General features: G+C 38.6%; 3 protein-coding genes across 10 annotated transcripts; 1 reads left to right on the top strand and 2 right to left on the bottom strand.

The window, feature by feature from the left end:
- Positions 1-42,390: 42,390 nt before the first annotated feature.
- LOC121999269 (chaperone protein dnaJ 20, chloroplastic-like) lies at positions 42,391-42,936 on the top strand. The gene has a single exon (XM_042553969.1). The coding sequence runs from the start codon at positions 42,391-42,393 to the stop codon at positions 42,934-42,936; it is 546 nt and encodes a 181-aa protein (XP_042409903.1).
- Positions 42,937-50,777: 7,841 nt separating this feature from the next.
- Positions 50,778-59,357, bottom strand: LOC122001141 (probable ADP-ribosylation factor GTPase-activating protein AGD14). Of its 8 annotated transcripts, none has more exons than XM_042555741.1 (13): positions 59,053-59,357; positions 58,746-58,982; positions 58,555-58,616; positions 57,757-57,844; positions 57,602-57,663; positions 57,431-57,527; positions 56,858-57,298; positions 56,242-56,754; positions 55,975-56,115; positions 52,189-52,266; positions 51,598-51,727; positions 51,458-51,503; positions 50,778-51,384 (listed from the first exon to the last, which is right to left on the bottom strand). In XM_042555741.1, exons 2-13 carry the CDS (start codon positions 58,839-58,841, stop codon positions 51,330-51,332), a joined length of 1,809 nt encoding a protein of 602 aa, XP_042411675.1. In that variant the 5' UTR covers positions 58,842-58,982; positions 59,053-59,357; the 3' UTR covers positions 50,778-51,329. The 8 variants fall into 8 exon arrangements, with proteins under 8 accessions (XP_042411675.1, XP_042411669.1, XP_042411672.1 ...); XM_042555735.1 differs by having other exon boundaries at positions 57,416-57,527; positions 59,048-59,353; XM_042555738.1 differs by having other exon boundaries at positions 57,416-57,527; positions 58,746-58,934; positions 59,048-59,353.
- A 740-nt stretch (positions 59,358-60,097) lies between these two features.
- LOC121999267 lies at positions 60,098-60,889 on the bottom strand. The gene has a single exon (XM_042553968.1). It carries the CDS (start codon positions 60,887-60,889, stop codon positions 60,098-60,100), a length of 792 nt encoding a protein of 263 aa, XP_042409902.1.
- Positions 60,890-72,089: the final 11,200 nt, after the last annotated feature.

Raw genomic sequence — 72,089 nt, 5'->3', positions numbered from 1 at the left:
GCAGAGGGAGATCGCCGGAGCTCTCGGCTTGCTTCATCCGTGAGAGAGGGAACAGAGAAGAAGGGGGATTGGGAAATCGCAGGGAAGAGGGGAAGAGGGGTTCGGGAATAAAAGGATCGGCGTTTGGGGAAGAAAGGAATTTATAAATAAAACAATTCCTCACTTAAATGGGTATCCCAAACAGACTTTATTCGTACCCACCGATCAATCCCCTCAAAACCCTCCGTACGGGCTCCAAAATTTTCCCGAAAAATTTCTAAAAATTCCGGAAAAATTTTATAAGGTTATTTCTCAGTTAACCCTATTTATTTAAATCTTCTGAGATCTCACAGTTATCTCCCCCCGGAGTATGTTGAATCCATCCTAGACTGACTGTCAAAGTTGCGCGGAGGACTCCTCAAGTCGAGCGAGTCGATCCTCGACAGATAGAGAAGTCGAGGGCTGGGTCGAGGTAGAGGGTTGGGTCGAAGTCGGAGGATACCCAAATATCTCCTCAGCCATAAATTCTAGCCACTCCTCTCCCTCGGTCGGAATAGGTGGAAAGTCATCCTTGGCCTCGACTGGTATAGCTGCCTGCGGCCCACCTCTCAAGGCTAGAACCCCCTAAGCAGTGATATCTATATGTACTAGGGCTAGCTGATGCTAACCAAACTCGTCATATGCACTAAGGGAGCTAAACATACCCTAGGTCATATCTACTCCTATGGTCGAAAATATGTATGTCAAGATGTGACAATAGGGCATATGAACCTGACGCCTAGTGATGAGACTGGATGCATGTATGACATTATGAAACATATGTAGTGCAATGTCAATGTCTAGACGTTGACAAAGAGCATACAAAAAGATAGAGTGGGAGGGTCGCATCATTGCAACGTCACAAGATGTGATCGGCAGAATGCATGTGGTCAGGACTCGATATAGGATATAGTCATGGACCCTAAAGGAGAGTGACCTAAAGTCAGTCACTGTAGGTAGTCTCTCCTCCCCCAAAAAATACATATAGATAGTATCTAATGTAATATGGGAGTAGGGCTCACCAAATGACAAATTTCTACTAGGGTAGCACAAAAATGTGCATGCAGATCTCCTAAGTCCTAAACTATCATATAATAAAGTGGAAAAAAAGTGAAAAATCCATTCCACCAACTCTAATGGATTAGGTCAAGTCATCTATCTTTTCTAAGTTATTATAGAACTGAGCACACAAATTGAGATTTATTGCATGACTGCAGTAAAACAATTTATCTAACTGGTAGTACTCAATAATCTATGTGATAGGGGCACAATATTGAGTAAAAAAGGTTCTACTTAATTACCTAGATTTCAGGGTAACATATGTATGTTGTAAGAAAGACAACCTAAGTTGCTCAATAGGAAATCTGGCATCAGTAGATGGAGTATTGCTAGGCCTAGAGGAAACATGTCATCTTTTCCTAATTTTATACAAGTATATAAACATAAATTGACAAGGAAAACACATAAGAACTAAAGATTGACAAGATAAACTAAGTTGAGGTTATACTTAGGAGGCATTTTGAGGTGTTGGGGATGAAAATGTTGAGAAAAATGGCTGAAATAGGGTTGTAATTGAGCCGAGCCAAGCTTGAGCTCATCCCAGCTCGAGCCGAGCTGAGCTCGAGCTCATGCCAGCTCGAGCTCGAGAAAACTACAAAGGCTCGACTTAAGCTTGAGCTCAATAGAGCTTGTGAGTTTGAGCTTGAACTCGAGCTGGAGCACAAGTCGAGCTCAAGTCAAGCTCGAGCCGAGCTCGAGCTTGACTTGGAAAAATAAATTAAAACCCTATTCAAGTGGAGAGTTGAACCATAGACCTCAAATACACTAAATGACAAACTCTGGTCACAAACTCTTCCTTAACTTATTCTTTATTTTAAAAGTAATAATAATTTTAATTATTAAAATATTAAATTAACCTGGTTTGACAAGGCTCGATGAGCCCTCGAGTTAGTATTAAATGAGCTCGAGCTCGACTCGAATGTTAAACGAGATGGATCGAGCTCGAGTTGAGCTTTGACCGAGTCGCTCGCAAGTAGCTCAGCTCATTTGCAACCCTAGGCTAGAAGGTGCCTAGTCGCATCCGAGATCACGAACAGAAGGTGTTCTATTCACTGGAAAAATACTGCTTGAAGGCAGAGGCCTTCAAGCTTAATGGAAGGCGCCTTCCATAGGTTATAGAGGGCACCTTCGCGCGGCTGAAGGCGCCATCCACCGCTTAGGCGGGATTTTTCCCACCTCTCCAGAGGGCGCCTTCGATGGTGTCGGAGGCGCCTTCGGGAGGCGCCCTTTTTTTATTTTAAATTTTAAGTTTAACTTTTAATTTTTAATTTTAAGTTTAATTTTAGTTTTAATTTTGATTTTAATTTGAGTTAAATTTTTAAATTTAATTTTTTATTTTAAGTTTTAAGTTTAATGTTTAATTTTAAATTTTAAATTTTAAGTTTAATTTTAATTTTTAATTTTAAGTTGAATTAAATTTTAATTTTTAATTTTAATTTTTAATTTTTTTAATTAAAATTTTAAATTTTAAGTTGAGTTAAATTTTAAATTTAATTTTTAAAATTTTAAGTTTTAAGTTTAATGTTTAATTTTAAATTTTAAATTTTATTTTTATTTTTATTTTTATTTTTATTTTTATTTTTATTTTTATTTTTATTTTTATTTTTAATTTTAATTTTAATTTTTAAATTTTAATTTTTTAATTTAAAATTTAAATTTTAAGTTGAGTTAAATTTTAAATTTAATTTTTTAATTTTAAGTTTAATGTTTAATTTTAAGTTTTAAGTTTAATGTTTAATTTTAAATTAAATTTTAAATTTCTTAGTTATCTCATCTAATCTACGTTTTCAATTAGGGAATCCTATAATTTTGTGAGATGAGTTAAATTTAATTTCAAGATTTGGTTTAACTTTGTGTTAGATTCAGGTTTAGCTTTAGGTTCAACAAACAGACATTCTTTGGATAAACTTCTGGGATATGGTGAGTCACCTGGACATCATTAGAGTAATCATGCCATCGAGATTTTCCAAATAGTCCTATCCACTGAACTTAGTACAAAACCTTGGTCTAATTAGTTAGGATCCGTAAGGGGTAGCTTCAGTTAGGTTCACTAAGTCAAATGCACCAGGTCGAAGTCATATCTTCGTAGACATGCATAGACAGAGTTTCCCTAACCTACTATCATCCAAAACTTCATGAGTACTTTTGTCAAGTTAAACTATTGTCCCTATTTTAGCTAGTCCTAATTACCCTGCCGGGTAAGTTATTATTTTGGATGTACCAACTAATTTGGAGCCTCCCCCTAAATTATTAAGTTTGATTTTCAAGTTTTGGATTCGTGTCGATTACTTTTGTAATTATAGTGGACTTGATGGTAATTAAATTTGTTTGATTTTATTTTGTTTTTAATGTTAGAATTTAGTTTTACAGATTTATTTTATTTGAATTTAATATTTTAGTTGGATTTGATTTTATGTAGTGGATCACATTTTTAGGTATATAATATTGGTTGATTCCTATTTGTGTGGTTAGACATGCTTTTGGAACCCAAGTTTTAGTTTGGGTCTTATTTTGTTTAACTAATGATATAAAGGATTTGTTGGTTGAGCTAGACTTGTGTCCAAGTCCGAACTTGTTGTACACAACTCTTTGTGACCCAAATATCATGTCGAGATACTTGGATCTTATTGTGAAATTTTATAGTAATTCTTTTAGTTCAATTATTTCTTTTTTCAATCTAAGGATATCCTCCTCAAGTTTTGCAACTTGAGTTGGAATTTCAGCTTGAATTGGTTTAGTTGTTGAACTTGATTTTAGTTGTTCATTAAGTTTGTTATTTTCTTCTGTTAGTTCATTTATGCAATTTTTAGAGTTAGTTAATTTCTTATTTAAACATGTAATAATTTTGAAAAATCTTTTGCTTAAATAAAAATATACCTCATCGAAAACGAGTACAGACTCGTGGCTTGATTCAGGTTCAGACCCATCTTCCGATTCGTTCTCCGATTCTATTTCGTAAGCCATCAGCGTGAGGTAGTTGGAGTGCTTTGGTTCTCCGTCATCTGATTCATCTCTGGATGATTCGTCCCACGTTGCTTTGAGGGCCTTCTTTTTCTTCAAATTCGGATAGTCGGTCTTGTAGTGCCCCTTCTTGTTGCATCTGAAGCAGGTCATATTCTTGCTGTTGGAATTTGAGGAGGAGTTGATCTTTTGCAGGTCTGTTTTACTAAAATTCTTCATTCTCCAGGTGAACATCTTTCTTAGCAGGTTCACCAGATATTCTTCATCTTCTGAGTCTAGGTCAGACTCAACTTCTGATTCTGGTTTGTTCTTATGTTTAACTTCTTTTGAGGGTCCTGCAAGAAGAGGAACACCTTTCTTGACCTGCTTTGAGTTACTCTGTTCATGGAGTTCAAGTTCACAAAATAATTCATCTAGTTTTAATTTAGATAGATTCTTCGAAATTTTATAGGCATCTATGATGGATGCCTACAGTGCATGTCAAGGAAACGCGTTTAGGGCATACCTTATCAGGTTGCAATTTTCCATCTAGTAGCTGATGGTGTAAAGTCCGTTGAGGATGCCTTTTATCCTCGATTGTAGTTGACTCCCAGATTCTTCTTCCTGCATTTTTATGTTAAATAATTTATTTAAATAAAGATCCCTTTTTGTTACCTTCGCATTGTTGGCTCCCTCGTTCAATTAGATAAGTTTATCCCACAGTTTCTTCGCATTTTTGTGTGGGCCTACGTGGTACAGTTCTTCCTTCGTTTGCCTGCACTGGAGTGTGTTAAGAACCTTGAAGTTGATCTAAGTCTTTTTCTTCATTTTTGGATTCTAATGTTCCAGGTCCATTGGAATTCCGGCGTTGTCGATGAGAGCTTTGTAGCCTCTGATGATGTTGAACCACTGGTCGAAGTCGATCTTCAGGTATACCTCCATCCGCTTCTTCCAGTACGGGAAGTCATCACCGTTGAATATGGGAGGACGAACGGTGTTGTACCCTTCAAGTTGTGTCATTTGAGTGCTGAAAAGATAAATTCAAGAAGGTACCAAGATTTGGTCTTGGGTTAGTAGAGTTTAAGATATAAATATAAAAAAAATTAAGAGATGTTGCACCAATCTCAAATTAAAATCAAATGAAAATAATTATCTGAATAGGTAAAGTTTTACCAATTTAAATAGAATACAAAAAATAAAGAAATCTAAAATCAATTCCCCCGGCTTGATTGGTGGTTGCACCAATTCAGAGCAAAACCTGCTCTGATACCACTTGTTGGATCGATCTCACGTGAGAGGGGGTGAATCACGTTGTTTTCAAAAAAATTTCTTTTCGGTTTTAAAAACAGAGTAGAGTACGCAGCAGAAAAATGAAAAGTCAACACCAGAAAACATAAGTGGTTTATTTGGTTCGGAGTCTTTGGCGACTCCTACTCCAAGACCCAAGTCCTGTGGACCTATCGATGGATAATTCACTAAAGACCTCTTTTGGTACCCCCGGAAGAGGGAATCGAATACAGAGAATAATTCAAATAAGTGTAACAGGCTACACTTTCTGTTTGTAAAATGTAAGTACAACAGTAAAGTTTGTTACCGACACCTAGAATTTAAATGTGGAAGTGTTCATGTGTCGATGTCGGTCTACCGACCGTGATTGGAAGTCCTCAGAATAATCATCGATGTCGGTAGCAGAGTCGTAGCAGAAGCTTGGAGCAGTCAGAAGCTTAAATGAACGCACAGTAGCTCGTATATTAGTTGTGTTCCAATGCCTTCTCGAGACAGACATATAAAAGGCATGGAAGGCACCTCCATTAAGGCAAATTTGATCCCGAATAGCTCGGCACTTATCCACAACTTCAGCCAAAATTTATCCTGCGGAAGGCACCTTCCATAGCCATGGAAGGCGCCTTCTATGAACAGTACAAAGGCGCCTTCACTGCTTGAAGGTGCCTTCGGACACTGTTCATCCGAAGTTAACTTTTCTCCTTTTGTTATGTAAAACAACGTTAATCCAAATAACCTGCAAAACAAGTATTAGGATAAATAATAATTTAATAATAAAGAATAGTAATTAGTTCCTGTCCTCCCAAGATCAGGAACTAGTCAAGGTTTAAGCTTAGGGATCACAAATGGACCTAAACTGGACCAACGCCTACTGTCCCTTCAACCGGGACGCGTCCTCACTTGGTCACTCTCCTCCAGTGATTTACCTTAACTTACCAGTTTGCCAGACATCCGGTCAGCCCGTCGACCTGTCTGGACTTCATGCCAGCTATTTAGTCGACCCGTTGATCTAGCTGGACTTCCTGCCAGATATTCGGTCAGCCTGTCAACCTATCTGGTCTTCGTATCAGCTATCCGGTCGGCCCATCAACTTAGTTGAATTTCTTGACAGATATCCGATTAGCCCATTGACCTATCTGAACTTCGTATCAGCTATTCGGTTGGTCCGTCGACTTAGCTGAATTTCTTGCCAGATATTCAGTTAGCTCATCGACCTATCTGGACTTCGTGCCAGCTATCCGATCGGCCCATTGACTTACCTGGGTTTCCTGCCAGATATCTGGTCGGCCCGTCGACCTATCTGGACTTCGTACTACACACTTAATTATGTGGTTAGATCACAACATAACCTAACTTAACTTACTTATTGTTCATCAAAACCTAAGTTAGACCGTTAGTACAAACCGCACCAACAAATCACACCTAGCCCAAGTAATACATTCTCATCCTGTGGATTCAAATTACTCATATATGTGTCCAAGAGTATAATATTCTTAACATGTGATGCTTTGGCCAAAGACTTTGAGTAACAATCCTGACAAATGGTCATGGGGTATACATCTTCCCATAAAGAATAGTGAATCCTCTATGGGTTATCCAAATACTTTCGGACACTTTGACTTATATCTAATCACCATGGGGGCACATCTCCAAGGAGATGCTTTCTTAGGATATCAAAGTATAAGTGTCCATGATCAAGTTGTCTTGAATACCTCAAGTCGAAAGAAACTTGTAATTGAGCTACAGTAAGAGGTTCATTGGCATATCTACAAATGTAGAGAATCATAAGAAATCTTACAACAGGTCACTCCAATGAATTACTTACCATAACTAGCATCCATATTTAACTCTCAATATTCCAATGTTTTCAGACAATGAGGAATAGCTACTTGTTTAGACCAAGGAGTATAACTCATGCTAGTCTGAAAAAATCAATGATGTTTGAATATATTAATTTGTTAGCTAGGGAAGATTTCAATAGATTCATAGTTATACATATAGCGATGAATACTAGTTATGATCTAATCACAAGTCCTTTCATACTATGAATTATATTGCGGACATTTAGTAAATAAGTTTAAGATCTAATAATATACATTAAATATGCATATTCAACTAGTAAATCTTTATTTATCTAATAAATAATATAATCATAAGACGATTGCATTAGGACATCTCTCAGATATAACATACTCTCACTTGGCATTATGTCAATTGCCATGGTATCCAATATCGTAGGCCTTGACATTACTCTCAAACTTGATTTATGGTAGAGCCTTTATCAAAGGATCTGCTATGTTCCTTAGGTGAAAATTTTCTCGAGTTGTATTTCATTTCTACTGATGATTTCTTTGATCAGATGATATCAACGAAGTACATGTCTGGATCGTTGGTAAGACCTTGGTTCCTTACCTTGTGCGATGGCTCTAATGTTGTTGCAGTAAACTGACAATGTTTCAATAATGGTCAGAACCACTCCGAGTTCAGAGATGAATTTCTTGATCTAAACCACTTTCTTTATTGCTTCAAAAGTCGCAATGTATTCCACCTCGATGGTAGAATCCACAACAATATCTTGTTTGAAACTTTATTGTGCCTCCATTCAATGTGAATATATATCTAGACTAAGACTTAGAGTCATCTTTGTCTGTCTAGAAGCTAGTATCAGTATATCCGCATATAACCATATCACCTTCTCCATATACCAAGAACACATTTTTAGTTCTTAAGGATTGCCTTGACAATCCTTCAATGATCCATGTCTGGATTAGATTAGTATTTGCCTATGACACTTAGAGCGTACAATATATTAGGTCTCATATATAACATAGTATACATGATAGATCCTATTACTGACACATAGGGCACCTCATTCATGTAAATCCTCTCATTTTAAGTCCATGGACACATAGACTTTGAAAGGTGAATCCCATGTCTCATGGGTATAAAACCTTTCTTGGATTCTGACAATCTAAGCCGCTTTAGCACTCGGTCTATATATGTAGACTGTAAAAGACTAAGCAGCCATTTTGATCTAACTCTATAGATCTTAATCCCGAGGATATAAGTTGTTGCTCCAATGTATTTCATGGAGAACGTTTTACACAACTAAACTTTAACTAACTGTTGAACTGGTACATCGTTTCCTATAAGCAATATGTCATTGGCATATAACACTAGGAATATGATTACACTCCCACTAACCTTCTTGTATAGATAAGGTTCGTTAGGATTTTATGAGAAATCAAAATCTTTGATTACTTTATTAAAATGGATATTCCAACTCTTGGATGCTTGCTTCAGTTCATAAATAGACCGTTGAAGCTTGCATATTTTATTTCCTTCAATAGATGTGAAACCCTCGGGTTATATCATATACACGTCCTCAAGTAGGTTTCCATTAAGAAAAGTTGTTTTCACATCTATCTACCTTATCTCATAATCATAATGAGATTATATATCCAAGAGAATCCGAGTGGATTTAAGCATAGCCACTGATGAGAACGTTTCATCATAGTCAACACCTTACTTTTGATAATAGCCTTTCGCAACTAATCTCGCTTTGCAGGTAATTACATTACCATCCATGTCAATTTTCTTCTTGAAAATTCACTTATACTCAATAGGCATGATGCCTTGAGGTGGGTCTACCAAGTTCCAAACTTTATTTTCATATATGGAATTCATTTTCGACTCATGGCTATAAGTCACTTGTCCCTTTCTAAAATTTTCAGAAATTATTCATAATCAGTAGGTTTCTCATCCTTAATGAGTAACACGTCATTTTATTCACTTATCATAGATCCATATCTCATAGGAATATTGTGTGTCCTACCTAATCAACAAAGAGGTAATGTCTCAGTAAGTTTATTCGATGACTCATCATTATGAATAATCGATTATAGTTCTTGACTAGGCATCTCTTCTGTGTCTATTGGAGTCTCTTGAACTTCTTCAAGTTCAACTTCATTCCCATTACTTTCCTAAAAGAAGAAACTCTTTCTCTAGGAATACAACATGCCTTGAAACAAATATCTTTTGTTCCAAGGAATGATAGAATTGGTAACCCCTAATTTTCTTAGGGTATCCAATAAACAAACACTTATTAAACTTAGCATCCAGCTTGTCTGATACAGTCCTCTTCACATAAGCAAGACAACACCATATCTTTAAATAAAATAGGTGAGGTTTCTTACTAGTCTATTTCTCGAATGGAGTACTAGAGATTGTCTTGGTCGGAACTTTGTCTAGCAAGTAAACAGCTATCTCAAGTGCATAACCCCAAAAGATTTTGGGAAGACTTGTATGATGCATTATTGACCTAAGCATGTCTAAGAAGGTTTGGTTTTACCTTTTAGATACACCATTGTATTGTGGATAAGGCGGAGTCTATTGAGACAATATGTCATTGTCTCTCAGATAATTTTAAAACTCTTGACTTAAGTATTCATCACCTCAATCAAATCAAAGTATTTTAATACTTTTATCAAGTTATTTCTTTACTTCATTTCAAAATTCTTTAAATTTTTCAAAAGCTTCAAACTTATATCTTAATAAATATATATACCCAAATCATGAGGGATCATAGATAAAGGTAATGTAGTTATAACCTCCTAATGCTCGAGTTCACATCAGTCCATATACATCAGTATGTATAAGGCCAAACAACTCTCTCACTGGTTCACTTTTTCAAGAAAAAGAAACTTAATCATCTTGCCTTTTAAGCATGAGACACATATATCAAATGAATCTAATTCAAATAATTCTAAAATTCCACACTTGTGTAATTTGGACATGCGTCTCTTACTTATCTGGCCAAGGCGACAATGCCATGAGTAGGAGATTAACTGATCATCTTTTTTAGCACGCTTGTTGCTCATTTCGATATTGAGTATGTCACCAAATATATCTAATGCATAGATCCCATTGCATAATGTTCTAATTCCATGAAGAACGTCATTCAAAGTTATGTAACAATAATTGTTACTAAATATCAAATGGAAACCCTTTCTATTTAAACAAAAAATAGAAACAATGTTCTTTATTAATGCATAAACGAAATAAAAATTATCCAGTTCTAAGACAAGTCCACTAGAAAGTTTTAACAAATATGTTTCGATGGCCACAACTAAAACCTTTGCTTTATTGTCAACTCATAAATTTGATTCTCCCATGACAAGTCTTCTGTTATTCCTTAGCCCTCGTATGTCATTACATATATGTGAACTACACCTAGTATCCAATACCCAAGTGTTAGAGAAAAACATATAATAATCAATAATGAAGATACCTGAAGAGGATAGGGAATCAGATTTCTTCTTCTTCACAGACTCAATATAAATCTTGCAGTTTCTTCACCAGTGTCTCATCTTGCCACATAGTGGTAAGGGCCTTTTGGAGTCGATTCTTCTTTCTTAGCCTTTTTCTTCCCTTTAGCTTCACAGTCTTGAGCATGTTGATCATTTCAAGAATGGCAAATTCAAGATTGTTTATCCGATAGTTCATCACAAACTATGGACAACTAAACTATGTAGAATTAAGCCAATACATAATTCGTGATCCATCGCAAAATTAAGTGATCTCAATCACTCAATCTAGCTATTCATCTTTAGTACAAATTACACCATATATGAACTTATAGGATTGATGATACGTGAGAGGGAGTGAATCACGTGATTTTAAAAAATTATCTTTTTTAAATTTCAAAAACAAGTGAGTTTGCAGCAAAAATGTAACTAAGTGTAAAAAAGGAAGCAAGACAAAAAAGGAAATCAAGTACTAACACAAGTTCATTTTACTTAGTTCGGAGCTTTCGATGATTCCTACTTCAAGGCCTACACTTATTGAGTGTTTTCATTAGGTAATCACTATAAGCTCGAAACAATTACACAAGTTTAAATACAATGTAGGAAATTAAAGCATACCAACAACAAAAAGAAGTAGGAGCTTGTTGGTTGTCGGAGTAGCCTTTCAATGTTATAGGAGTCTTCTCGGAGTAGCGTGCAAGTACAAAAGTCAAAGCGAATAATGTACTGAAGCTTCTAATTGAAGTCCTTTTTATAGGCCTTTTCCAAGCGCTCGAACCACCCTTGGACGCCTCCATCGAGGCCTATCCGATCCTGGGACTTCACTGACTTATCCATATCTGGGCGCCTAGACCCGATCCGAGCACCTAGACCACTGACGTATCCGCACCTCATCGAAGCTCTATCTCTGAAACTTTATCCATCTCTGGGTGCTTGGACTGGTCAAGGCACTTGGACCCTGACATGTGATGTCTTATCATAGTCTGCCACCTCAGCTTAGCTAGTCATCTGTTCGCCCCTTTCCGGGTGCATGGACCAACTCTAACACCCGAACCTCCAGGCGCCCAGACCTCTGGGTGCCTAGATTATGTTCGGGCGCCTAGAGCCCTTTTTCAGTCATCTGATTTCTTGCATCACAAGGTTAGTACAACCAAGTATAACCTTCAAAATAAAGTTAGCAAAATATAAAATAAAATGATTATTAATTAGATCTTGTCATACCACGACCAAGATCTAGTCATGGTCTCAACTTAGATTTTCAAAATAGATTTAAGCTAAACTAGTGCCTATAGTTTCACTAGGATTTATTTTCACTAGATCACTCTCCTCCAGTGGCTTACCTCACTTACTAGTTGCGGTCACTTGACTTTCCTCTTGATCCACCAGGTCTTCCTGCCAGAATTACACATTCGGACTTCAACCAATAGTCTAGAATCAAACATCCCGACTGGACTTCAACCAACTATCTAGTCCTTACTGACCCAGCTAGACTTCCTGCCAGAATCGAGCATCTAAACTTCAGCCTAGTGTCAGGTCCTCTAGACCTGTCAACTCCTGCACACTTAGTAAAATGGCTAGACAAACATAACATCTAACTTTAATCCATTTATCATTTATCAAAACCTGAGTTTAACTATTGGTGCTAACTATACCAAAAGAACCCTCCTACATGTTTGAGAAAAAGAGAAGCTTGGAGACTTTGAACCTTTCAGATTTAGCCTACTTATCAAAAAGCTCATGAAAATAAGAGATATATAAGCATTCATATACTCATGTTACTTTTGTAGCTCAGGAGTCATCGAGGCTAGCATGATGCAACTAACAAGCTCAGAATCAGTCGTTTGCTTCTGATATGCCAACAATTGCTCTGTAGTTACATCATCTCCTAGACTTGTGGGCAAAGACTCATCAAGGACATATGCAAAATTTTCAACCTTGAGAACAATTCTTAGGTTTCTAAGCTAGTCCAAGAAGTTTGGCCCAATTAGTTTGTTCAAGACTAAAATTGAATGTAAATTCAAAGACGTCATTATCAAATTATTAACCTAGAAATACAAAATCAAAAAAAATATGAGAGAGATGATTTTTACAATATAAATAATTTACATATATGTAATCCCGCTTATTTATCGAATTCAAGAGTCCTTACTTTGAATTCAGGAGATTATAGATTTTTCTCCAAGTGGGTTGCTATCCACCATAAATAAGAACAACCTTGGAGTGACCCCAATAAGTCATTCTTAGCTATGATGGTAGGTATCACTATACTGATTATGTATCACTTATACATAACTATCACATTATATATCAACTAATGATATTCGCATAAACATTGGATTACTAACTCATTAATAAGTATACATCATATGTATATCACCTAACTTCACCTTTATCCACATTAGCCTTAGAGTAAGTCCAACAAGCTAATGCTTTAAGTTAAAACTGACCCATTAATTGTGAGATTGTATCTCAATGATTTGAACATATCTAATTTCAGGTCGAGCTTAGAGTCAATTCAACAACTCAAATAAGAAATTAGACTCTGGTTCTCATCATATTAACAGAATGTATAGACTTTAATTTTTTGACATAAGAGATTTAGGTCTCATCGTCATCATATAAATGTACTATTTACATGATATCACATGCATGACATAAGTAATGACATGATATATCGCACATATGACATAAATAATAACATGGCACATCGCACCCATGACATAATTTTTAATATAAGAAATACAACTACATGCATACAATATGACATGAACATGACATTAACAATGTAATAGTTGTCATAATTTTATTTTAGAAATAAAATATATATTAAGAATCTGATTTTAATAAATCAATATTTCTTTAATTAAATTAGGAAGAAAATTTCAAAATTTAATTATATATTTTATCTAGGAAATATTTCTTAATCAAGAATATCTAATTAATTAGGAAATAATTTTCTATTTTTAAATCTCCTAACTAATTATGAAATATATAATTAGAAGTTTTTTAATTAATTCAGAATCTTTCTAATTTGAAATTTTCTAAAATTATTTTAGAAACTTTCCAAAATTAGAATTTCCTAACTAATTAGGAAACTTTCCAAAAAATGATTTTTTAAAATAAATTTAAAATATTTCCAAATTGAAATTTCCTAAATTATTACATAATATTCCCAATTTTATTTCCCTAAATTATTTAATAAACTTTCCAAAATTTAAATTTCTTAACAAATTACAAAACTTTCCAAAAATAGAATTTCTTAATAAAATAAGAAAATTTTCAAAATTAATTATATGACTAATTATGAATCATAAAATAATTTTATGATTATATCGAACTATGATGAGGCTCTAATGCCACTGTTGAGGAGTTCAAGGCAGGTACATGCTAAAATATGTTTCGTAGACATGCACAGCGGAAGACAAAAATAGTATAATAATTCTAAATTATTACAACATACATACAAGGATACATCTATGGTAGACATGATCTCATAATAAAATTTTACAAAAATAAATTTACTCTATGTATACCTAACATATTACGTGAAGAGGAAATTGATGTGCGTAGATTGTATACACTTGTTTAGCATGTGTTGACGCACATTCACATATTTTGCGCATGCTTTATCTATACATTTTCATACTTCCAGCTTTGCTTTTAGCATATTTACTCTTTTTGTTCGGAGATATGCTTTTGTGCATTTTCTGTACGCAGGAGTCGTATTTGGAGAAGAATTTATGATCGAGGCTAAATTTGCAAGTTAACAAAAGGAGGAAGACATCGTCTTGGAGGGCCACACGACCATGTTTGGGAGAGTGACCTAGGCCGTGTGGTGATGCTCACCCATGCAGCATTGGCACAGTAGGGCAATGTCCAGCCCATGTGGTGATGATCACCCGGTTAGTTGTTGCAGAAAAGGAGAGGGGCATGGTCATGTGTGTATCACACGATTGTGCCAATTTGCAAGCCTTCCAGAGCCAAAGCAGTTCATGGTCGTGTCCCAGACACGGTCGTGCAAGACTTCCAGAAGCTAAACAAGGCCTAGTCGTATCCCAGACACGGTCGTGCATGAGTTTCAAAACCGGAGGCAGCACAGGCTGTGTAGATCTACACGGCCGTGTAAGGAGGGCAGTGGCAGAGCATGTCACGGTCGTGTGCATTACACGGCCGTGTGAGAGGGGCATTGAAGAGAATAGCCTAGGCCGTGTCTCACACATGGCCGGGTCTCGGGGTCATGTGACGCCTAAAAACTCTACTTTATATAAGGGTTTCTTCCACCATTTGAAGGGGAATTCTCCCTTTTGGGAGAGGACAAGATTTAGGTAATTCCTCACTTTCTTGGAAGTATTTTCCGATGATCTAAGGGTAGATCTTCAACGAATCGACTCCGAGGACGAGGATTGGATCCGAAGACTGTTCTTCATCGTAGATAAGCTTTTCTTCCCTTTCTCTTCTTAGATTTTGGGGATCAAGATGTTTGTAATCTTCTTGTCTTTGGGTTTCTTTTCTTGTTCTATGGTTAGATCTCTTTGTTCTAGGATGGAGGGAGTATTTGTAATGTGATTTGATGTAAACTCTTGTGGATTTGCCAATTTCCTTTTTCTATGATGCTGTCTTGTTTTGTATCTATTTGATCTTGTGTGGATTGTTGTGATTGGACTTAATTACCATACTTGATTAAATGTTTGAGTGTCTTGTGGATCTTGTAGAGGTAATTCCTCATTCGATTATCTGAGGGACGTACATGACAAACAAGCCCGTGTAAGGACGATTGAGGGATAAACTTGAAGGGGAAATAAGGTCATTCAAGGGGATAGGATAGATTGTATGCATTAATCTTTTATATCTTGATATGGTTGAAAAGTAATGAATTTCTATGTTGATTATCCGAGGGACACACGTGACAAGCATGCCCGTGTAAGGACATCATAGGAATCATTCCTAATTGATCACATTGGATATAGATTTTGGTCCTAGGTTAGTTGTCTATTGCAAGAGAGAATCGACAATCTCCTACAAATGAAGGATAATTGAGGAATAAGACTTGGTAGATCATTTACATTGAATAATATTACAAAGAAACCAAAACTCCTAGAACATCCTTTTATCATAGCCCTTATTCCTGTTTTTATGTTTTACTTTTCATAGTTGCAGTTAGTTTTACAAATCAATTGATTAGTTGTTTAGCTAATTCGTGTAGAGACATCTTTAGTGGTTATAACCAGCCCCTGTGGATATGATATCTTTTTTTATTACTGACGACGTATCTGTACACTTGAAGTCTCGCCTCCATTCGTATCTGTTAGCTAGAGCCCTAGAGCCAATCATTAGATGATTGTATTTTGGACTTATTGTATCATATTCTATATAAATAAAGGCATTTGGATTTTGGTTATTATACTTACTTGTATTTGTGCCAAATAAACTAAGTATAATAATGTCCTTGAGTAGATGGTTCTCACCTATATCAATCAGTTAGTTGAACCGATAGTGAGATGATATAGGGAACACTACTCTTAATCATTCCTAGTCGAGTATTAACATTCAGGGACAATGTTAATGCAATAAGACTAGCATGTAGGTCAACTCGATGACTTGATCTCACAAGTCATGGATATAGAGATATCAAGTTGACACATGGGTATACATTAGAGAATGTATACTGAATGACCCGCCATGAGAAAGTATCATGGATCGTTATATGAGTGTCATATACTTTCTCATGTGGCTATTAGTATGACTACTAGTCCTTAGACCTGAAGTCACCATAGATCCCTACATAAGGAGTTATGTACTTTAGTTTCGTCAAACGTCACCCGTAACTGGGTGGACTATAAAGGCGATTACTGGGTATGTAACAAATTATGCAGAGGGATGTGAGTAATGTAGATGGGATCTATCCCTCCTATATGACGGGAGTGACATCGGTATTCTTGATAGAGTGAGACCACGAAGTGCATGGTCATGCCCAAATGAGTCAATATAGGATATTGAGCTCATTTGATTTAGTGTGTCTACTTGGAGTTCAAGATTTAGATTGATTAGAGGATGACACGGTCTATGCCTCATATTGATCAATCTAGATGTCTAGGATAGAAGGACACTTGTCATATATTGTGAGGAGTCACAATTAGTAGTCACAAGATGATGTTGGATCTCGACATTCTTGTAACTTGGGTAGTAATGATGTGTTGCTAGATACCGCTCATTACTTATGCTCCTAAATGGGTTTAGGGCATTGCCAACGTTACAAGAACCTATAGGGTCACACACTTAGGACAATTAGATGGAGATTAGGTTCATATGATGAACCAAGAGGACTTGATTCATTTGATGGATCCAATTGGATTAAGAGTAATCCAAATTGGGCTAATTGAGTTAGACTCAAGTTGATTCATGTATACAATGAGTCTAATTTAGATTATGACTCATTAGATCAATTTAATTTAATGAATTAGATTCATTATATTAAGTTGGCTTGAATCAAATGGTTAGATTAGATCAACCATGGAAGAGATTTGGTCAAGTTTGACTTGATTTGAGAGGAAGATGAAAAGTCAAGTTAGACTTGACTTTATGCCACCTCATTGGTGAGTTGGCATTGAAGTGGACCAATGATGTTACTCCACATCATCATGAATGCCACCTCATGGAAGTTACAAAGCCATTTTCTTAATAACTTCACATTAATTGCATTTAATGGGGGGTTACACTATGGGAAGTGGCCGGCCACTTTTGGTTTTGAATGGGAATTCAATTTTTCATTCATGTGTGCATTTTCTTCCTTCTTCCTCTTGGAGCTCTCTTCCTCTCCTTCTCCTCCTCATCTTGGCCGAACCACAAATAGGTGCTAGCACACCTCTTTGTGTGTTTTTCTCCACCTACGTGTTCGTGTGGATACTTCTAGAGGGGTATCTATCTTGATACTCTCGAGATCCGGCGTTTTGGACGAGCGGGATACGCGAAAGGCACGCTTCGAAGGTATAATTCTTCTTCATGTAGATCTAGGAGTAGATCTAAGTTGTAAACTTGTACTCGTATCGTTTTTGAAAAGTTTTCTTCGCACGAGATCCGTTGGCTAGGGTGATTCGGGGTTTCCGCGACACGAAAAAGTGATTTTCGCGGCCCGAAAAACCCAACAGTATCCACACTAAGAACTCCTCAAGATGACTTCCGAAGTTACAAGTTTCATCTCCACAAAATGTACTAGCCTTGCGTGCGAAGATGAACCAATCTGAGAGAGGGATCTTGGCTTGATTCATGTCTAGTAGCTGAAGCAATCCAACGAGATGAATGACAGCAACAACCACTGCTATTCACAGGGTTTCCTCGTTGTTGTCGGAGAACAACTACCATTAAGGGGTTCTGGAGGTTGACACATGACCCCTAGTGGAAGGGTAGTCGACGATAAGCCCTTGCAGTGATAGCCATGGTGGTTTGCAGGATAGCAACTCCTTACTGCTATCCTCTCACGTCAAGGAAGGTGTCCACAGCCGGAGCACTTGTGCTCTAGTGTCCTTCTGGTCAATATAGACTACTAGTCGGGGGGTTGTAGCCGGTGCAGCGATTTGGGTGGCAACGACGGCAACGAGAAGAGAGAGGAGGAGAGAAGGGTTTTAATTAAAACCTAACAATTAGGTTTTTGATAAAAAAAAAGTTCTATTTTCTCTTTAATCTACATCAATATATAGATCTCTTAACGGGTTCAATTAGCGAATCTAAACTTGTTACCACTAACCCAAAGTCCAAACCAATAACCTTAAGTTTGGTTCAAGACCAAACTAAGTTGGTTCAAAAACTAAACCTCTTTTAATTAAAATCAAACAAATTTGGTTTATAATTAAACCAAAGAGGGTTCAACTTGTCTTCAAAAGATGTGACTCATCTGCACTTTCATTTTGAAAAAATATCTTCCATATTTTTCCTTCATCTAGTACCATCAAAATTAATCTCTCGATCTAAGAATCCAATTTCTCAAACTCATTTTAAGTTCTTTGGATAAACTCATAATGCAAGTGACTGAATAAGTTCCCAGTTATGTTAGTCATCCATAACAACTATTAATTATAGATCGATTATTAGTGACACCTAGTGGTACATCATGACCCCCAATTGATCAAAAAATCAACGGTTGATCCAAGAACTTCTTCTAAAACCTTTCAGCAGCTACGGTGAGTTATGCATCATTCCTTTCACTCATTTTATACCTATTTAGTTCATGACATAGTCTATGTGTCTGTCCCTACTAAGCTGAGTACGTCACATCTAGCCCAAGTAATACTTTCTTATCCTACGGATTTAAATTACTCATACATGTGTCTAAGAGTATAATACTCTTAACATGTGGTATTTTGGCCAAAGACTGTGAGTAACAATCCTAACAAGTGATTATAGGGTATACGTCTCCTCGTAAGGAGTGGTGAATCTTTTGTGGATTATTCAAATACTTTTGGGCACTTTGACTTATACCCAATCATCCTAGGGCCACACTTCTAAAGATATACTTGCTTAGGATGTCAAATTATAAATCTCAATGACCAAGGTGACTTTAATATCTCAAGTCAAAAAAAACTTGTACTTGAGCTGCAGTTATACCTTCAATAACATATATGTTGGATTAGCATGGGTCGGCAAGAGGGGGTGAATTGCCTACAAAATAGAATTGACTCCTTCTGATACTTTGGACTCGATTAGTAGCATAATTAAAATAACAATAATAAAACTAAACTAAACAACTTAAAATAAATTAAGAGGCTAGAGTTTTACTTGGTTACAACCTAGGTGGTTGTTAATTCAAGACAGTGAAAAGCACTAAAAGATCTCCTTCATTGCAGACGGAGAAGCCTTTTACAATCGTTGAAAAGCTTAAAGAAATGCTAGGAAAGTGTTACAAGAGTTGTAGTTTAAGTAATTGATTATTTCCTACCTCCAGGGATCTTTTTATATCCCCTAGAAAACTCTATCCGAGGCTGGAATGTGCCTCCAAGATGGTCCAAGGTGCCTTCCATGAGATAAGTTTTATCACTGGAAGGCACCTTCTATATGCTGAAAAGGCACCTTCGCACTGTTCATCAAAGGCGCCTTCCAAACCTTTGAAGGCACCTTCGACATTGTTCATCCGAGAATGGTTAACTTCACTTGTTAATTATTTTTCACTCTGCTTGCTTGGGTGATGCTCCGACCGTCCGGAATTGAGCTCACCTGAATCCAATTCTGGCCTTCTTCTCGAGCAGCCTTCCTTCCCAGTTTCTCATTCCTCAGATCGCCGCACACGTCTTTCTCATCAAGCTAGTGTACTCTTCTATAGCACCTCATCCTTCGGATATACTGAGCCCGTCGACTCCCTTCCTGTGCCATTGATAACCATGATTTTGGTTATATTATCTTGATTCATAATGTAAGTTTTTAATGATTTTCTCATAGATTGAACTCATATCTACATCACATTTTTTATCTTGGACTTAATTACAAATTAGTTTATTTTCATGGTATTTGATGATAATATTTGATTATTATTTTGTAGGTATCAAAAGAGTCATGGACCCGATCAGATCAGACCATACTTGGGTTCCAATCTAGGGAGAAACGAGACGATCAAGCTCCAGAACAATTGTAGTCGTTCATTCAAGATTGGAGCAGATCTATTCCATTCATTGAAGATCCGGCTCATCCAACCTAATGAGGGTAGATCTGGACCATAGATGAAGATCAGTACCTTTGGATCAAATTTTAGGCGATCTTCCACCGTTGATTGAGCTCCGAAGCATCCCAGCCGTCCGATCAGATTTGAGAAAATTTTAAATAGCGAGAAGCTGCAGTGTGTTTGTCAAGCTCGGTTTCTCCTCGCGACATCGCCACTGTGCTTCATCTTCTGGCCGACGCTCCCATTCCACTTCCAAATCTGAAAACCTAATTTCTTCATCGACGGCAAGCTTTGAACCGACCGGCATCCAGCAAGCAAGAAGCGAGGCGCGAATTGAGGGCATTCCCCGTTCGTGGTTCTGATTCCAGCGATTCCATCCGAGCCAAGGTTTGAGGGTGTTCCCCGATCTGATTTTGCCATCATCCAACGGAGGTGCCAGAGGGCGTTCCCCAGCAATTCCACTTCTATTCCATCTCCGATTTCCCCTTGTGATTCCTTATTCAAACGATTCTATAGATTTCCTCTATTCTTTGATTATTGGTAAGCTCAGGTTGTTGAGGGCTAGATGGGTGTTCCTTGAAAGATGTGAACATCACCTGAATGAGTTGGAATTCAAATCTTCATTGCCGATTGTTAACGGGCGTTCCCAAATTCAGTCTCTGCTTCGTGATAGAGAGGAAGGATTGTGGATTCGGGTTTGGATTGTAGAATATTTTATTTTATTTTCTTTTGATCTGTCTTTGAATCTGCTCAGATCTTATGATCTGATTCTTACCTTGCAATTCGTTTTGATTCATAGCTTGCTATTTGATTTCTTTTGAATTTCTGCAATTCCAACCATGTTCGGCTACTAATTTAGTATTGCAATCTATTTCCTATTTTGAATTCCTTATTTCAATTTTTACCAGCTAGTGATTAGTTTAAATTCTTGAATGTGTGATGAAACTCTTGCTTTAGATATCAGATCTTAATGACAGTGATTGAATTTGAATGTTGAATGAATCACTTACCCTTATCGTTGTTTACCTCTGTTAACATTCTTGAATGAAGCTGTGAATTGAAGTTGTGATAGTTGATTAATTCGCTTCAATGGTGCAAGTTTGAGATATGAATGAATTCTTTGATTTATGAGTAAGATTTGGAGTTGAATGTTATTTCGGTTCATGCAAGATTTAGTTTAATTTCAAGCTTTGAATGTTAAACTTTCATTTTAGTTATTGTATTTGAAGTTGCTGTGGTCGAAGAATGAAGCTATATTAATTGACTCATTTGACTCAAGGATGCATTAGAATCCGAATTGAATTGTTGTAAGCTTGATGATATGCAAGAGAATAATGTTTATATGAGAGAACCTTCCTTCGATTCTATTCTTGATGTTATTAGATGAATTTACCTTGTAATGTGAGTCAAATGGAAGTGCTTAATAGAATTTGTTGATGTAAAGAATTGATTGGAACCAATTCCAGAATTTATACACACTCACTAGTTATCCTTAGAAAAATACGACTTGGGGGATTTGTTGCTACAACACTTGTCTTTATTTTAGTTGAGTTCCTAATATTAATTAATTTGATGTGTCACGTGACATGCAAAATGGCTAACACTAGTCATCCTTCTCGATAGTTACGTCTTCCACTCGACTTCTTGTGTTACTAAGTTTTTGTATAATTAGACACAAGGACCAAATACACATAGGACTTAACTGAATTTGGTTGACCACATCAAAACTACCCTAGGTACTTACAATCTCCCCCTTTTAATGTGCATCAACTTAAGTTCAAGTTAGGGCTAAAAATGCAATAACAAAACTAAAGTAAATAAAACATTTCAATTCTATGAATTAACCAAGTTTGCAAAAAATAATCCTAACTCTCTCTTAACTTGTTTCTATTTCTCCCTGTTTGATCATATCAAAAAATAGAAAAAATACAATAAACAATTAAAGAAATTTAAGAAAAAATCTAGGGATACATTATAAACTTTACTGGCATGCTAATATTTTTATAAATAATTTTCAAAAATATTTTATCTTTACTAATTAATCTTTATTTTTGGTAAAAATAAATTTAAAAATTACTTTTTAGTTTCAAAAAATCTTGAAAATTTTTATTGATTTTAAACAGAATAAGATAGATTAGTACAAAAATTTTTACAGAGAGATATTATGTAATTTAAGAGAAATAATTTATTTCAATAAAATAACTATTTTTCTATAAGAAATCTTTTAAACAATATTTTTTCTACTCTAAAAATTCTGATAATTTTCTCGAATGTGGAAAAATAAAAGTTTTCACATCTCTATTTTCATAAAATTTTTAATATTAAAAATTTCCTTTTTGCAAAATAAATTGTAATAATTCAGATAATATAAAAAAATGAAGTTTTTTTGTCAAGATAAAGAATATCATATTTTATCATAGAAAAATAAATGTTTCAAAAATAAGTCAGAAAATTATTGTTAATTTTTAAAATATCATTTTTGTTAATAAATTCATAAAAAATAAATTATCGATCAAAAAAATTCAAAAATATTCTATTTATAGATTAAATCATCAAATAGCATAAAAAAATTCCAACTTACAATACGAATAGTAGGCATTTAAATCATTTGTATAAACACTATGGAAGATTAAATATATTAAAATTTAAAGCAGGTATAAGATTAATTTTAAATTATATTAAGCATGATTTGGAAATTTAATATAAATTATTTCCTACTAGATTAATCAAAAAATTTTGTGGAACATAATTTTTAGAGATTTTCCTAATCTATCATTGGTGATTTCTTATGTATCAATTGATTCTATCATAATTTCTAAATATTGATTTTTGAAAATGGTTTGAGCATGCATGGTCATTTTTCAATTTTTCTATTTACACTTTTAATTTTTCATTTTCTATTTTAAAATTATCAAACATATCTAAGGGGCATGATTTTTCTGAATTTAATTTTAACCTAGCATTGTCTTTACTATTTGTACTATATTCTTAAATAACAATTTGATAAATTTAAAAGATTGCTTGGGAGATAGTGCACGTACCTCACTTACCTCGTGTTCTGATGCTCCCCTTTCATCGTAGCTTTCTTCTGAGGATCCTCCCCCTTCATCGATGCTCATCTCTGAGCTACTTTAATCTTCTCCAAGCTACTTTCATCTTCTCCTTGGTGGTCCGTCAATAGGGCTAGTGCGACGTATTCTTCAATTTTAGACTCCGATGATGTCTCGTCCCATGTTGCTTTTAAGTTTTTATGCCTTGATCTGGTTGGCTCTTTCTTCTTCTCCTTCATCTTTAGCTAGCTTTGGGCAATCATCCTTGATGTGTCTTTCTTCATTATAGTTATAGCATCGAACCTTCCTTTTGCTCCAAAAGTACTTTTTCGTTTGCAACTTAAATTTATTAGATTAATAAACTTATTAAATTTTCTTACCAATAATGTCACTTCATCTTCATCGATGGATGTTTCAGAGTCTTGATCATTTGTTCTTGCTTTCAGGGCAATATTTTGACTGGGCTCCTTATTCAATTTTGTACATCTAGATTCGTGGTTCTAAAGTAGAAAATAAACTCTCTAAAGTACTTACCTCTAGATTTTTTGAAATATAATAAGAGTATATTATAGACGTCCAATCTTATGTCCTAGGGAAAACATTTAAGGTATACCTTAATGAATCTCGACTTGTTACCTGTTCTCTGAGATTCGTAAGTACGGTTATTAATTCCTTCAGCTTGGCGTGCAGTTGTGCTACTAACTCTCCTTTCATCCGGAGGTTGGTCAGTTGGTTCTGGAGTATATCCCATTTTGTGAGCTTAGCTTCGGGCGTACCTTCGTGTAGCTCTAGGAACTTCTCCCAAAGTTTCTTTGCTAATTTGTAGGCGTCGATTCTGTTGACTTCATGCAGAGGTAACATACTTAGCAGATGGAATTCAGCTCGTCCATTTGCTACAAAGTCTACTGGCTCCTTCTTGATCCATTGGTACTCCTCTTTTTCACTTCCTTATGGGTCCTTGAGAGCTATAAAATCATATTTAATTATTAAAAACAATTCAAAGTCTGTTTTAAAGAATACCTCCATGTGTTTCTTCCATATTACGAATTATCCCTCGAACTTCGGCAAGTAGATGCTTGGTCTGTCCATCCTCTCGGTGCTTCAGTTAGTGGTTAGTCCTTATGAGGCGTTCTGGCTCTGGCACCACTTGTTGGATCAGCGTGGGCTGGCAAGATGAGAGTGAATTACCTACAAAATAAAATTAACCCCTTCTCATACTTTGGACTCGATTAGTAGCACAATTAAAATATCAATAATAAAATTGAACTAAATAACTTAAAAGAAATTAAGAGGCTAGAGTTTTACTTGGTTACAACCTAGATGGTTGTTAATCCAAGGCAGTGAAAAGCACTAAAAAATCTCCTTTGTTGTAGGTGGAGAAACCTCTTACAATCGTTGAAAAGCTCAAAGAAATACTAGAAAAGTGTTACAAGAGTTGTAGTTCAAGTTATTGATTATTTTCTAACTCCAAGGGTCTTTTTATAGCCCCTATAAAACTCTATCCGAGGCTGAAAGGTGCCTCTAAGATGGTCCAAGGTGCCTTCAATGAGATAAGTTTTATTCGTCAAAGATAAAACTTTATCTCCACTAACAATCACTGGAAGGCGCCTTCTATGGGCTAGAAGGTGTTAGGACCTTTGTGTATGCTAGAGGGGGTGAATAGCGTCTCATCCAAATCGATCGCTTCTTATAATGTTAGTGCACAACAAAAATACAAAAATAAATCTAACAAATAGAATGCTAAACCTAGAGGTAATAACCAAGACAATCAAACCTCTAACACGTTTATGTAACGTGGTTCGGAGATCACTTACTCCTACTCTACAGCTGTCCGTAAGGTGGACGATCCCGATCCATCGGTGGATGACTCCCCGAAAAATCTCCGACTAGCTCAAGCTCCTTGTCGATGGAGAAACCTCGCCACAAACACTTGAATACAAGCACACCGATCACACGAGGGCTTGAGAGACTCTAATAGGCTTTTAACCAAGTCTATTTTGTCAACCTTAACCAAGCTTCCAATGCTTGTTTATATAGGCCACGAGTTGGAAAACCCCGTATACCAACCGACTGCCAAAATCATCAGTCGACTGCCCTCTGTGGAGATTCGACCGTTACAACCTAACAGCTCGATACCAATCGACGGATACTTCCATCAATCGACTGCTCCACACTAACTGAACGAACAGAAGCATTCTGTTCGCTCCCAGTCGACTGCCCGGTCGACCGTACCAGTCGACTAATGAAAATATTAGTCGACTGTTATAGTAAATGCTACAGTACTGTTGCAATAGTGCTACAGTAAACCCCTAATCCTAGGATTTAATCCCTGAGTACATTCACTCAACACTCGTCCTCGCCCGACCAACCTAGACCTAGCCTTCTAGCCTCCTCCATCAGCCTTGTATCTCTCGGATGTCTCTCCATCCTTCATGTCTTGCTTTCTGGAGCTTCCATTGGCCCTGCCATTGTTGTCAGGTCTTCCTTTGCCAAGAGGTCGTGCCTCCGAAACTTCATCCATTGTCAAGTTACACTTTAACTTACATTGCCAAGACTACATGCTTGGACTTACATCGCCAAGACTCATCCTTGGACTTTCCTCCTTTGCCAAGATCACCCTTGGGCTTTCCTTGTTGTACTTATATCCTACACACTCACAATACATATCAAATACAATAATAAACCTTGCTCTAACCTTCCGAAATTGAGCTCACCTGAACCCAGCTCCGACCTTTTTCTCGAGTAGCCTTCCTTCCTAGCTTCTCATCCCTCAAACCACCGTGCACGTCCTTCTCGTCCATCGGTGTACTCTTCTATAGCAGATCTTCCTTCGAATGCACTAAGCCCACCATTCCCGTGTCATCCTTCTCACTAGCTACGTCTTCCGCTCGACTTCTTGTGTTCCTAAGTTCTTGCACACTTAGACACAAGGATCAAATACACAAAGGACCTAACTAAACTTGGTTGACCACATCAAAACTACTTGAGATACATACAATATCCACATATGTAGAGAACCATATGAAGTCTTACAGCAGGTCACTTTAATAAACTAGTTACTATAACTATCATCCATATTTAGCTCTCGACATCTGAATATCTTCAGCTAGTGAGGAACATCTGCTTGGTTAGACCAAGAAGTATAACACATACTAGTATTAAAGAATCAATGATGTTTGAATACATTAATTCATTAACTAGAGAAATTTTTAATACATTGATAATTATACATGTAGAGATGTCCACTAGTTGTGATCTAATCACAAATCCTCTCATGTTATTAATTGCATTGTGGACATTCAGTAAATGAGTTTAAGATCCAATCACATACATTAAATATGCACACTCAAATAATAAATTTTTATTTATTCAATAAATAGTGCAACCATAAGGCGATTTCCTTAGGATATCTCTCAAATATAATATAAGAGGGCTACTGAATTTTAGAGTGCTTAAAATATTGAGATTATGAATCTGTTAAGACATTGAAACCATCAAATGTTGAGCCGTTAACGAGTGGGGTTAAGAGGGCTATTGAGCTTTTAAATTTGTCAAAATACTGAGTTACCTTGGAGCTAGGAATTCCATTCCCATTATAAGGTTATTGCATAAGAAAAGATAGTAAAAAAGTATGATTTTACTAGACAAATGTGAATATTTTCAAGAATGAATTACAAAAAAAGATAAAACATAGAATAATGATACTCAGAATTAGACCTGATAAGGCCTTATATGTGTGGCATGCCAAGGTCTCTTGAGTTGTTTTCCTTGGAGGTCGTCGTAATCGAATTGGTGAATGACTCGATAGGGTCCATCTCAACGTGGCTCCAGCTTGCTGACGTCTCTCCTAGGTTTCATTTTCTTCTAGACAAAGTCTATGACTTGGAATGAATGAGAGATGACACATTTATTATAGGCTTGGATCATGCATTACCGGTAGGCTTTAAGTCGTATCTCTGCTTTCTCTTGGGTTTCTATCACAAAGTCTATCTCGAGAAGTTGCTTATTGAGTTTTCCTTGACATCTCCATATGTGCTGATCTAGGTTGATTCAAGGTCGATCTCAATTGGGATCACTACTTCTCCATCATAGGCTAAGTGAAAAGGAGGCATCCCAGAGATATCGCATGGGGTTGTCTGATAAGCCCAAAGAATAATGGGAAGTTCCTCCACCCAGGTACCTTTGACATGGTCAAGCTTGGTCTTCAATCCTCGAATTAGTTATTGATTGACAACTTTCGTTTGACTGTTGATTTGAGGATAATAGACTAAGGTAAAGGCCTGTTGAATGCTAAAATCCTAGCACCATCCTTTGAGTTTGTGGTCTTGAAATTGTCGGTCGTTATCTGATATTAGTTTATGAGGGATGCTGAATCAGCATACTATATTTTGCCATATAAATTTGAGGATGACTTTCTCCATGATCTGAGCTAAGGGCTCAGATTCCACCCATTTTAAGAAATAGTCTACCACAACCAAGAGAAACTTCTTTTAGTGGGGCCCCATCAAAAAGGGATTCATGATGTTTATTCCCCACTAGTCGAAAGAGCATAATACTGTGGATCTCTTCAGTAACTCGGTGGGACGATGAGGCAAAGGTTGGTGCTTCTGGCAATTGAGGCAGGTGCCCACTAGTTGAGTCGTGTCGGCTTACAGAATAGGTCAAAAGTAACTAGCCAAGAGGACCTTTCATGCTAAAGTCTGACATCCAATGTAATTTCCACAATAACCTTGATGGATTTCTTTCATGACATAGTCGGCATTGCTGGGGCTTAGACACTAGATGGGGAGACAAGAAAATCCATGCTTGTATAAGACATCTTCTACGAAGGTAAAATGCATAGACTACCTCTTAAGGATCCAAGCCTTCTCCATGTTACAAGTTATCGGATAAAGTACCGTGTCTCAAGAAAAAAATGAAGGGGGGGTTCTCCAGTCAGCTTGATCACTTGAGGTACATGATCAATGTGAGTGACCAGCTAGTCATTGGCAATGGGCTCTTCTAGCTCCCAAGTTGCCAAGGTACTGGCCATTTTGGCCAACTTGTCTGCCTTTTGCTTCTCTATTTGGGGCACATACTGTATAATGACCTCTTGAAAGTTGGTTTCATTTTTTAAAGACCTTAGTGTAATGCTGAAATCAATCATCATGAATCTCAAAAGTGCCCTCGAGATGCTGAGCTTCTAGCTGAGTCTGAGTGGATAATAACTCGGCCAGCTCCCATGTATTTGGAGGCCTGGAGACCGATAAGTAGAACTCCATACTCAACCTTATTATTTGAGGCTTGGAAGTGGAGCTTTATAAAAAGTATCTCTATGAGGTGAGCACAGTAAGACCCCCACTCCACTTCCTTTCTTGGCGGTCAATTCGTCAACAAAGATCTTTCAGGTCTCTTGCACTTTTGAGCAGGACATCTCAGTTAGGAAGTTTTCTAAGGCTTAAGCCTTAGTAGTCGTCATTGGCTAATACCAGACATCATTTTTGCCAAGCTCGATGGTCCACTAGATCAGGGACCCAGAAGCCTTTGGATTAGTCAACACCCGATCCAAGGTGCTATTGGTGAGCACCGTGATAAGATGTGAGAGAAAATAAGGACAAAGCCAGAGGGTTGTCAACACTAACACCATAGCTAGTTTTTCCAGTGTTTTAGAAAATGACTTGAGAAATAGATGGGTTGTTGAATATTACCCTCTTACCGCACTAAGACTAACCCGAAAGCTCCTTCAAGAACCAATAAATATAGCTAGAGAGATTCTTACTCCACAGGTTTGGAAAAAATGGGTAGGTTCATTAAATACACTTTGAGATCAGTGAAAACTTGCTCACACTTATCATCCCATGAGAATTGGATTGCCTTGCGTAATACTTTGAAGAAGGGAAGGCTTTTTGCGGCTGATTGGGAAATGAACCAAGGTAGTGCGGTGATTCACCGACCAACCTCTGAACTTCCTTAGTATTTCTCTGGGAATTCATGTTCTTCAAAGCTCTAACTATCTCGAGATTGGCCTCGATCCCTTGCTCAGTGACAACACAGCCGAGTAACAAGCATTTGCTTGGATTTAGCTTGAGGTCGTATTTTCGTAAGGTGTTGCATGTCTCCTCAATGTCGGCAATTAAGTTCTCAGCTTGAGTTGACTTGATTAATATGTCATCCGTGTATACTTCCACATTGTGATCGATTTGGTGCTTGAAGACACAATCTATAAATTGTTGTTAGGTAGCTCCTACATTCTTTAGTCTAAAAGACATAACTGTAAAATAGAAAGTCCCATCAGAGATGTCGAAACTAACCTTTTCTTAGCCCTCTATGGCTAAAGGGATCTGGTGGTATTCCTAATAGGCAACCAACATGCAGTTGAGTTCATAGCCTGACGCCGAGTCGACGACCAGTTGATCGATCCTGCGAAGCGGTAGCAATCTTTGGGACAAACTTTATTTAGGTCTTAGAAATCGATGCAGACACACCATTTGTCTCATGGATTAGGTACCAAAACCACATTTACCAACTAATATGGACCTGGACCTCTTGGATATGTCTTGCCTCCAAAAGCTTGGTAACATCTTCTCGAATCACTTTGTCTTACTCAGGTGCAAAATGTCATTTCTTTTGGAGAACAGGTCAAGATTCTTGAAGGATGTGGAGATGATGCTCCACCACAGTGGGTGTATGCCTATACTGTTGGATCGAGACTGCGCTAGAAGGGGGGGGGGGGTGAATAGCTCTCGCGGCTTTCACTTTTTCGGAATCGTAAAACCGTTCGAGTAAATGCAGTGGAAATAAAAATAATCACACAAAGAGGCAAACTATTTACTTCGTTCGGAGCCTAGATCGACTCCTACTCGAAGGCCCGTGATCCTTGATCGCTTTCGGTGGGCAACAACTATAAGCACGATAATTTTACAATTATAGGAATTTACAACTCATAAACTTTATACCGACAACTAAAGATGGAGAAGCGTAGTTCCAGGTCGTTGGTGTCGTGTAACAGTACTTCTGGGTCGTCAGGTTCGCAGCACGTAGCAAAAGATTATTCGGAAACTTGATATCGAGAGCTGCTGGTCGAGACCTCTTATAAAGGATGTTCAAGGCGCCTTCTACTGTTTACCAAGGCGCCTTGAATCAGCCGAGTCAGCCGCGGAGATAAGGGGCGAACTGGTCGAACCTTATCACAGATTCAAGGCGCCTTCCACTGTTCACCAGGGCGCCTTCATCTGTTCAAGGTGCCTTCCACTGTTCGTCAAGGCGCCTTGAACAGCTTCTCGCAGCCAGCTCCAGCCTTGCACCCGAGGCGCCTCCAAGCTCCATGAAGGCGCCTCGGACACTGTTCATCCGAGGCTTTAGGTTGCTCCTTTGCATCTGCAAGATACGTTAGTCCCAAACACTACCCTGCAACACAAAGTTAGCACATAACACAATAAATATGATAAATGAAGTATAGACAGTCTCAAGACTATCCGAGTCTGACTTCGGGTTTCCGACCGGAAACCCTAGGTCGACCCGACACCTACTGTTCCCTCTACGGGGAACGCGTCCTCACCTACTCCACTCAGGAGATTTACTTGTTGTCAGTCGATCCTCCAGATCGACTGGACTTTTGCTCAGTACTCGACGCTTCCGGACTTTCTGCTGGATATCCGCTTCCCGGCCAGTCCAGTCTTTCACCTGGTTCGCGACACCAGGACTTTCCACCTAGGGTTACCACCCCCTAGGACTTTTGCCTGAAGTCATCGACCTACCAAGACTTTCCGCATAGGGTTACCACCCCCTATGACCTAGGGTTACCACCCCCTAGGGTTTTTCCCTTTGCCTAACCGCAGCTAGGACTTTTCTCCACCTAGGGTTACCACCCCCTAGGGTTTTCACCTGCCTAACCGCAGTTAGGACTTTCCTGAAACACTCATTCAACATGTTAGATAACAGAGAATCTTAACTTTGAATCCCTTTGTCATTATCAAAACTTAGATTCGATCGTCGGATGCTTCCTGCACCAACATATACTTCATGGGGAGACCAGGTGAAGACATCATTGTTTCAGATGAGACAAGCGATCAATCTTTCTTTAAGTTTAGGAATCAAATCAACTACTATCTACGTGACCTGGTTGGGTTGGCCTGGTACAATCTGAGCTTCCTCTTTTCCATGCATCGATTGAGGAACGGATGTTTCCTATAAGGAGCAAACCCCTTGTCTTTGAGTCTTCCATGCCTTCTTGCAGTTTCTCTCCTCATAATAGTCGTATTTGTCAGTAATCCTTTTGGTGCTAACTATTACAACATCTTGGCTCAGAGTTTCTACAGACAGTGCTAATTTATTTTAACTGAATGCCATGGATGGTCAAGCTACGAGTTAATGAACGTGTTGATGCTTGCTTTCTCCGGAGATCATCGATGATCGAAATGAAAGAATCTAAAATGCACTTCAAAAGAGAATTAGACTGGCGCTAAGAAGTCCTAACAGGCCACTCCGATGCTCAAGTTAGGATTTGCTTGAGATGATATGTGAGAGGAAGTAGATGGAGAAGAAGGAGAGTACCTGGTTGAGGGTTTAAAATTGGGGATCCCTTTCCATTACCTTCGTGAGTGTTTATATAACTGTTAGGAGAATATTTCCATTTCAACTATTGCAGAATGTGCTCCTCTATCTTTCTCGTATGAACCAGCAAAGAAGATGATATCTGACAATCATTAGTTACCTTGTCATTCACTAAGCACCACGTGTTTGGAGGGAAGTATATAGGAGACCAGATCTAATAATCTTATAATCACCTCTCCATTTATTCAGTGACACATGTGATTCTCAATGATGGAACAGTTGCATGACCTCCTTACCCACATGCTACTCTCATACCTTTGATATATAAACCACATAGAGTGTGAACTTGATCTGAGAATGATGGAATGAGGAATTGAAGTTAGTGTTGAGTGACCTTGAGAGTAGATGAGGTTAGCAACTAAGGTCGAGCCATAAGCGATGTCGGTGACTGAGGTTGAGCCAGGTCGGTTCTGTCGAGATTTGAGACTAAGCCGGAGTGGATGTTGACAATTGAGGCTGAGACACAGGGGATACCTAAATCTAATGCTGAACCAGAGTGGATGTTGGGCTCGAGATCAAATCGGAGTCAGTCGCAGAGACTGAGATGGAAATGGAGTCGAAGTCAATCTTGAGACTGAGATGGAGTTGGAGTCGGTGTCAATCGCTGAGACTGAGATGAAGACAAAGTCTAAGTCAGTCTTGAAACTGAATTGGAGATGGAGTTACTGTCAGTCGTTGAGACAGAGATGGAGTCGAAATCGGAGTCAATTGCTAAAACCAAGCCCGGAGGTGAGTTGGGAGCTTAGAATTGCATTTAATCAATCTTGAATCTATGGGATAAGCTTATTGATCTTGTTTAGTCAAACTTGAGTCTTATCTTAGCGTAGTTCCATTCCCTTTGGGTCATGATTGAACCCTCTTAATTTTGACTAATACATCAGCATGACTTTTGACCATATAGGGCACATAAGGACTACATAAAACTGCTGCATCAATATACAAAGTAGCTCAAGAATAGAATAGTGTCGAATTAATATCATATTCTTGCCTATTCTAAAAAAAATATTATAAAATATATTAGTATAAATAAAATGATTTAATATAATATTTACAATGCTTTAAATTTTTTTATTTCGCATTAGCTATCTAGTTTATACAAACTAATTTTGGGAGTAATCAGTACGGTCTTACGAAAATTTTCCAATAGGCGGCTAACAATGTTTTAATTAGAGTAACAGGTTCGCCTTGGAAGGGCTGCTCCACACTCTCTAATAAGGGTGTAATCGAACCGAGTCGAATTGAACGATAAGAGACTCAAGCTCGAGCATAATTTATTTTACCTAAGTTTGAGCTCAGCTCGAGTTCGATTCGAGTTTTAATTCTTAAGTTCGAGTTCTACTCGTAATGAAATTAAATATTTCACGAGCAGCTCAAGCTCGGCTCAAAAATGGCATGACTCATTTAAAAATTAAACGAGCTTAGTTCAAAAATAACTCATTTAAAAGTTAAATTTTCGAAATCAGCTCATTAATATAAATATATATAAAGTATAGTAATGAACATGTTCATGAAAGGTGGAGGCCAAGTGTATATATATCGAAAAAAAATTATTATTACTATTTATTGTAAAAAAAATTAAAAAAAATTACTATTAAATTTATTACACGTTTTTTTTTATAAATTTGTTTTTTATTGAGTCCACTCCTTCCATACTCTGAGTCCATCTCATCTCCTTTAGGAGTCAATCCTTGTTAATAAAGGAAGCATTATTATGGTTCAAAGGTGAAATTATCATTTAATGGCCTTATATCTTTTTAAAGGAATAAATTATCGGGCCATTTGGATAAAAGAATCATTCTATTACAATGTAATAAAAAGATATTACATTCATCCTAAACATCTCTTATATAATCCGTCTTCAAATTATATGAAAAAATAAATGATAAAATCCATTGATAATCAACTGTCGGTAATAAATAAAGAAATCATTCCAGAAGCTTACACGATGTGCCATATTTTATTGTCTTTATCTAATTTTTCTTTCTTGTTTTTTTAAAAAAAATAATAAAATAGAGGTTGTAGATGAAAAGAAAGAAAGTCATAAGAAAATCCAAATTTAAGTCACGATCACACTACTCTTCCTTCTTCCTCCTCCTCTTGATTAAATCTCTATAAATCTATATTGAGAAATGCCCTTTTTTGTGTGTAATGAAATGATAACAATCTAAATAAACCACAAAGTAATTAACAAATTGTTCTGATGTAACTAGAGAGGCCCCTTATAACCCATAGATATAATTCATTGAAAAAAAAATAGTTAGATTTGCCTTTTGTACACTTCTATTAAACTTTTTAAATAAAAAACGAACAAGCAAAAGATGAACAGATTGTTTACAAGAGCGTCATTGTTAACATTTCTATTAGCACTTCTAGGTGATACTTAATTATTGTAATCTAATTAACTTAACAGAGACATAAAACTTGGGAAGAAAATAATGATTTATTTGCATATTCCATTCTCTAATGGATTTTATATTTATGGAACTTCGCATTGGACTCGGGTTGACTCGACCACCAATTCAAGACTCGAAATAGACACAGTTGGCTAATAAATTTGATACAATATAATATTATATATCCTATATTCATTTATGATTCTAAAGTTTTTCATAAATTTTGTCTGGATCACCGGGCACCAACTGACAATAGTAGCCCACCATATTAACCTACAATTAAATAATCATCACATTAATTGGATTCTATGAATCTAGTGACATAGAGTTTTTTTAAAAAAAGAAAAATTATTTATTTATAATTTAATTAAAATTATAGTATAATTTAATCTCCTATTCTCACCCATACCCATGTGCAACTTCTAATACAGACAAGTCAAACGAATACTTGCCCCACACAATAGACAGATGGTCATTGTCAATTTGTTGCCCTCCATTCATATAATAGTCATTGTTTAATGATAAATTTATTCCTGATTTATGTCTCTATAAATAAAAATCGATCACGTGAGACGTCCGAATTCAACATATATATTACCTTTTGCCTCCAAGTAGACTCGACCCCGGGTCGAGTTTGGCCCAGACTCGATTCGGACCCATAACTAGATTAACAGGCTGATTACCTATTGACTCGGTTAGCCGGGTCACACCGAAACCGGCCCGGCAAGTTACCGGGCCGGTTCTAGTTCTTTTGGTGCAAAATCGGTGAGTCATCGGTTAATCGTCGGTTCAACCATTTTATTTTTTTTTTAACGGCTTGAACCGTCGATTAACCGACGGTTCCTAGTCGTTGGGGGAGGGTGAGAGGGTTTTTAGGTATTTTTTCAACGGTTATGATCATTTGACCATTTTTTTATCAATGATTATAATTTAGTGTTTGTTACTATCAAAACTCTATAAATAGAAAGCTCATTTCATCATTTTCACACACATCTTCTCTACTCTTAATCTCAATTTCGTATTCTCTACACGCTTTTGTTTCCAATTTTCAATTACAATGGAAGAAGGTCACGGATGTGCATCATCTCGAGCTCGAAAGGGAAAGGAAATAATGAATTCGCGGGAGGAGGACCTCAGCATTCAATCCACCGATGATGAGATCGAGCATATTCCGAATCCGACACCCGAAACACAAGGAAGTACCAATGCAATTACTTCTAAGGTTCGGGAACTTCCTCCTCTAATGTCTTCTATTTTCACTAAATATTTTAAGAAGGTTACTCTTCCGTCGGGAGAAATGCGTGCAAAATGTAAGCACTGCAATGCTTCCTACAAATTCTAAGCTGACGGTGGCTATGGGTCGTTGAAATGACATATAGAAACAAAGCACCCAACGGAATATGGACTCGACTGTTCGCAAACACAATTATCAAGATTTTCTTCAACTAGCGGTAGTGCCGATTCTGATTTTTTTTATATTCAGATAATAAATTAAGATAATCATTAGCTAAATTTGTTTCCGTAGAACATCTTTCTTTTAGTTTTAGATCTAAATGCATATTTGAAGATTTTTGTAAAGAATCTCTTAATCCATGTGCTAAATGTGTTCCTAGAATTACACTTACTCATACAATTAAAATATTAGTAAAACAAGAAAAAAAATAATTTAATTGATGAATTTAGTAAATTAGATAATAAAGTTTCTTTATGTTCCGATATTTGGAGTGATCATTGGCAAACACATTCGTATATGGGTATGACTTGCCATTGAATCGATAACTCTTGTAACCTCCAAAAAAGATTGTTAGCTTATAGAGTTTTTGATGAATCACATAATGCTCATAACATCGCACAATTATTATATTTAATTTTATAAAAATATGACTTAACTCATAAAATATTTTCAATATCATTAGATAATGCTAGTTCTAATACCGCTTGTATAGATGATCTAAAATTTGTTTGCCAACCTATTATTGACGGGTTTTTTTTTCATATTCGTTGTGTATGACATGTTTTAAATTTATGAAGTCAAGATGGATAAAAATTTTAAAAAGTTGTATTAAACCAATTAGAATTACAATTTCTTATTTATAGTCTCATCCATCTAAAATGAAATAATGAGGTAGGTTTTGTAAAACTAATAGAATGAAGCATAAAAAATTTTCACGTGATGTACCAACACGTTGGAATTCAACATACCAATTATTACAAGATTCATTTGAATATAAAGAATTATTATGTTCATTTTTTGCTCAAAATACTAATACTAATATACATTTATTTTCACAATAATGGAATATTTGTAGTAGTATTTGTGAAATTTTAAAAGTATTTAATGATGCAACCGAACAACTTTCCGGTGTTTATTATCCCACTACTCAATTAGTTTTAGAAAATTTCACTAGTATAGTATTAGTTTTAAATGAACATATTAATAATGAATCTATATCTCCTTGCATCTTAGTTGTGAAAACTAAATGGTAAAAATATTTTTATTTTATTCCTAAAATTTATTTAATTGAGTTTGCTTTAGATCCTAGATTTAAATTAGAAGTTTTATAAGAAATGTTAACTTTATATTATGACGCTTTAATTCAATTAAAGATTCTTCTTCTTCTGATCCAGTTAATATTATATATAATGTTAGAATTTATTTATATGATATTTATAATCGATATTATGTAAAATATGGAACAAAAATTAATATTTCTGAAATACAATAAACTACTAATAGTAATTTAAAACTTACAAAGCACAATTTTTATTAAAAGAACGGACAAAACGTCCACGAGAATCCTCAAGTTCCACACGGGAACTTGAGAATTATTTTACGACTTCTTTTAATTTTAATGAAGCAGATAGCAAAAATGTTGATATCTTAAAGTGGTGGTCACAGAAGGCTCAAAGCTTTCCCGTCCTCTCCGTGATCGCCAAAAAAATTTTAGCTTGTCCAATGTCAACTGTTGCTGTAGAGCAGACGTTCGGTGTCGGTGGCAACATATTAGATGAACGATGATCAACTTTGTCTCCCGACTCATTGGAAGCCCATGTTAGGGTTGAAATGTGCTAGAGGGGGGTGAATAGCTCGTCGCGCTTGTTGATGTGCTTCTTCGATGATGCGCAGCGGAAAAAACAACAAGAAACACACTCACAACGCTAACACTAAGGATTTACTTGATATTCACCTCAAGAAGAGGTGACTAATCCAAGGATCCACACACGAAATGCTCTCCACTAATAAAAACACTCCTTCTCGATCACAGTTAGAGGTGGAGAAGCCTCATACAAACTCACACAACAAAATACAACACACGCAAGAAGAAAAATATAAGAATACAAATGAAAACCCTTTCTTCTTGCTTGCTTATTGCCTGTTGCTTGTTGTTGCCTCTTGAACCTTGGAAGTGCACCAGCACTTGTCCCCAAGAGCCTTCAAGAACCGACAGTGAAAGTGTGGAGAAGCTCGCTGAGATCTCACACAAGTCGCTGTGCTCATCGGAGAGGAAGACCTGTGGAGGAAAACGCTTGCCGACGGCTATAACCTGCGCAACGGTCGGATCCCAATCAATTAAATGACTCTCAATTGATTGGGGAGGCTTTGAATCGATTGGCTAATCGATTCAGAGTGCCTCTATGCTCTCTGGAAATAACCTGAATCGATCGCTCGATCGATTCAGCTTATGTGCGTGATTTCCAATTCCCCAATCGATCGGCCGATCGATTGGAGGTGCCCAATCGATCGGCTAATTGATTGGGAACGCTTCTGTGCTCGCGATATAAGCTCTCAATCAATCGACCGATCGATTAGACCACTGCTTGTCGTAGCACAACCCCAATCGATCAGTTGATCGATTGGTCTCCCTTTAACTTGCTTAAACCAAGTTTAGGGTCCCCAATTTTAATATCTAGTCAATCGTGACCTGTTGGAACATCATACCTAGCATCCGATCAACCTTGACCTGCTAGGACTCCTTCACCAAGTGTCCGGTCAATCCCTTTGACCCACTTGGAATTTTCTCCTTGTGTCAAGTGTCTAGTCAATCCCTTGACCTACTTGGACTTACCGTCTCGTGTCAAGTGTCCGATCATCCATGACCCACTTAGACTTCAACCAGATGTCCGGTCATCCTTGACCCATCTGGATTTCCTAGTGTCAAGTATCTGGTCAACCCTTTGACCTACTTGGACTTTCCAACACCAGGTGTCCGGTCAACCTTGACCCACCTGGATTTCCACATGCCTGGCTTCACTCACCAGGTCTTTCCATCTGCCTAGCTTCACTCACTAAGACTTCTCATCTGCCTGACTTCACTCACGAGGACTTTCACCTGGCTTCACTCACCAGGATTTTCCCATTGCCCGGCTTCACTCACCGATACTTTCCATCTGCCTGGCTTCACTCACCAGGACTTTCACCTAGCTTCACTCACTAGGATTTTCCAACTGCCTAGCTTCACTCACTAGGTCTTTCACCTGGCTTCACTCACCAGGATTTCCAACTGCCTAACCTCCAATTAGGATTTTCTCAGTCAAGTATTCAGTCAACCCTTTGACCTACTTGACTCTTCTTCACATCAATCTGGCCAAACCCTGACCAGAGGGGAATTGCACCAGTAATCTTCCCAATCAGATGATTGAACATGTAATCACCACATATTGTCAAACATCGAAATTCAAACATCTAGACTCAGGCATGAGCCAACTCAAGCCTAGTCAATCTTGACCCAGGGGATATTGCACCAACAGCCCAAGCATTACTGGACGATTGGACCAGAGCGAAGAAAAGAATCCAAGGAATGCAACTTTAATTTCAGATGACGAAGTCGAAGATTTTGATACTGAAGGAACAAATCGATATGAACGGGAAATGGAAGTGAGTGTGACAATGTAAAATAATAAAAATGTAAAAGAACTACGTGGGCTTTGATTCCCTAAGGGGATATGTAGGCAATTTAAATAAGTGCAAGCTCTTTCTTCCAATAAATTTTATTTTTTATTTTTTATTTTTTAGTTTTTTTAACATAATAATCTTGAACCGTGGCGAACCGTAGCGAACTGTGAACCGAACCATGAACCGGCAGTTCCGAACCGTGAACCGACGGTTCCGAACCGTGAACCATAATCATCTTGGGTGGTTAAGATTAAGGGTCGACCTGCTTGGAACCGTCGAACCGTTAATTCCGAATCGTAGTCAGGTCTACCCCAAGTCTAAGAAATACTTAATGTTCACCTCGCTTTCAATATGAATCTATCTACTTGAATCATTTGACCATTTTCTATCATTCTATAAAAGCAATGCTATATTCTTAACTATAATGGTTTGTGTGGACGATAAATGGAGAGATGAAAGATGTTTTGCACAATATTTTCTTTAAACTCCTTTCAACTATACGGAAATAATGGCGTCTATATATATATAAAAGGAGAACATAATTTTCCTCTTCTATTGATCATTTCTATCCATAGTAATTAACTTATCCATCATCATGGATAACACCTCAAGAACTTCTTCACGATATCATTCTTTTTTAAACGTTCTCCTTAGGATTAATGAAGGTAGAGTTCATCTTATGGCAAGAGAATCAAACTAACTCATTTATCGTCTAAATATAATTAAGGATGAAGGGTTGGTTTAGAGTAAAAAAAATGAAAGCTCTATAGCCACAATCCAAAACAATTTAAAAATGATTTGGATCTAAAATTAATACAATTTTCTCTTTAGATCTAGAAGCAAGGAATCCTTCTTGATACCTTACCGGTATGACGTGGCCATCATACCTCCTCTATTCTTTAGTTGTTTTTTCAAAAAAAAAATAATAAATCATTTAGTATAGGAATTGATAGTCTTCTTCTAGATATATAATTGCAAGCAAGGTGTATGGCCATTAGTCTCCTCTTCCTCTCCATCACTCATCTATAAAAATTATAAAGAATGATGAAAATTCTTCAATTTCTTTCTTGAAAAATAATTCTGATTGAAAAAAAAAAATTGATGTTCCTCAATAAAATATATTAAGAAGGCACTTTGTTTCTATGATTATAATACTTTGGAAGGATAAGGGTAAAGAGAATAACTAGAACGTATATTATTGTTTTAGATAATCTTTAAGAGAAAGTCTCTTGAATTTAACCCATTCACGACTGAATCAAATAACTAGTTATATCTAATTGCTGGTACAAATATGAATAGTTTGTTATTCATTTTATTTCTCATCAAATGACGTTAGTTTAAAAGTAAACTAATTACCAAAAACTCATTCAATTAGGATCGAGAGATTAGTAAACGAAAAGCAAAGAAGAGGACAAAGACATTTAATTCCTCTTATTCAGGAAGCTAAAATATGAGGATATTGTTTATCCATCTCTATTCCCTTTGATCAATTCAGATAAGTTTTTACAAAGAATAAAGCGTCAGCATCTCGTAAAGTAAAACCTATAATTACTTCATGTCCATCATATTCTTATCCACCGAAGCTGAATTGTCATATTTAATTTGAAATGGACAACTATTTCTTTCCACTTGATAAACTGTATAAATCCGTAGCTATCTCCACATAAAATCATGAATTGAAGTTCTCCTGTTTGACATGATCAACAATTAATTTTAGATCAAATGATATGTATCTGAAGATATTCTTATCTTCTTCTGACATCAGCTTTTAGGGTGAGTGGCTGCTCAGTTGCTATCCATGTCTATTTTATTTTATTTTTAATCTTGGTAATCTTCAACGAAGGCATCATTGCTCAAAAACCTTGAATAGCTCTTGCAACCCTTCATGAGCTCAAGGGACCTCAAATCTAATTAAGTGAAGAAGACGAGTTCAATCAAGGAAAAAAATATTAATCTTCTTGTAAACTGTTTGCTTCTTCTTCATTTTTCTAATGTTCTTGTCTTCGCTAAGCATCCATGTTCTTTCTAATGTTATGACTCGTTAATCAAAGCTTTAAGATATAGAAAACGACTCCAAAAGTCAACGTTGTTTGTTCATGAACAAATAAAGATAGATCTGAATAGTTTGAAATAGTAAATCCAACTGGATAATTACAACACATCGACAGTAGTGATGAGCTGGAAGTAGGTATATGTTCAATGCGTGAAGAGCAATCAGCAGATCAGCTTCCGTTCCGTGATATTTGGAGATATAATATATTTATTGTCCAACATTAATTATAAATAAGAGGAGACGGCGCGTTGGACAGATGGCGCGGCTGTTGATCGGAAAAAGACTCTGACTGGCCAAGTTGATATACGCTGGAAGTTACGCTCAAGAGAAGTGAAGAAATGAGTCTATAGATCTGACCGGCTGTAGGGACGGATGAACATATTATGTCCGGCCGGCTATGAGCCTAATCGAGCTTGTTCTAGGAGATCTGACTAGGAAAAGTGGTTCGTTTAGCCGAGTGTACTATGTCTTTGACCATCACATCATCTTGACTTGAATTATCACATGACTTTAACTTCAACCCTAACTTCAGGACCTTAACTTATTTATCGCATCATATATAATATCTGTTAATTATAGTGTTTTAAAATCGATGAATGATTAGTAGTTCTACTAGCAATAAGAGATGAATTCGCCACCGCCATGGCCCTTAGAATCGTCTTTCACTATCGGTATGGAAAAATAACTCACAGAACTTCTTCCGGCGCTAACATGTAAAAAGTGATTGAAAAAACTAACAGGGCATTTGGTATTCGACTGAAATCGATCCAAATCTATTAATAGTTATAGTAAAAAGTAAAATTCTTCGCTCCAGTATCTATCAAAAGGTAAATTGAAAACGAACCCTTGCCCTGTTAACAGTGATCCAACTGCAGCTAAGGCAATAATATTAATTGATGGTTCTAGAAGCTGTGGAAATGGGTGGCTTGATGTGGCCAGTGTTCCTTTTTTTTGTTTATTTTCTTCTTCGAATTTTTATCTTTTTTTAATAAAATGTCCACTTTGAAGTCACCATCAGAGTCCGTGAGCCGCCTCGGTTGGCTTACCGCAAGGAAACTCGATGAAGTCTATAAAAAGGAGGGAGGTTCTTCCAAGCGATTCACTCCAATCTGGTCAGCTCGATCGTTTCCTTGCCAAGCAGCGAACAAATCGATCATGTTTTCGATCGCTTCTCCCGCCTCTCCCGCCGCCGCGGTCGCCACTCCCAGAACCCCTCGGTACAGGCGCAGCGTCTCCGCCTCCGCAGCCATGGTCAGCGCTCCGGTGCAGACCGCCAACATGTACGATCTGCTCTCCGTGTCCCACACCGCGGGGACCGACGAGATACGGAGCGCCTACCGGCGGCTGGCCCTGCTCTGGCACCCGGACGCGTGCCGCTCCGCGGGGGAGGAGCGCCGCTACGCGGAGCGCTTCATGGAGGCGCGCGAGGCCTACGAGGTGCTCTCCGACCCCGTCCGCCGCCGCAACTACGACCTCTCCCTCTCCGGGGACCGCTGGGCCGCCGCCGTCGGCGCCGCCCCGGCCTTCCGCGAGGGCCGCGCTCGCAGGCAGGATGCTGGAGTCACTGCGTTCGGGAACTGGGACCTGCAGCTCGACGGGCTCCGGAGGAGGTCCGCCGTGGCGGAGACCGGCGAGGAGGAGACCTGGGGCAGCCGCTTGCGCCGCGCCCGCGCCGCCCGCAACGCCGAGCAGTTCGTTTGATGGTTGGATTTTGGGATAAATTGGACGGCTGCGATCGTCCAAGTGGTTTGAATCATATCGTGTTTTGTAAAATGAACGATCAAGATCTACGCACCGGCAACTGTAGTAAACCAAGTGATTGTAGATATCAATGAATAAATATTTCAGCTCTTTCTTATATAAAAAAGGAATTTTTTTTCTTGGCAAATTTAAAATTTTAAAAATTAACAAAAAAAAGAGACAATAATAGTTTATTTTGTTAATCAACCTGTCTGAGATCAATACATTCATCTTTGCTGTGTTTCTTTTATCCTATTATGAAAATAACACTGTAATTATATTTTTGGATTAAAAGGTCTGAATAAAAGAAGAAGAAAAACATTTAATTTCTCTTATTTAAGATTTATTTCACCGTCTCTATTCCATTCGATTTTATTTTAGATTGTGTATCCTGATTTATATTTATGATTGAGTTTTCATTCTAATTTGTTTTAGTTTTTTTACCTTTTCTTCTTCCTCCCTCAACCTCAAGATAAAGTAGACTTGAGATAATTTTCTAAATAATAATAAAAAAGGGGCAATGATGATCAGATGGTTAGATAGAAATTATAATTTTGTTTTTTAAGAACTAAATTGTGTTTTCACTCAAGTTAAATTTGAAAAACTTTTGATATTTCTATCAAAGTGTGAGACTCAAACACGATTATAAAGACTTACATTAGAAGCTAACTAAACGTGTCAAGTATCTATTATATGAGATTATAAAGATGACTAAGGCAGCTAATTAGAACCCTAAAAATTGATTAAGAATAAAACCATAAGTAAAAAACTGATCTGTTTTGTTTTCTTCAAGAGAAGAAACGTGCTTCACTAAGTCTTCAAGCTCTACCAGCCAATGGCCTTACTAGTCATTAAATAAGACAAGTCCAATCTTTGACTAAGATTCAATATAAAAAATAATTTCTTTTACGTGAATGTTTATGCAATTCTTGTTTAAACATAAAGATAGTCATTAAACACAACACAAGTTAGTCCAAACCTTCGAGTAAGATTCATTCATATTTTTTTACATATATAATTCTTGATTGAGTATAAAGAAAGAAGCAATTGAAATGGTTAACTGAACCTGCGCAGGTTGCAACTGGCTTTGCAGTATTAGACAATAGAAACTAAACCAATTTTAACTAAAAATTTTACATAGATTTATATATAATTCTTGATTAAACATAATAGAAAGAAGATGGAAAAGGTTAGTTGAACTTGAGCAGGCAGGTGCATAGAGCCAATTATTCATGTAAAAAAATTACTATCTGTTCAGTTCATGTCACAGTAGAGCAGGAAAATTAGGCACAGCTTTAATCCTTGTTAGTGGGGCTTTAAATCCCAAAAAACACACTTATAACTTTTAGTCGCTGATGAAAGTCGCTGATGAAAGGGTTATGACATAGTCGCTGATGAATAATAAGTAGACACTAATAAATATACCTGATTTTCACTATAGGAAAAGCGATCAATTGTTTCGGGAGTGGTAAGTTCTTCAAAAATAGGACAAACTTTCTCCCAAGCATTAGCAAAGGAACCTCCTAGCAATATGAGGAGGACGGGAATGGCAGAAGAACCCGCAGAGAAAGAGGAAGTAGGAATAGAAAGAGGAACAAAAACTAAATAAGAAGAGGGTGAGGAAGGTAAGAATCCAAATTCTGGAATAGATAATGAAAAGGTGAAAGAAACATCACCAGGGGCACTGGTGCTGGAAGAAGGTGAGGCAGGGAAGGTGAGAGAAGGATAGAGCTCAGCCAAAGTAGGTTCGTCAGAAGGAAGGTCGGCAGGAACAAAACCTTCTGAGACAAGTTCATCGGCGGGAAGGATAAGTCTCCTTTTGGGAGGAGGAGCCCTAGTGAGTTTGCGCCCAGGGCGTTTACCAGGAGCAACTTCGGCTATCGATTTACCGGAGCTCACAGGAGATGTAAGCTCGATAACAAGAAGGGGAGTAGTTGACGAAGGAGCAGCCGCCATCGGTGAAGAGGGAGCTGGCAAGGGGATAACAGGAATTTCGCAGAAGGACCCTCAAGAGCCTCCGGAACCACTTGAGAGCTAGATGCCTCAACCAGAGGAATCGGATCTTCAACCGAAGGTGGCAAAGCAATGGCAGCAAGAAGCTCTTGTACCTTCGCACGAATGACGTCCTCTTCCAAACGCAGTTCTTCATCGATTAAAGCAGAATAAAAATTCTCCACTACATAAAAAGAAAAAATGTTTTAGTTAGTTAAAATCAACAAGAAGAAAGCAGGATTTTACTTAAAGAGCCTTGTATAGTAGGCTTGACGGGGCTTAGACCAAATAAGTATAGAAGATCGACTCTCAGCCACTTAGGGATAGAAAGCCGACGACATAACAATTTTTCACTATAAATAGGAAAAGAAGGATGAAGATGAAACTCCCTGACGTCGGGCAAGGGAGGTAAAGAGGATCTCCAGCCATGAGACCAAGGAATGGGTCCTGGAAACTTTATAAAGAAGAAACGAGATTTCCAAACTTTAAGAGACGATGGCATATCCTCAAAAAGGACCATCTTAGTTCAGGATTGGAACAAGAAAACACTAGGCTCCGAACACTTTGGGTAAGAAAACATGAAAAAGTTTTGGGGAGTAGAAGGGATATCTAACAGACGAAATAGCATGTAGGCACCACACAGATAACGAAAGGCGTTAGGAGAAAATTGTTGTAAAGGAATATCAAAATACTGGCTCACTTCAATTAGGAAAGGAGGAATGAGAAACCTTAAACCTCCTATCAATTGATCCTTGAAAAATGTCACGCAATTAGCGGGGGGACGATGAGGATGATCATCTGGTTTCGGGATTAAGATGCTATATTCCCTGGGAATTTCATATTGACGGCGGATGGCGAGTCTAGCATTTTTATCAAAGGAAGAAGACATTTGGACATACCAAGGAGCAATCATTTCCTCAGCCATAGACAGAAGTAAAGACTAGAGGAACATCAAGTTACTTACTGGAAGGAAGAAAGGAGATCGCCGGAAAGCAGTGAGCGCGAGGTTTGATCAAAGACTGTAGCGAGAAAAGAACGTTAAGGCAAGAAAGAAAGGGACAGAATTGATAAGAAGACGAAAAGTTTAGGGTTTGGAGAATACATTCGTTAGATCAAAATACTTTTTTCTCAATAGACGTTGAGGATTATAGAAAAAGGGCAAATGCCCATATGACGCAGCAAAGAGAGAGAATGTGTGTCACATAATCATAAAGGAGTATTTATGTTGGATGCGACAAATCGAATCATGTTGGGGTTGGTAACACCTTATTATACGCCTCCAACATTCTCTTACCATTGAAAAGCCAATTACGAGCAAGGAAATTCTGAAGAGAAGACGTAATTTACTAGGTGTAATAAAGGAAGAGGGATTGAGTTTGACGAAATCTAGGTCAAGGACAAAAAATAATGAAAGTTATTTAGGCATAAAACATAGTCCAAATTGATGTTAGTTTAAAACATAAACTAGCATCGAGCAAAGTAATTTTACTTATTGGTTGGTATAACTTTAGCTACAGTAGATAAGTATAACGTTAGCCATAAGAGGTAAGTATAACATCGGTCCAGATAACCTCGACTATGATAAACAAGAGAATACTTGTTGAAATGACAATGTTTATGATATACAAGTGGATATTGGGCAAAACATCACGTCTATTATTATGAATTAGAAGGATTCAATAAAGTTACCCGATTCAACACAAAAGATTGTTTGAATTTACATTTAGAATCTGATCAAACATTACATTTTCCCCCTCAAAACATTAAACCTCGAAAAGTCAATAAAAGTTACAAACATAGGCTCTCGAGATGCTTAGAAAATTTCAGTCCCATCGGAGTCAAACTTGCCATGGAGCAGAAGTGAAAATATTTTACCAAGCACGAAGGAAGCTTGCTCGGGCGACAGAAGTGGCAATATTTTACCCAGGACAAAGAAAACTATGAAGCAAGGTGGTCTCAAGGGCAAGGGGAAGGGGACAGATCTATTCAGGCTATGGTGCAAAGCTGACTGAAAGAGCCTCTCCCCTGTTCGAGCCCTAGAGCTCTGCTACCAGAGCAACCAATCCTAGCTCGAGGGTAACATGGGCTACGCATTTGTAGCGACATCCCTGGGCTATTGAGTATGTCCTCCGTAAGTAAGGAGGATTCCTCTGAAGCTCGTTGAGTTTCTAGAGCAGTTGCGCCTTCGGTTGGAGATTCTAAATCTCGAGAAACGTCGTTTTTTAGGATGGTTTCTCGAACCATGGAGTTAGCTAAATAAAAAACTTGAATAAACTCATGTATAGATCTCGCCTTGTCCAACAAGAGTCGCCCCCAAAGAGGGGGATCTAAGGCCATACTCTTAGCAGGAAAAGTTGGCGAGGAGGGAAAAGAACTGAGATAGGTGATGAACGAAGAAAGGGTGGTAGCCCTATTTAAAGGATCGTAGGAATCAATGTACTAAGGTTCACGGGATCACTGTACTCAGATTCACAAGATAGTTGTACAAAAAATTTGTAAGGTCACTTCAGTACCCGTGGCAGAGTCACGGGTAAAGAAAAAACAAAATCAGACCTGTGTCTAGTCAGTCGGTTACACCTCCTTCGACTAAACTTGAAGGGAAAGCTAGTGATATGGGTTAGGTTTCATGGATCCCCGGTGAGGAAGGGAAAGGAGATAGCCGAGTTGAGAAGATAGATCAATATCGGCCGGGATATACCTCAAAGGAGGTAGGCCAATATCGATCAGGATATACCTCTGGAGAGGAAGGTCAATATCGGTCGGGATATACCTCAAATGGGGTAGGCCAAATATCGAGCGGGATATACCTCCAGGGAGGCAGGCCAATATCGAGCGGGATATACCTCCAGGGAGGCAGGCCAATATTGAGCGAGATATACCTCCAAAGAGGCAAGCCAATATCGGCCGGTACATATCTCCAAGGAGGTAGGCCAATATCGGTCGGGATATACCTCCAGGGAGGCAAGCCAATATCGAGTGGGATATACCTCTAAGGAGGCAGGCCAATATCGGCCGGTACATACCTCCAAGGAGGTAGGCCAATACCGGCCGGGATATACCTCCAGGGAGGTAAGCCAATATCGAGCGGGGTATACCTCCAGGGAGGTAGACCAATATCAATCAAGACATACCTCCAAGGAGATAGTTCAATATCGGCCGGTATATACCTCCAGGAAGGCAGACTCATATCGATCAAGATATACCTCCAAGGAGGTAGGCTAATATCGGCCTGGATATACCTCCAAGGAGGAAGACTAATATCGGCTGGGATATACCTCGAGGGAGACAGGTCAATATCGAGCGAGACATACCTTCAGGGAGGAAGGCCAATATCGGCCGAGATACACTTCCCAGTGAGTAGGGCAATATCGACCGAGACATACCTTGAAAGAGGTAGACCAATCTAGGCTGAATAATACCTTGAAAAAATATACCAATATTGATCAAGATTACATACTTGATGAAATATAGCCCAGTGCTAGCCGGGATAATAAACCTAGAGGGGCACGGACAGGTATTACCCGAGGAGCCTCGTGAGAGGTAATAATAATTGGCCAAACCTAGTTTAAGTTCAGCTTCGACCGATGCAAGGAACAATGTTATATCAAGCTATCTATGATATAGCAAAAGCAAAAACAAGAGAGGCAAGTAGGAACGATAGATACACTTTAAAATAACTTATGAAACAAAACAGAAGTAAATAAAGTAGGTTAACGAAGATATTTACAGTATGTGATTGTATAACATGTTTTACATATTTGGCGGGAAATGTGTTTTTAGACCTTTCTGCAGGTACTAGACGACAAAGAAGGTATATCTGGGGTACAAAAAAAATTCCTTAAAAGTCATTTACCACAAGTACGCAGCTTATGTCATCCCATAACAAAGTTTAATAAACCGGGGTCCACTTCATGACTACGGAGGTTATATGAAGTGGTATAAAAAGGGGAATCTTCTCCGTTGGTAAGGTAAGTTCACATCACTGCTCACATTCATAACTCTAGTTTTCAACTACTGTTCATCTTCTTCTTCCTTCTTCCACATCAAGAGAGATCACTGACTTGAGCGTCGGAGGGTCTAGCCAGGGATTCTCACGCCGGTCTTATGTCACTGACGATAGTGTTGGTTGGTATCTTGTGCGCAGGAAACCTTGGAAGCTTTGGATCTCAGTTTTCTTCAGTTAGATCTCTCTCTCTCGTCATTGGATCTTCACACAGGGAGGGCATCCGGTGACTCTATTCTCCCCGATCCGCTTTGGGTTTCTCGGATCGGTATTCTATAAGTATTCTTCTTTACCAGCAGTAGATTTTTTCTTCCAGCTCTCCGTTTTATCAAATTTCTCAGACAAGATCAATATTTATGATTGTGTTTTCATTCTAATTTGTTTTTTTTTTTTACCCTTTCTTCTTCCTCCCTCAACCTCAAGACAAAGTAGACTTGAGATAATTTTCTAAATAATAATAAAAAGGGGCAATGAGGATCAGATGGTTAGATAGCAATTATAATTTTGTTTTTTAAGAACTAAATTGTGTTTTTACTCAAGTTAAATTTGAAAACTGTTGATATTTCTATCAAAGTGTGAGACTCAAACACGATTATAAAGACTTACATTAGAAGCTAACTAAACGCGTCAAGCATCTATTATACGAGATTATAAAGATGACTAAGGCAGCTAAGACGATGAGAAGAAGACAACTAGAACTCTAAAAATTGATTAAGAATAGAACCATAAGTAAAAAACTGATCTGTTTTGTTTTCTTCAAGAGAAGAAACGTGCTCCACTAAGTCTTCAAGCTCTACCAGCCAATGGCCTTCTTAGTCATTAAATAAGACAAGTCCAATCTTTGACTAAGATTCAATATAAAAAAAATAATTTCTTTTACGTGAATTGTTATGCAATTCTTGTTTAAGCATAAAGACAGTCATTAAACACAAGTTAGTCCAAACTTTCGAGTAAGATTCATTCATATTTTTTTACATATATAATTCTTGATTGAGCATAAAGAAAGAAGCAATTGAAATGGTTAACTGAACCTGCGCAGGTTGCAACTGGCTTTGCAGTCTATTGAACAATAGAAACTAATCCAATTTTAACTAAAAATTTTACATAGATTTATATATAATTCTTGATTAAACATAATATAAAGAAGATGGAAAAGGCTAGTTGAACTTGAGCAGGCAGGTGCATAGAGCCAATTATTCATGTAAAAAAATTATTATCTGTTCAGTTCATGTCACAGTAGAGCAGGAAAATTAGGCACAGCTTTAATCCTTGTTAGTGGGGCTTTAAATCCCAAAAAACACACTTATCACTTTCAATCATGGAGTCAAGAAGATAAAGAAGAAAAATGAATAAAACTGATAAATAACATAACGTAAAAGAAGTCGACGAGATCTAATAATTGAGATATTGCAACTAGTGCTGCAGGAGCCTTTTATTATCCATGATGATCGCACCATGATCATGCGCTCCTAATGCTCACAATCATGTCAAAAACTAGTGATGGTGTGAAAACCCAAATTTACCGGCAAAATGATACAAAAGGTAATCAACTCACAAAGAAAGGGACTCCATATTAAAGACAATTATTGCAACTTATTTTCCAACCTTGATTTGGCTTGACTTTGTACAAATTTCCACCACAATTGGTTGCAGCTTTCCTAATCAACCCCTTTTGATTCGCCAATAGAGATCTCTGTGCACTAGCCGCCTAAAAACTGGGACATCGACTCATCACTTGAAAAGTTTGACAAGTTAAGCATACAACGATTGACTGAGACAGAAATTTGAAAGCAATGAGAACCAATAATTAAACAATGGCAACTAACTGACATAATAACAATCCCAGAAGCTATTGTGTTTCAGACCTGGGTATTACAATTCTTCCCTACAAGAATTCAATACAGGAAAACCAAACAGCAAGGTTAATGTTACATCATGATGATTAAGATGTTGTCTTCTGGAACACAAATTTTGACTAAACTACTAGATGCCTCTAGGAAAAGCTCTCAGATTAGAAGTCTTCGGGCAAGAAGATAGCTCAGCATGCAACTGCTTTCTGGTACAAGTACAACCCAATCTCAAATCAACTGTGAAAATTTTCATGTGTCGAGCAGGCAGTGCTTTCAGAACCACTTCCACTTGATAAATCTTGTAACCAACGATCAAACATATGAGATAGACCTCGATGAGTTAATCATATGACCTTCAGATTTGATTTTATGGCACGAGGTTTGAATAGAAAAAGGCATCAACATAGGTGCTCCTTTCTGTGTGCCGGATACCACAATGATGTATAAACAACATTGAATATCAGGATGAGTCAAGGTAACCTTCTTAAGTAAAGAGATTCCCTCTAAACTTAAGCAAAAGGGTTTCCCCCAATTGACGCCAAAGAGCCTTGTGAAGTTATCTCCCTGGTAAGACCAACAAGACTGAGTTACTTTTGAAAAGCACAAGAGCAGACTAAAGGGATTCACAAAACCATACCGCAACTGAGAGCTTGGCATTTCCCCTCCATTATATTTAAGACTTCCTGAAGAGGAGTAGGCAGTTTTAATAGTGAGGCATAGAATCGGCAGTTTTAATACTGAGGCATAGAATCATTAATCATTTCACTGAAAGCCTACCTTGAGGTATAGGTGGTACATATGGAGCATCTGGATTCTGGGGAAACCATGTTTGAGGGAATCCACCAAGTAAATCTGTATGCAACAGTGAATTCGGCAAAGTATTTTGCAATTGGCTCATGTCCAGAAACTGCAAAGAATGGCAAGGGTTAAATAATAGGCCTCATTCATAATCAAAACTGAGATTTCCAATATAGATGATTGAAGCTTATTATAAGCATGTCCATTCTAATGAACCAGTTACTAACCATTCAAATGACAAAGCTGCAACAGTTAGTCAAATCCACATGGTTTGAACTATATTGAATAAAGAAACAACTTCCAACTTGGAAGACATACTAGCTCAACAACAAAATCGAGTAATAACAGAATGTGAATTGAAAACCAAGTCCTCACAAATTGAACCAACAGTAAGCTGCCAACCAAACCATCTAGAACTTTTTCCTTAAGCATCTGTACTCAAAATCCGCCCCCATGCTTCCTTCACTTATTTAAAATTTTAATTTAGTCATGGTATGATAACAACTTGAGATTATAAAAAAAGACATGCTCTGAACAAAAACATTTTACATCATTTTTATGATCACTGACCTTATTATTCACATCAAACTCTGAATCAAATGGAAGATCAAATGGATTTGTAGATTTTCTTTCTTGAATAACTCCTCCCTGTAATCATATTGACAATTTTGTTGAGCAAAGACAGTTTTTTTTTTTTTTGCCTACGTATAAACCACTAAGTAACAAGCAACCATCAGCAATATTAGTAATTGCAAATGTCAATTTTTAGTTATTTAAATACTAAACAAAGATAAGCAACACATATAACACAAAGATACCAAAATATAATAATGCATGTTAACCAACCAACACAATTTCTCTAGACGAAAATTTACACTTTGAACTATCAACAATAGAATGTGTTTATTGCTAGATTATTTAACTAAAACTAGTTTAATCAAATCATATTAACTTGGATATGGCTTGGAATTCGACATACTAGGAAGTGATTTATCCTAAATAATCTTAATGTAGCCATAAGCAGATGTGATGCAGTCACTTATTGCATAGGCATGTGGTTTAATCTTCCAAGAAAAGCTGTATATTCCCAATATGCATTAATCTTCTAAGATAGATGTATATTCCCAATATGTTTCCAGTTTGTATTTATTTCCACCTTGCCACTATACATAAATACTGCTTGCAGATATTATGATGATTCCATCACCTTGGTAATGACATGGTAACGAATAGAATATTTGCCTACTGCAATTCTACTAAATCTTTGTTGATAGAGAAGGTAAGAGTGTTAGGAGCAAATTCAGAATAAATAAAATAGAGAAAAATTTGGAATTATATGACCTTCAAATGCAGAAAAGAAAATAATATGGGATCTATCCATCCTTTTATTGTTTTGGATAGTCAATGATCTATATCTTTTATACATTTTAGAGCGGAAAATAACCAAGTTAATAGAGAACAAAGACAGTGAATCGAACCAAAAAGGTGAGTGTTCCAGGCAGTCTGACCCATTGCAAGCACAAGTTGAAACAATCATCAATGGGAATGGGCTGCACGGTTATATTGACCAATTCACACCAATCAAACTTTTAGAATTGTACAAGCTCGCCCTTTTTAATCATTTGATCTTGGGAATCTATTTGTTTATGCTGATTGAAGGTGCTCCATCAAACCCCACCTAATACTATTAAGCCTATAAAAAACATGTAATGGAAAGCACACAAAATTGGCGGACAATCAATCAAATTTTGAGCTTTAGCCTCAATGATATCCATAAGCAAGTTGTGGGTCATCAATCCTCCAACAAGATGGTGCTCTGGAGCTTTGAACACTTAGTGAGATAGTGGTTTACTTTATATTGATTTATACGTCTTCTTCTCAAGATAATTAAAACCACAGGTGACTGATTTATTGATGTATTGTTCCAGAAGCTTTAATTGTTATTTTAATGGTGATGTGCATAAGTCTTAAATTTCATTATTTTTGTTTTGAGCTGCTTAAGTATCAGAGGTCTATATCATGTTGAATTTTTTTAATCTTAATTATAGAATAAGTTCAAATGTAGTTTAGTACATCCAGATTTTTTTTTTTACCTAGGACCTCATAATACTACATATTTCTAAATATTTCATATTTTTCCATTATTTAGCGAATAGTAGTTGCAGGTATTTTTCTGCACACAATCTAATCTTTTTTCCGTCCATTTCTTAGTTCCATTTCAAAAATTTCAGCAGATTAAAACTGTCAGAAAATCTATAAAAAGGTGACTATGACATAGTGAACAAAAGTCCATCACACTGGTTTTTATTTGTACAACATATTATTCTTTGCTTCCTACTTGTCCTTTCCTGTATTGAATTTCATCTGGCTATTTCACTTGAACTGGCCTTGATCTAATGAAGCTGACTAGGCCACAAGACACATTGTATAAGCAAATAAATAGATCAAGAAACTAGAAAGATACAAACGAGAGTTCAACTAAGCAGAGTTAGGGTGCCTTAATTGCCTTTAGACAATTCAACCACCCATCAGGAAAAAAAATAGTGGATGGGCATTGTGCATTCCCATGGCTAAACTTCATATTCACCTACATATGCCTCTACAAGACTCAATTTTGAGAATTTTACACAAGGTCCTATGCCTATGGGACCGCATATCACCCATAAGTACACACAACTAGGAATACTCATAGATTCCATTGGTCTTGTAAGTTGTCACACACACTAGGAGTATAAACCCAAAGTTAGGAATGTGCATAAGTATGAGAATGTGTCTGAAAATGTTAATTGAGTAGCTGTGCACAACTATTGTCCTTGATACCAGTATCCCACTACATGAACAAGATAAACATTAGGTACTATGACCTTGTAGGACAAGTAAATTACCATTGCCAGGCTCGATAAGAAGTGGTAGATTTTTACCTGACTCTGAACATTACAGTGGTCAGGCATATGATGCAGGTATGCTTCAGAGACAAATCCATTAAATCCTTGGAAGAATGCATTCTATCCTCACTGACTCATTGGGCAGTTGATTACTCTTAGATAGGGTGGTCAAAAATAAACCTGACCCGAGTCAACCCGAAAAAAATCAAGTTCGGATTGGGAGTTTTTGGATTCGGGTTGGGAATTTTCGGATTCGGGTTGGGGGTTTTGGGGTTGGTTTAGTTTTGGGTCAAGTTGGCGTTAACCCAGGTTGACCCATAGTTGACCTAAATGTAGGATTTAGCGGTTTTTTGGGGAGTTTAAATCAAATTTTATTTTAAAAATTAAGATGTTTTATGTACATAAATAACATAATGTAGTATAACAATGATAAAATATTAAGATAAAAGTGAAAAATTATAGGGAAATAACACACAAAAAAAATCAGGTTGGAGTTGGGTGAGTTATTCGGGTTGGGATTTTTTTTGGCTATAACCGATCTTCAACATGATCCGAACTCACCCAACCCACCAGAATTTACACCCCTACTCTTAGATAAGGTTCACAGACTATCCACAGCCACAGGTACATGAGCATATTTAATAATAAGGTCATGAGACTAATGCTTACGAGAATCCTCTTATTTGAGTAAGTTGAGTTATTCTTGTTATATTCTTTTTACACCTCTCAACCCTCAATCTTTTACTTGTCCAAGTTACTAATTGTTATGATTAGGATATTCATGATATGTATAATGAGATTAAATGTATTTTTGCCTAGAGCAATCAATCATATAAATCTTCCTAGATAATAGATAGGTTGAGACTTGAGAGTGCACAATAAGAAGAGCAATGAGATAGCCACTTAGAAAACCAAAGGAGCTGATAGTTATGTTGAGGCTTTTCTATCCTTTCACTGGGGTCACTAATGGACTTGTCTCAAACAACAAACCAAAAAATGAGTTTAGGGGAGATCCAGCCTATGTTAAGCAATGAATAAAGCAACAAGTCAAAATGATACTTATGAATGATCTTTAAAAGAAGTATAGCATGTTTTTTGAGTGAGAAATCCTCTGTCTACCAATGATCCATTGATTGTTTCTCAATGCTTTAGTTGCTTGTTTTAACAATGATGTTTATCACATTTATTAAGTTTCACAGTTCTTGAATTATTTGGATCTACAATGTTCACTTATTTGAAATTCTAGTCCGCATTAATGTTGAGTACTTCCAATTCAAATCTTAGAGCAGATTTGGATTTTCTCCTCTCTTGAACTATTTATACAACTAAATCAATTGTGCACTACGATCAACAGATTCATGTGATCCCTTGCTAACTCATCTCAACAAATTCCTTCATATGTTCATAAGAAACCCCTAACATACAATTCTGATGAACATAAGCTTGCAAGCAACATTACAACAAAAAGTACCTCTTGATCTTTTAAATTGGTATATAAAACCTCAGATGCAATTAGATCATGTGCCAAAACTTGTGCTTCACTAGTTTGTGAAATATTCTGAAAAGATGTTGGTTGAAAACCTCCTTCGGAAAGACCAAAAGCATCCCAAGTCTGAAAAAAATAAGAGAACAGATATAACTGAGCGTCATAGGTGAATTATTTCATGTATAATCAGAAAAATCATTAAACAAAATAATATGCCTAGGGAAGTCAATTTCCTATCAACATGCATCTCACCTGAGAATTATCAACAGCCACAGATGGCATACTATCCCAATCTTGGTTTTCAAAAAATAAGGAAAGACTATCACTTGTGTTTTTTGGAAAGGGATGGATATTCGCCTGAGAAACTACAGGAGGGCACAGGTTTAGTTCAGAAGATGTGTTGGCTTGATGAGGTATGTCAAATGTGGCCCACCCTACACCTTGAGAGAATGGTTTGGAAATTTCTTTCACTTCTGAAATGATTGTAGATGAAGGTTGTTGATTAACAGCAAACAAATCTGTAAATGAATCCAATGAAGGAACTGGTTGTTCCATAATTGATGGGCTAAAAGAATCTTGACTCCCAATATGTGTTGAAACAGAAATATGAATCAAAGATGGAGTAACTGATATCTCTGAATGCTTGGGTAAAGAAGAATTCTCTGGCTGCAGAACAAGATCAATTATGTTACTTGAACTAGATGGAGTAAAAGATGAAACAGAATTGCTGTCAAAGGATCCAAAGCTACTTGATGATGCAGTCCTCTGGACAAAGAACAAAGAATAGTATTAGATTTCCACTGTAATGTGTGTTTCTTATCAAAAGAAACAAGTAATGTATTAAGTAAAGACATCATGGTAACATGACCTGCGAACGTTGGAAACCATCTGAATTCATTCCATTGTTTCCACCTGAATAGGGGTTCAATACAGGGGGGTGTTTATCTTGAACTAAGATATCCCTTACTTGTAACGTAGGACTGCTATGACCATTATCCTGAATATTGAGAGACTGGCTATCATATATTGATGAATCTGCCCCACTTGTAACAGAGCAATCTGAATTCCTTGAATTAGGAGTCTCATTACCAAGTCTATCCTGGGGTTGCTGCATACCCTGGTAAGCTGGACTGTACATGAAGCTAGAGAATTTGCCTTCATAAAGACTGTGATCAGAACCAGGTTTTCTCGTTAGAATTCCCATCTTTTTACCTCTATATTTTTCTTCATATTGGTCTTCATAAGGTGGACTTTGTGAAAATGAATGGTAAGAACTAGCTCTCCTATGATCCTCATGGTTCTTGTGGTTCTGTAGTGTAAAAGGACAAGCAAGGAAAATATCACTAAAACATAAGAAATTCTTATGCCAAATACAATAAGCACAATTGCATTAAATATCAGGAAAGCTGAGGGAGAGAGAACTAACGTGGTTGGAGATTACTTGTATGTCTCTAGGTGGCTTGTCAAAGGATCTTGTGCTAGCATATTTCTTATCAACATAAACACTTTTGATGAACTCTCTAAGCTTGTCAAGGTTGCTGTAACATTTATCCATATGCAAATATTAAGGATGTGAAACACAAGAAAGTGGTAAAGTAGGTTCTCTATTTACCTACTATCAGGCAGCTTTGATAGCTCAGTGTCCCAATCCGCTAAGAATATCTCTCTAGCACGCTGCAAAAGGGGAAAAAGAGAAAAAAAAAATAATTTAAAAAAAAAAGTGTATAGCTTATTTCAGACAAATAGTAGCTGAACTTTATATGCGACCTGATTGCCTCCTCTTTGTAAAGCCTCAACCTCTTGAGAAGTAAATTTTGCCATAGATATAGACTTAACTCGATGAGTAAATTCACGGCTGTAATATAAGAATACATAAAGCATCAAAAGCTAGAAACTAATGGTGACTGTAACATATGAGAAGCCACATAGCTACTCATGAGAAGAACAAGCAAATCAACTACTGATTGTCAAGGAATGTATTTCATGGTAGAACTACTTTTGCTTTAGGTTCTATTCGCAGTTCATAAATATGATAATCAAAGTTCATGGAAAATTCCTCAAGAAACTCTAAATTCCTGTTTCATTAGTGTACAAGGTTAGATCAAATCAATGTGGTATTAACCCTTGCGATCAAATTTATTTTTGGTTTAGGATTAAACAAAGAAGTAGCTCTAAATTTGAGAATGGTTTTCTCTGTTATACCCATTGGTAAACTCGAAAAGTTCAATGAAATGAATCCAAAATGTCTGAAGTTATTAGATGATACTTATTAAATATCATCTAAAGATAAAATTAAGAATCTTCATACAGTTGATTTAAAAAGATATGAGTGACGTTTTTGCTAAATTACTGCCCATAGCATACGTTCAGTAAATGTAGCCTTTAATGTGGGAGGTTGCAAGCCATAATCCTTTAGTTACCAGGACACAGGTTACTCAAAAGTTAAAATTACATCTTCCAAAAGCAAAAAACAACCGCACCGATTTGATGACAAGAAACAAAACAGAAAGACAAGAAGCAAATACAATCACAAGGTAAGACACAATGAATCCATGAATCACTCACTGTATTCCACTGCAAGTAACGCAAATAAAAGTCCAAAAGTTAATGCACACGTACTGCGGACCCTGGAATTCGAAATGAAGATCGAATCAGCCAAAACAGTAGCAACAGCCACAACAAAAATGATCTCCCTAATCTACACACTCAAAGAGATCTAGAGAGAAAAAAAATAGAGCTATCGAAAGGAACCCTACCAGGCTGTTGCAGTTGATGCACTTCCTGTTTGGAGGAAGCTTGAGGAGGCCTCTGATGACCTTCTCATTCCTCTCATCCTCCTTCTTAGTAGTCATCCTCCGTGTCTCAACCAAAAGACGTGCCTTTCCAGCTCGAATACAAAGCCCTGGGACAGCAAAACCTAATCTTGGGGGAAGACAGCCAGCACACTGTCACGATCCAGCCGATGGAAGAAAAAAAACACGCACACACAAAACCTAGGAGACAAATTTAGGGCTTCACGACAAGGAACCAAAAAATTCAGCTAAAAGCAAAGAATCACCTAACTCGTAAGGAGAGCAGATTCGAGGGATCAACAGCCAGTGAAAATGGACGGTGCAGTGGTAATTATAGCAAGCGAAGTGGCCAAGAATTGGAATCGACCCCGATTCTTAAAAACAAAAACAAAAAAAAAAAACATGTTGCTTAAATGCTGAATCTGGAATTATGTTCGGTAAATTGAAGTCGTTTTTAGGTGACTGCTTAGGTAATTGTAGCAATTGAATGGTAGCGGTAGCGGTAGCGGTAGCGGTGGCGGCGGCGGCGGTGGCGGTGGGTCCGGTGAAATTTTATACAATGGTGTGGCCGAACAAACAACTGTGCAAGGAACACCTAGTGAATAAGTTTAGTTTAGCTCATTTCTACTATTTTTATATACTACACTGTTTAAAAAATCCCCGCCTAGCATTGTGTAGACGGTCGGTGGAAGCGCCCCACCTTTTGCCAAGGCGGCGACGATAGACAGCGACGCATTAATCAGCTGCCTAGATATCGTAGCCCGCAGCCTCCTCCACAGCACCCGATTTTTTTAACGTAAAAAATTAGCCGAATCTATGTTAGAGCATCCACGATAGATCCTATTAACAGTTTTTTTTTATTATCATATTTGAATCATATCAAAAAGTTAAAAATTTCATATCTTTTATCACTATAAAAAAAATCTCTTAATAACTCCCTCATCAGTCATACACTTTTCATTATATATAATTCTCATTTTCTCCTTCATATTTTACATTATACACCATTAATTTTTTATAAAATTTAAATTTATAAATTGCTAACATGAAATAGCATTAATAATTAAAAAAAATACATAAATATTATAGTACATCAAATAAAAAGACATAAATTATAATAATAGTCCTAAAAATAAACGTAAACTCATCTACATCAAGTCATGTCTCTGTTTAATTTTTTCCACCATTTTCTCATATAAATAAAGTTGTCCTGGTGTCATCTCACTAGTATCCTTCATAAGAATTTCATAATCCTTATGAAAGATCTCGACTTCCCGCAAAGCCATTTTTTAAATTTGATATTCTTTAATATCTTGTCATTCTTTGTCGATGCTATGTTCCATTGTGTCGCCCTCTCTGCCTTTAGATTTACCTTTTCTCTTCGCTGCCTTTTGCCCTATAGGACGAATGCGGACTTCAGAGTCATCTAAATCAACACTTGTATTTGGATTTGATGTTGAAGTGTTTCCCCCTGATTCGGATGTCCTTGCCTTCTTGTTAGAGTAATGAGTAACTGATTGTGGAGTATATTTCTCATATTCTTTGAGAACCCTCCACACATGCATATACTTAAAATCCTTGCCTTTGTTGTTGGCTTTCCACATATTCAATGCATTCTCCAACACATTCTCGTCACTCCAACCGCTTTGCCGATGAGTATAAAAATTATTATAAGTTGCAGAAAATTCATTTACCATTGGTGTAAACCTATAATAATGTGATTTCAGCCGCTGATAACTTCTCGTCATAGATCCAGTGGGCCGATGTTTGTTGTAGTGATCAGCTATACGTTTCCCAAAAGCTTGATCCGTCTGGTCATTACCAATGACTGCATCAGTGCTTATAGTTGGCCATGACTTCGCAAGGACCACATCTTCATAGAGAGACCAAAATCTTCGTTTCGATTCATTTTCCTCCAGCTCAACTTCACACTCCTCTTGTGATGAGTGTGGTGGCAACTGAGTTGCAGGAACAGATGATGGTGTTAGAGATTCTTTGTCGCTGATAGATGGATCAATAGTTGCCCTTCTTGATTCATTCAAATGTATGACAGGTGGTTGAGTAGGAGAAAATATGTAAGGATAAGGCATCCCAAGTTGGCTACCCATTGCTGACCAATCTTGGGATGGATACATACCAAATGGAGCTAGGGCGGCCTTACTTGGATTCCACGGCTGCAAAAAATTTTGAGAACTTTGGGAATTTGAAAATTTTGGAGAATATTGTGGAACATATGAAATATTTTGAACATTTGGAGGATATTGTGGGTGAGAAAAAATATGAGGATATTAGATATTTGGAGGAGTGCGAGTATTTTGATATGATAAATTTCCTTCCGTATTTGAAGAATTCAAAAGATTCGTAAAGGAAGTATTGAGATTTTCATCCATCTCGAATACAAATAGGGAATGAAAGGAAGAAATGAGTTGAGAGCAAAGATTGCAATGGAATGAATAAAATTGATCCCATATTTATAGATTTTTTTTATATATTAAATAATAAAATTAAAACGTTGAACAATGGTTAAAAATTAGCCGTTGTTCAACGGTATGCAATCGATAACCGTTGCCTTCTCGTGCATTCTTTTTTTAATTATTAAAAAGATTAAAATATAAAAAAATAAAACCAACGAAGAAGCGGCTCTGTAACGACGAGCCACTTTTTTGTTCGAGTGAAAAACCTCCCTCCCACTATGGGAGGGAGGTTTCTCCCTCATGACACGCCCGCAGTGGGAGCTCTGAAGGAGCTCCCACTGTGGATGCTCTTAATCGATTCGGTAGGATCTTCACGATAAATAGAATCGTGTTGAATCAATCTGATTTGGTTGATCGATTCGATAAAGTTTTGTTTGTCGTAAAAATTCTGTCAGATCATCGGATCAATCAACTAATCGATTCGGTTAATTTTTCATAACAAACTTCTTCCCCTTGATTTGATCACTTAATCGATTCAACACTACCAATAAATTAAGAAAAAGACAGAAAACATGGATTTATAATTATAGGATTCTATTTTAAACTTTTAATCAGGATTTTTAATCGTCTTAAACCCTAAACCTCATCGTCTTCTCCCTCCTCTTCTTCTTCTTCATTCCATTTTCTTCTCCAACTTACCCTAGTTGCTAACTCTTCTCCCTCCTCTTCTTCTGAAAAAATTAATGAGCAACAAGGAGCTTGCTGTCCTAGCCTCTTCGTACTTCAATCTTCATCAAGGAGTTTGCTATCGTCAAGGCTGCCAAGTGCCAACAAAGAAAGGAAAGCATCCCATATTCCTTCATTTCCTGCCACAATTGTAGACAGCTTTTTCTTTTATTAGATTAGTAAAATTTTATGTTTGATAAATGATAATCATTGTGACAAATAGAACCCTGCTAAATTAATCAACTGGTCGATTCGACGTGTTAAATCAATAAATTGATCGATTTGACATATTAAATCAATTAGCTGATCAATTTAACACGATTCTATTTATCGAAAAAATTCTATCGGATCAATCAACTGATTGATCCGGTAGGATTTTTTGAAAAAAAAAATCTATCTAGACAGCTGCCTAGATGCCTAGGCCTAGGTGGCAGGTAATCGTCCGCCTATCGCCTAGAGTTTTTTTTTTTTTTTAACAATGATATAAAAAAAAATTATTGCTTACCGATCATGCACAAATTATGATTTATTGTAGTGTAATATCAATTATGACTGATCCATCGATATAGCTGGTCACCCAGAAGCTCCAAATTAGGAAAATATGAAGTTGATTGTAGTAGCCAATTAGCATATCTCTAGTATAAAAGATTGTTTTTCATCTTCTTCGTCTTCTGTTTTTTTAGCAAAGTTTCATCTTGAATTGTGATAGCGGTTGTGACGGCACAAGATCTACACACGTGAGTGAGACAATTGTAGCGAGTGAAAAAAAATTAATCAAATTAGATAACATCAAACTTGAGATGATTAATTTGACCCCACATAAATAGCGTCCCATAATTACAAGCCTCATTTAAAAAAAAAAAATTATAAGTATGCTGTAATTGGGAATGTCTGGAAGATAATTAAGTATCCTTACAGTTGAACTATAGCCTAGGGACACAAGTGAGTGCGACAAGAAGCATGGATTGGAAGTTCATGAGGTCATTCTTGCACTTGGTGCTGACTCCATTGAAATTTAAGGAAGAGACTGTCAGCGGAAGAAAGAGTGCTGGGAGGAATGGGACGAATAGAGTAGAGGAATTAAATTGAGAGTTTATGGTTTTTAGATGACAATTTGGAGATAATTTTTTTTATTTAACAAATAATGAACTAGATAATGTCGAACCTGGGCGATCAATTTAATTCTTTTAAAAATTTTCAGCCAAAAATTCAGTATCTCCTAATTGTACGTCCTATTTAAAGGAAAAATTTATATAAATAAATCATAATTGAGGATCGAATCATAAATACCTAAATGACAAATATAATCCCTGGCGCTCATAATTTTTTTTTACTTACGTTGACTGATTTTCTTTACTTAAGTTTGTTGATAAGGAGTTTGAGTCACACCTCCAGCTACCTCTGTCACGTTTGATCTCATCCGGAAGCTGAGTCGGATGAAGGCGGGCCTTGTTATACTGGAAGTTGACAGAAAGTCGCTGAAGAGTTGAATCTACCGGGTACCTCCCTGGAAAGGTTCGTACGGGCGGCTGACGGCGAGAGGTGACCAGGACGATGACGCTGTTGCTCTGCGCACACTCAGACGAGTCCATGAGTCGTTAGAGACCAGAAACCAGGGAAAAAGTCCCCGGGTCAGGCCCTCCGACGCTCAAGTAAGGTACTTTTTCCCTAGAAATCAGAGAACCAGGACGAAAAGTAAAGACTAGTCAGAAATGACGAGTGAGCGTACCTACATAAGGGACAAGACATCCCTTTTTATACTGCTACGAAAGTTTTTGGGCCTGACGGGTGTCAGGGAATGTCGGCTGTCAGGCTTTGTCTGGCGGTGATTGACACGTGACTCTTCTTAATAGGCTGGCGGCAAAACCGAAGATGCATTGAGCCCCGACTGTTAGCATATTCCCTGCCCCCCTGATTATTCTCTGACATTCTCTGACAAGTGATTACGATTCCTTGGCTTGTTTATCCCGTAGTGTCTGAACGACGAACCTGCCTTCCGAGATCTGTACCCACCTTGCTTTTATATACTATTATCCCTGACTTGTATGTCCCGATCTGTGTGTTAAACTTGCATTCCGACCTGCCTTTGTCATCTGAGATTTACGATCTCTACATCCCGATCTGCCAGCTAGATCTATATTCCGACCTGTTTACTGTTTTACTATCCATGGCCTGTACGTCCCGACCTGCACGTTGGGTCTATGTCCAGACCTGTTTACTGTTTATTGTTATCCATGGCTTGTACGTCCCGACCTGCACGCTGGGTCTATGTCCAGACCCGTTTACTGTTCTACTATCCATGGCTTGTACGTCCCGACCTGCACGCTAGGTCTGTGTTCAGATTCGTTTACTGTTCCCTACTATCCATGGCTTGTACGTCCCGACCTGCACGCTGGGTCTGTGTCCGGACCCGTTTACTGTTCACTGCTATCCCTGGCTTGTACGTTTCGACATGTACGCTGGGTCTGTGTCTGGACCCGTTTACTGTTGGCTGCTATCCATGGCTTGTACGTCCCGACCTGCATGCTGGGTCTGTGCCCGGACCCATTTACTGTTGGCTGTTATCCATTGCTTGTACGTCCCGACCTGCACGCCGGGTCTGTGTCCTGACCCATTTACTGTTCGCTACTATCCATGGCTTGTACGTCTCAACCTGTACGCTGGGTTTGTGTCCAGACCCGTTTACTGTTTGCTGCTATCCCTGGCTTGTATGTCCCGACCTGCATGATGGGTCTGTGTCCGGACTCGATTCTGTTTGTTGCTATCCCTGGCTTCTACGTCCCGACCTGCACGCTGGGTCTGTGTCCAGACCTGTTTACTGTTCGCTGCTATCCATGACTTTTACGTCCCGACCTGCACGCTGGGTCTGTGTCCGGACTCGTTTACTGTTGGCTGCTATCAATGGCTTGTACGTCCCGACCTGCATGCCAGGTTTGTGTCCCGACCCGTTTACTGTTGGCTGCTATCCATGGCTTGTACGTCCCGACCTGCACGCTGGGTCTGTGTCTGGACCCGTTTACTGTTGGCTGCTATCATGGCTTGTACGTCCCGACCTGCACGCCGGGTCTGTGTCTAGACCCATTTACTGTTCGCTGCTATCCATGGCTTGTACGTCCCGACCTGCATGCTGGGTCTGTGTCCGGACCCGTTTACTGTTGGCTGTTATCCATGGCTTGTACGTCCCGACCTGCACACCGGGTCTGTGTCCCGACCCGTTTACTGTTCGCTGCTATCCATGGCTTGTACGTCCCGACCTGCACGTTGGGTCTGTGTCCGGACTCGTTTGCTGTTGGCTGCTATCCGTGGCTTGTACGTCCCGACCTGCACACCGGGTCTGTGTCTGACATATAATACTATCTTTTGACCGTCCCATCTGCTGAGACTTCAATCCTGTCCACGTAAGCTTGAATTTTTACCTCCTTAACCTCCACATCCGCCTGATTTCTGACCGGCCACGGAGGCTTGACTTCTGACCTTCTTGACCTCCACGTCCTCCTGATTTCTGACCGGCCACGGAGGCTTGACTTCTGACATTCTTGACCTCTAGGTCAGCTTGACTTCTGACCCTCTTGTGGCCCTGACTCATAACCACATCAGCTTGCCGACCCCACGAACATGCACTGTATCACAAGCCTCCCCCTCAAGTCTAGTCGAAGGAGGTTCTAGTCCGACTGACTAAACCCCAATCTTTGTGTTGTCTGACCCGGTTCCCGCGTCCTCTGCTGATCTGTCTTCCTAGGAGATGAACGATTTCCTTCTATGCTTATGTTGACTCCTCAACTTCTGAGCGCACTTGCCCTTTATAAATGTCGCCCGGTTTTCCAAGCGCAGCCTCGAATTCTGAGGAAATCCCTTCACCTTCTTTTTCCTTATAAAAGGTTCATGTCTCCTTGCCACAACGCCCGTATCTATGTCTCTTCTATCTCCTTGCGATCCCTTTCTAACCTATGGAGCCCACTGAGCTATCTTCCGTATGTCACCAGCTAGCCCTTAAGGACAAAGCCTTATATGATATGACCCTGAGCAGGGATCTGCAAACCTCCCTCCATCGAGAAATGGAGGAACTCTGGCAAGCAGCCAAATACCGAACTCGGGCCGAGACAGCCCTCAAGCTGAAAGCTCAATCGAATTTCTAAAGTCAAATCCATCATATCATGTATTTGAAGATAAAGCATGAGGATGAACTGGCACTGCTGAAAGAAGAGAACCGGCAAAAGGACGAGACTATCTGTCAATTGAGGCACACTCTTGAAAGTGTCCGGGCAGAACTGACTCAAGCACAGGCCCATTTGGGAGAAAAGGGTCATGCCTCTATATTGGGCAGTAATTAAAACCTCTGAAGAATGTACCTCCTATTTTAATGAAACAAAACTTGTCTTCTGCATTCCATTCTTGTTGTAGTTATTCACTATATTGCTCATGTATCATCGCGTTTTTATAGAACTCCTGCGTTTCTTTAATATTTTTAGCTAAACATAGCAAAAATAATAAAAACAATCTACTTACCCCCTTTTCATCTCACCTCCTAACATATGATTCTTTGGCCGCCGCGAATGAGACGCTTGAGATATATCTGTGATTTGCGAATATGCCTGCAAAATTTCATGTTTAGCTAGAATTCCTGCAATATGGCTTACTAACCAGTCCGGCGTGATAACTTGGCCTGCTGCATTTTGTGTCTGCGGGTATACGAAATACTGACCGAAAAAATCATTGCACTGACCGTGAAGGTCGTTGGGCGTGAGAGCCTTGCTCACTTATAACTCGCACTGGGGCGAGATTCTGGGACAGCCGACCTGGAAGGTCGTTGGGCGTGAGCCTTGCTCACTTATAACTCGCACTGGGGCGAGAGTCTGGGACAGCCGACCTGGAAGGTCGTTGGGCGTGAGAGCCTTGCTCACTTATAACTAGCACTGGGGAGAGAGTTTGGGATAGCCGACCTGGAAGGTCGTTGGGTGTGAGAGCCTTGCTCACTTATAACTCACATTGGGGCGAGAGCCAGGGATAGCCGACTTGGAAAGTCGTTGGGCGTGAGAGCCTTGCTCACTTATAACTCGCACTGGGGCGAGAGTCTGGGACAGCTGACCTGGAAGGTCGTTGGGCGTGAGAGCCTTGCTCACTTATAACTCGCACTGGGGCGAGAGTCTGGGACAGACGACCTGGAAGGTCGTTGGGTCCAGGTTGTCGGGCGTGAGAGTCTTGCTCACTTATAACTCGCACTGAGGCGAGAATCTAGGATAACCGACCTGGAAGGTCGTTGGGCGTGAGAACCTTGCTCACTTATAACTCGCACTGGGGCGAGAGTCTGGGACAGACGACCTGGAAGGTCGTTGGGTGTGAGAGCCTTGCTCACTTATAACTCGCACTGGGACGAGAGTCTAGGATAGTCGACCTGGAAGGTCGTTGGGCGTGAGAGCCTTGCTCACTTATAACTCGCACTGAGGCGAGAGTCTGGGATAGCCGACCTGGAAGGTCGTTGGGTGTGAGAGTCTTGCTCACTTATAACTCGCACTGAGGCGAGAGTTTGGGACAGCCGACCTGGAAGGTTGTTGGGTGTGAAAGCCTTGCTCACTTATAACTCGCACTGAGGCGAGAGTCTGGACAGCCGACCTGGAAGGTCGTTGGGTGTGAGAGCCTTGCTCACTTATAACTCGCACTGGGGCGAGAGTCTGGGACAGCCGACCTAGAAGGTCGTTGGGTGTGAGAGCCTTGCTCACTTATAACTCGCACTGGGGCGAGAGTCTGGGATAGCCGACCTAGAAGGTCGTTGGGCGTGAGAGCCTTGCTCACTTATAACTCGCACTGAGGCGAGAGTCTGGACAGCCGACCTGGAAGGTAGTTGGGTGTGAGAGCCTTGCTCACTTATAACTCGCACTGGGGCGAGAGTCTGGGACAGCCGACCGGGAAGGTCGTTGGGCGTGAGAGTATCGCTCACTTATAACTCGCACTGAGGCGAGAGTCTGTGACAATCGACATGGAAGGGATATCCCGACCAAGATAGACGTTGCAGACCCGGAGGTGATTTCCCAATCAGGATAAAGGTTGCCGACCTGGGGGGTGATCTCCCGATCAGGATAAATGTTACCGACCTGGGGGGTGATCTCCCGACCAGGATAGATGTTCCCGACCTGGGGGTGATCTCCCGACTCGGAATTATTTGAAAAGCTTCGACTTCGTCTGCCATCAAGAAATATACCATCAGTTGTGTTGTGAGGATAACAATATTAGAATCTTACTCAGCCTTGGCCTCGCCGCATTTGAATTTCTTTCCTGCCACTTTTCTTTTCTAGTTCCCGAGAAAATCGGGTGGTAAGCGTTTCCGTACTCCCGCTTTATCTCATGATTTCCTTATCACGTCCATTATTAATACGCCTCCTAGGGGATCGACACCTGTCCCATGCCTTTATTGCTTATGCATGATGACGCCGCCAACGCCACTCCTTTTTTACACGATTTCCCATAAGAGCGTGTCTCTCTGTCATCGGACGGCTTTAAGCTCTTTACCCAAAAAGATACTCGACATCTCTTTTCGATATTCCCTAGGAACACTCTCTTTATAAACCCTAAAGGCAGTCCGCAATCATTGCCTTGATCGTTTCGATTGCCTTCGTCTTCGTGTTGCTTCTTCGTCTCTAATGTTCCGGTCCTTCCCCCTCTAGCCTATTCACGCCGAGTGCTCTTCTCCCTCTCGACTGATCTCTTCTCCAACCCTCCTTACCGTGATAATGGCTGACGGTAAGACCGCCCTTTGGTATTCATGTTTCATTTCTGATATAGATGATCATGACCTTTTTTTGATTCAATCGGACCTGCGACTTAGTGATGCTTACGAACTCAAAGTTCCTACGCCCCATGAACACCCCGCCAGCCCTCTGGAAGGCTTCATAACTGTTTTTAGAGACCAAATTTTAGAAGGCCTTCATTTTCCCATCCATCCTTTCATTTCCTCCCTGAGCGAATACTTCGGCATCTGCATATCTCAATTTGCTCCCAACTTCTTCAGAGCGATTTGCGGCATTGTCATCCTTTGTCGTGTATACTAACTTCCCCTGACCGCTCAGCTCTTCCATCATTTTTATTCTTTCAAATGTTCAGAGCCAGGAGTGTTTATGGTACAAGCTAGGTCTGGCTATAAGTTTTTTTCTGACATGTCCTCTTCGAACAAGGGGTGGAAATCCCGTTTCTTCTTTGTTAGATTCCCCGAGCCCCTGGTCGGGCTGACCCAATGGTGCTTTGACATCCCTTCCAATCTCCCTGTACATCAACACCGGCCTTCCTGTAACGCCGCTTCAGAAAAACTTCAAGGCGTGAGCGTTAGCTTTTCTATATTACTGTTGGAAGGCTTTCTATATTTGTTTGGGCTCAACCCTGTTCAGGCGGACATAGGGGTTCCTTTTGGTAAGACTCTGTTTTCCTCTCTGCTACTCTTTGCTAACTGAGGTATCTTTCTTTCTTATTGCAGAGGCTTCCATGCTCCAAGCGTATTCCTCAGACGTAAAATGCCAATTTGTCTCCTACTTGAGAGCTTTAAGTGCGGAGCTTAAACAGGGTTTGGCAGCTTCTTCCCAGTCTAGCCCTTCTGTCTCACGGTCTGCTCCTTCTGCTTCACAGCTAGCCCCCCTTGCGCCGATCCAGGAGGAAACTTCCTCGGCCCTCCCTCTGAATGTGGCTCCTGTAGAGGACCTGGCCATTGTGCTAGAAGACCTAGCCACTGTAGAGCAGGTCGAGGAGGAGCGGGCTGCCTCTCCCCCGCTGGCCAAACGTCTAAAGCTCCAGCGTAAAAGGAAGAAGGTTACTCCCGTGACTCAGGCATCACCTCCACCTCTTCCTTCCGGCCGTCGCTCATCTGCCGCCTTTCCCTCTTTGGAAATTAGAGCTGCTACTCCCGACCGGGAGATTAATTTGGGGTCGGAGGTTCCCGTTATGTCGCCCCAGATATCTGCCCCGACCCCCGGTCGGGCTATAACTTCAGATCAGGCATCTTTTCCTGCTACAGCCTCCTCTCCTGAGCAGCTACCCCTTCCTTTAATGGATCAGCCCGGGAGTTCTGCAACTCAATCTGCCTCCCTTCCATTAGCTGCTCTCGCCTCCACTTCTAGGTCTCGAAGGAAAATTCGCAAGAAGTATTCGTATACTAACTCTTGGCGCCTGCCTTCTTCCACAGAGCCTGGTGCTGCCGAAGGAACTGCAGAAGAGGCTTCTCCCCTGGTTGCCCTGGTTGAATTAGAGGGTGATTTAGCGGCGTCCTGGCGCTCAGGCAATCGGAAGTTTTGGAAGAATCCCCCAACGATGGGGCTAGATCAAGCGGCTTGCCAAATTGTTTCTGTAAGTCTTCTTATCTCAATGCTCCTCTACTAAAATCTTTTGTAATCCTTCTTCCTTTATCTAACACAGGCCTGTTCCACCAATCTGAGTGCCATTCAATACGCCACTTGCTTGCAGAAGGAGAACGAAGTATTGAAGGCTCGTCTTCAGGAGTTAGAGCTGCCGCTAACTCCTCGCGATCCCCTCAATCCGACCCCTGGGGATTTAGAGAGTTATCTTCAACTGATTGGGGAGTCTACAGAGTCTGGCCGCAACATTTCTCATGCGGCTTTCGACAAGATTAAAACTTTGGAAGCGGCTCTGCGGACAAGCGAGTCTAAATTAGCTTCTGAAGCAGAGAGGTGTCACTCGCTGGTGGCGGAGATGGATGAAAAGGATGCCAGGTTGGCAAGTCTGCAGGAAACCAGGGAGGCCCTTCAAAAGATTTTAACTGATGTCCAGGGTCAACTGGCCTCTAGTTCAGACCCGGATAAGTCCCTTCGCAACTAGTGGGAGGCCAGCCAGGCGACCATTAAATCAATGCAGGTTGACCTTCTAAAAGCTCAAGAGAATGTTTCTCAGGGTCAGCAAGATTTGACTTTGGCCCGAGCTGATGCAGAAAAAGCCAGAGCTGATACGGAGAAGGTCCAGGCAGAATTGACTGATTACAAGGCAAGAGAAGTGGATCGTCTAAGAGCATACAGGCGAGCATACGCCTCCTCCCCCTTGTTCCTGAGGAAGATAGGGGGTTTGATGAATTTCATGCTCTATTGTGGCACGGGTGGTGGGGCTCGACAAATGTTTGAGCAGAATCTACTTTACGCTGCCCCCTCAGAGGACTTCTTAGATACCGCTCGCCTGATGAGAGAGATTCCAGACGGGTCTTCCCACCTTCAAGGACGATGACGACTTATTCCTCCTTCCTGAGCCTCCGGCCGATTCTATGTCTTGCCCCCCTAAGCCCCTACTAACAATGATCCTGGATGTGGCTCTTAATGTTGAACTTTCAATGTACACCTGAAGCTGTTAAACTTTAACTCGAACTATTTGCTGTGTAATCATCGATTCGCCTTTTTTGTGAATTGTTTATCACCCTTATGATATGGCATGACCCTTGGTTCTTGATTCTCTTATGATACGTTATGTTAACCCTCTTCTCAGTTGCATTGTATATTACCCGACCAATACGACCCATGACCAAGAAAACATGTGCTTTAGCTGTCCATATCGTCTTATTGGACCCCGGCCGGGAATCGCCCTTTTACTTCGACCTATCTTCTTTACTTTCTTCTGTGGACCACTTAACTTAGCTTAACCACTTGCCTGATCTGCGTTTATATCCCGACCTGTTCAACTTGCTCTCCTTTGCTGACAACCCCGGCTCGATCATACTTTCCAATCTATTCCTTCATCTATACTCCGAGTCAGGATAACTTCAGACCGGGAAATTAGTTAACGGTTAATCCCAGACCGGGAATGTGAAGGTATTTTTCTATAAGGCAACTGCTGCGCCTTTTCCCAAGATCCATCTCCTCGTACTTCGCACCAGTATTTTTCCAAATATACCCTTGGGCGTTATTTTCAAGGAAGATCCGTCGGTTCTCTTTGTTCCCGCCAATTATTTTGCTCCGATGGATGATAGTATGATGAAACTGCCCCTCTACCTAGCGGCTATAAATAATTTCCTCAAGCTTCGCCTCTAGGCTTGGCCCGTCTTCCACTTCCTTCCACTGGAGTCTAGTATCATTCCCGAACTTCTGCTTTGCATTGCTAGCTCCCCTCTTGATCCTTCTTTCTTTCCTTCCATTTCTTTTCTCATGGCGTCTCCCTCTTTTCTTTCTTCTTTGACAGCGGTGTACTACCC

This window comes from Zingiber officinale, chromosome 7A, assembly GCF_018446385.1.
Source record: "Zingiber officinale cultivar Zhangliang chromosome 7A, Zo_v1.1, whole genome shotgun sequence".
In the NCBI taxonomy this organism is placed as follows: domain Eukaryota; kingdom Viridiplantae; phylum Streptophyta; class Magnoliopsida; order Zingiberales; family Zingiberaceae; genus Zingiber; species Zingiber officinale.
This window is presented reverse-complemented; position numbering and strand designations above follow the sequence as displayed.

Coding starts and splice junctions, on each gene's coding strand:
- LOC121999267 (XM_042553968.1), bottom strand. CDS start 60,889: ATGGGTAGCCAACTTGGGATGCCTTATCCTTACATATTTTCTCCTACT.
- LOC121999269 (XM_042553969.1), top strand. CDS start 42,391: ATGTTTTCGATCGCTTCTCCCGCCTCTCCCGCCGCCGCGGTCGCCACT.
- LOC122001141 (XM_042555735.1), bottom strand. CDS start 58,841: ATGACTACTAAGAAGGAGGATGAGAGGAATGAGAAGGTCATCAGAGGC. Junction 57,528..57,601: donor TCAAAGCTGCCTGATAGTAG/GTAAATAGAGAA, acceptor TAAATGTTACAG/CAACCTTGACAAGCTTAGAG. Junction 51,728..52,188: donor AGTTTGATGTGAATAATAAG/GTCAGTGATCAT, acceptor CATTCTTTGCAG/TTTCTGGACATGAGCCAATT.